At 41.6% G+C, this 72,089-nt stretch overlaps 1 protein-coding gene across 1 annotated transcript; it reads left to right on the plus strand.

Annotated features, from left to right (window-relative positions):
• Positions 1–41,692: 41,692 nt before the first annotated feature.
• On the plus strand, positions 41,693–51,996 carry FOXF2 (forkhead box F2). The gene is made up of 2 exons (XM_069958094.1): positions 41,693–43,084; positions 49,965–51,996. Exons 1-2 carry the CDS (start codon positions 42,121–42,123, stop codon positions 50,129–50,131), a joined length of 1,131 nt encoding a protein of 376 aa, XP_069814195.1. The 5' UTR covers positions 41,693–42,120; the 3' UTR covers positions 50,132–51,996.
• The last annotated feature ends 20,093 nt before the right edge of the window (positions 51,997–72,089 follow it).

The raw sequence follows: 72,089 nt of genomic DNA on the forward strand, positions 1-72,089 counted from the left end.
GGTGCACCCAAGACACTCCAGTCCAACAATGGTCCCATGTAAGGTGCTGTAACTGGAAAAAATAAATGGTGTCTAGAGCTCAGATACTTACATGAATACATCAGCTGCATTTCCTAAAACTCTACATTTGTCTTCTTCTCATTACGGACATTCAAATCCAAAGTCCCCAATATTTGCACAATTTCCGTTTGTGAATTTATAGACTCTTGTTTCCTCCAGAAACACTGAAAACCTGCTGTGGTTTTTTTTCATATATTACTAAGATGGAATTAACTCAAGCTCTTGGTCACATGCAGCCCAAATGCGGCAGACAAGCAGCACACTAATTTGATGGCCAATTTGAAAATCCACCTGATACTTATCCTGAATACAAGTGTGTGCATGAAGCTCAAGCAAACATACAATACTCTGGTAATTGTCTCTCTGAGTTGGTCCAGCACTTGCCAAAGTATTGTCTTTGAAATATCATCGGAGATTAAGGAAAATGCCAAAATATAACAATACATAGTACACTAAGATTTTTCCAAGGTCTGTTTGGAAACTCTGAGCAGCACGTCCATGTTTCTGTGGATTTGGCTTTCTACTTGCTGCAGAAAATGAGAATATAATACAAAAAGTTACTTTTCAATATACCTGTCAATCACAAACAGCAAACATTTTTCATAACAGAACAAGATGTTTCCATTAATGATGTCTTTTAATAGCACACTATATTCATACTTTTCCATCAGCTTTATGGGCTCACAGGAGCTTTTACCAAGCAAATCGAGTGAAATTGAAATATTTTGGCAAATGTGAGAACTGGGAAATGAAAAGAATTGAATAGAAAGATGAAAATGGAAAATGTTGAAAGGACAATTCCCTATGATGTTTTATGACAGAAATACCTCAGTATTCTTTTCCTATAGGTAAACGTGCTAGTGATATTCTGCCAGTCACTGTTGTATGTCCCTTGATCAATGATGTCAGGTGTTTACATTTAGTTCAGAGTTTCCTAGTATAGGATTGTTATTAAATAAAATATAACCAGGGCTAGTAAACTAAATTAAATATGTATATGTTTCAAATATGTGAGCTGGATTATGACCGTCAGTATTGCCTGTGATATATACAACATAAGGATCTATAAGCACATGCAACTAAGTATTATAAACCAACAAACAAATAAGATGGCTGTACCTGAATGATAGAACAGCTTCCGCATTCTAGATTTCTAATTACAGTAATTAAATTTTTGTTTATTATTTTATTTGTTTACCCAGTCCTATGTGTTACCTGAAGTTCCTGGGTCTGCTTGAGGCCCCAACAAATATTACATGTAAACACACACACCCCCCTCCCCCGTCCAAGATGCAGCACCAGAATCTTAGGATGAGCTGGATACTGTGTAGGGCGTGCACCACTGATTATTATTATTACTGCCCACATAAACCCCTTTAAAGACAGAGTCTAAGTCTCCCCACGCAGTATAATGCCCCCTTTAGTGCGCCAAAGCAATTTCCAATGATACTACTAAATATTACCACCACACCATAACCACTTACACTAGTACTACATACCCTTTAAGATAGAGTAGTTATATCCACTGACTCACAGGAGGCATCTTCTATGATCCGAGTTGTTCACTTTTCCTTCTTCTCTCTATCCAGCCCGGGCCATCTTAAATTCTTCTCCTGGCCATAATTCTTCTCACCAGACAGGGCCCCTATGTGCTCCTATATAGTTTAAAGGCCCCCACATAATAGTTTGGTATGCTCTGTGTCCCCATATAATAGTAAGGTCCCCATATAATATATACCCCTCTGTGCAGTTCCTATATAGTATCAGGCCCCTCTGTGCAGTCCCCATATAGTGTCAGGCATCTCTGTGCACTCCAATATTGTATATGAGCCCTATCTGCAGCCCCTAAATGGTATAGACCCCTCCCCCCCATGCAGCTCTTATATAGTATCAGGCTCCACCCTCTTCAGTCCACTTATAGTACCTCCTGGTATTAGCCTTACCACCCTGTGCAGCTTCCAAGTATGGTATTAGCCCACTGTGCAACCCCATAGAGTATCAGTCCCGTCCCTTGCAGCCCCATATAATCCATATAATATCAATCTATCAGTCCCCCTCTTCAGCCCCCACATTTAATCAATTCCTCCACATCAGCCCTCCTGCAACCTCCGTATAGTATCCACTCCCCCCTGCTGCCATTATTTAGTATAAGCCTCCTTCTGCAGTCTCTATGTGATATCAGCACCCATTTAGTATCAGTCCCATCCTGCAGCCCTCATCTAGTACCCCTCTCCCTCCTGCAGCCCCATCAGTCCCCATTTAATCAGTCCCCCTTATTTCTTCCCCCCCCCCCCAAGTTTTCCTGCAGCCCCATATAATATCAGCCACCAACTAAATCCCCAACCTCCCCCCATCTCCATCTCCCCATGCAAATAAAAAATAAAATACATACTCCCCTAACTTCCACTGGCTACTGACTCCACCAGCGTCCCATCCAGTCCCCACTTTGTGCCTCTCTCCTTCAACAATCAGTGATGTCAGCACGTCACACTGGAGCAGGGGCATAGAGTTGCCTCTTGCCACAAGAGTGATTCACAATGCAAGTAACCAATGGCATTTCGTGCTGTCAATCAAAATGCATTAGACATGCCTATAGTTAAAGGGGGCAGTGCAGTACCCTCCGACAGACTTAGCACTTGCCGAGGTTCACTGGGTGATGGCCCCCCCCCCCCCTTTTGATTGATGGGGTGATGCGCACTGTATGGTCGCACACTCCTAAGGCTGCCTCTGGTCCCTGGACTTCCCTGGTGGCTCATTGAAGTCAGCGGCGGTCTGCTGCTGTTTTTTTAAGCCAAAGCCAGGACTGGATTTGAAAAAAGGAGAAATCTCAGTCTTTCCTTTATGACCTGTTCGCTGTATATAGTCCATTCCTGGATTTGGCTCAAAAAAATCTGTCACATAATATGTTGGTGTAATAGGGCCCTTAAACGGGCGACGCACAACAGACGTGCTCTTATCGTGTTCTTTTAACATGTTGGAAGACCACAATCAGCCAACATCATGCTTGTTGGCTGATTGTTGCCTTTCAACATGTGGACTATTATCGGTCTGGAAGTTGGTAATTGGCCAAATAAGGCCGATAATCTTTCAGTGTAATTTGGCCTTTAAGGGTCCTATACACTTCAGTCTTATGTTGGCTGACCTCGCCACTTGCAGCAGATTAAGACACCAACACCGGTATATAAGTATATGGGACAGTCTAGAAAAACTAAAGACAGATGATAATGTCCGTGGTGATAGGGGGTCAGACATGAAAATCACCCCTCTATTTTATTACAGCTTACTCCTTTCCTCCTCAAAGAAAACTGAGGAACACTCAGCTCAGGGAAATCTGTGGAATTCAAGTTCTGAACAAAAGGGAGCTCTTAAACCAAAGCAATGCTCTTAATCCAAGTTCCAATTTTAAAAAACTCTAAGCTCTTCTTTCAAAGCACTCTCAATGCAAGTTACTCTTAAACTGAGGTACCACTGTGTATATATATATATATATATATATCACCTCCACCACTGCAGTATTGAGTATTTTGAGGTATGTAGTATTAGATTATTTGAGTTGCTCATTTATAGGTCTCTCAAAGTCATAGCAGAACTAAACCAGTGCCTAAAAAAATTGTGAAAAATTGCTGCTAATCCTATATGTTATACTAGTTATTGTATATAATATTACTACCTGTTTTACTAGCAAATTTTCCTGTTTTACTCCACATTTTCCTTAAAATGATGTTTTTCACTAATAAATACAGAATGTATAAAGTGCACCGGTAGAAAACCTATCCCAGAATAAAGTGGATGAGTAAAAGCCTTAAATCGTTATTTCTAAATGTCAGATGTGAATATGGAGCTGTAAGTGAAACTGGCTGATGCCCTAAAGAGTTAATGTAATTAAACATTACATATAAAAGCAGCCTATGACTGTAACATCCATAGCTACAACATAATTTCTACCTTGCAGGATGGGGGTGTAGTAATAATCTGCAGCACAGCGCCACCTAGTGGACTTTCTTGGTAATGCCAGTCATTCCTCAATCTTCCGAGTATCAGTATGAAGGAGACGTTTCCCCGGCAGATTTCCATACACAGGCGACATCTAGGATTTTGTATGTGAAACCCTAATATGCTTCTACTCCTCTCCGTGTCACTACAGGTAGCTGGCAATCGCGTGTGACGGAAAATCACTATGTGCCATGTTGCGACTGTCCTCATATAAAGGTGTAGACTTGTAGTCCGTATCACTAGTGTGCACTGTGTTATGTTGCTTTATTATTATTATTATTATTATTATTATTATTATTATTTTTATTATTATTATTATTATTATTATTATTATTATTATTATTATTATTATCATCTTGGATAGATGTGTTTTCTATCTAAATGTAGTTAGTGGCATTAGCATTGCGACTTCTCAGCAGCAGTTCTAATAAGAGTATGAGCATTGCTTCACCCGAGCTCTATGTAATCCGTTCCTATGTTTCTATTTCTTTCCGTATTCCTATGTGTGTATTTGCAGTATATCAGCTTTCCTTAGTTTAACACCTTTCCATTTTATTCCAGGTTTTTATTTTGTAAATATCCTGATTGTATATTTGTAAACAAAAAATGGAAACAATGCAAAAAAAAAGCAGTAATTGTATTGTTTTCCCGAGCAATGATAGACTTGATATTTTGCTGCTGGAGCTGTTGGGGGCCCAGGCTCTGCGAGCGTCACGTCCATGTTATTCTGTCCTCTATTTAGGGAAAGCATGTGTTTCCTGCAGGAGAAATTGTTGTATCCTCTTCACAGCGGGTTATCTTCTCATGGTAAAAAAGGAAAGATTTCACTTCAAACTGGAGCACAAAACATAAGCCACAAGTAGACAAGTTACATAACACATACACTGGAAGAAATAACACTGGATCCCAGATCAGCACGGAGTCTATAGCTTGTTTATAGCTAGTGTATTCCTGCTTGGTATGTAAACTATACTTGCTAAAGAACTACAGGTCCCAGCACACTCGCATTCCGCGATTCAGCAGTTCTTTTACAGCCTGGCTGTTTATTTCTATGAAGCAGCAAGCTAGTGAATGAATATACTATACCTTCTATAGTGCCAGCTTGTACTGCCAGTATCAATTGGCATCAGAATGATTTAGTCTTTGTAGTGGTAATTCATATGTCTTTGGGCACACTAACCAGTGCACTAAATGAGGAATATTGCCTGCTACAAACTGTGATCAAGATTCTATTGAAAATGACTTGTAGAATACTTTTTATTTACAGATAGATGTAATGTACATTATATTGACAGACCTGAGGCACCATACTATATAACATGCAAGCTTTAGTAGTTATAAACTAGTAGTTATACATTAGACTACACATATCAAAAAGTATTTCACACAATGCAGAAAGTCTATATAGGATGGGCTTACCAACTATGTGTAAAATCATGGATAGGCTATGCTCACACATTGTATTTCCCTCATTCTTTTGTCAACCAAAACCAGGAGTAGGTCTAAGACACAGAAGTTATGCAAATCTTTCCATTATAATTTTATTTTAGTTTGGTTGAAAAAATACTGACCAAAAGACTAAGGGAAATACTATGTGTAAACATAGCCATAGTCTGCAAAATCCTTTGCCCAATGCACATAATAATAATAATAATAATAATAATAATAATAATAATAATAATAATAATAATATTAATAATAATAATATTAATAATAATGATAGAATAGTGCCATTCACTAATTTTTTGAAGCTGCTCAAGGAACTTGTGCATGTTACTGTGGCTGTAGTTATCATTTTACAGTAAATGATGCTAATACCTTCATAATAGTTTTCTCTCACCTATAGTCATATTGTTTATAGTCTTTATGATTCATATTTGGTTTCTACTTGGTCCATAAAAAATGTTAGATGTATGTGATTTTTGGCCAGACTGTCCTGAAAAAAAAGAGTTAGAAGGTTGGCAAGTCTGTGGCTGCATGTTTTTAGTGTGGAAAATTACCTTAATGAAATTACTTCCCATTCAAGGAATAGAATTTTTTTAAATTTCCTTCAAACTTTTGCTGCAAACGTCTAAATTTTCAAATATATTTCAAACGCATCATATCTCGCAAGGTTATTTAGCATATCACTTTCATTTGGATAGGAGTCTGTCCATCTGAAACCATCTATAAATCTAGATGCGAAAATACATACAGATTTACAATACAGCTATATTCAGATGTCTGGAGCAGGTTTTTGTGTAAACATCCACAAAACCTAAAGGGGCTTGGAATTTTAGAAAGCATCCTGTTTATCTTAATCAGTTCATACTCATTTTAACAAGATCTTACAAATATAGAGAATTCTTAAATGTGCTTGCATTCTGTTACATTTCTGTGTGACTTTTGTATTATTCATTTTTTATTTATAAGATTATTCTATTTGAACAGAACATTTTGTGCGATTGATCCTAAAGTAAATGGGAACTGTTCACACTAGTGTTTGAACATTTCTTATTTCGTATTTTTTGTGCAACCGATCCAAATTGATGTAATGTGCTCAGCTCTGCATTGTGGTAAGATTGATGTTGAAGCTGTGTATGCACCAGTCCTTGTATGTTTTTTTGCATGTCTTGTAGCAAAGAAGAGGATCCTTTGTCAGATCCTTATTTATTTGTACGAATGGAAAACTGATGCAAAAATATATCACTTTGTACCGGTTTATGTTATGTTAGTAAAAATTTATTGTTGTTATTTTTTACTGGATCCAAATAACTGATGCAGAATTTAGGCCCCGGAAAATATAACTATATCATAAAAAGCTGATTGACTTCATTTTGTCACTTTCCTGCTGATGTATACAAACACTGCGAAAAGAAAAATACAAAGCGCTAATCTATGCGTTGTCATTTGTACTGCATAGTATACCATGAAACCTCTTTGGGAAGGCCTCCTCAAAGAAGATGAGCACTATGCATGATATAAGGTGGAAATAAAAGCTGTCATAGAAGTCTGACTGGATAAGGGGATGGTCTTCTCAAAAAGGTGATGGTTTTACAGAGAAATTTTACTGTTTAATAAATTTGCTTCCACACCACTTCCATAGTTTTCCCTACAGAAAGGTTATGATTAGAGATGAGCGAACCTTGAGCATGCTCGAGTCGATCCGAACCCGAACTTTCGGCATTTGACTAGTGGTGGCTGCTGAACTTGGATAAAGCCCTAAGGCTATGTGGAAATCATGGATATAGTCAGTGGCTGTATCTATGTTTTCCAGACAACCTTAGAGCTTTATCAAAGTTCAGCAGCCACCACTAATCAAATACCGAATGTTCGGGTTCGGATCGACTCGAACCCGGTTCGCTCATCCCTAGTTATGATAAATCTTGTCCAATAAAAATGGCATACTCAAATTCCAGACTTTGGCTTTGTTCACCCTTACTTTCTGTTCTTACAATGTCTTTCAAGGCATAATAACAGCCATAGTCTTCAAAAGTTTTAATTAAACTTTCTGGTGCTCCTGACAGCAAAAATAGTTTAGTCTATGCCTATGTTCACACATGATATTTTTAACACAAAAGGCTAAAAAAACAAAAATATCATATGTGACCATAGTCAATGTGGTACGTCAGTGGCAGTTTGGATCCATCATAATGGTATGGCCTCCATTAGGCTATGTTTACACAATGTCAAAAATAGAGAAAAGGCGGCCGATTTTCTTATTTAAAATAACGTCTGTTTTTGCTGAGATTTAACTGACTGCAATGCAATGCATTGAAGTCAATGGGAAGGCAGATGTCCAATGCACACAGCGTATTGAATAACGGACGTTTGTGCAGCGGGCGTCAAAATAATGAACATGATCATTATTTTCGGACGTCTTTTGCAAACAGCGGACGTTTTTTATTTGTAGTTCACACACAGTTTTCCTTTTGTCACCTTTCTGTCTCCGTTTTTGCTATTAAATTCAATGGACTTTTCAATTAAGCAACATCCAAAGTCCAATTAGTAACCCCAAACTAGCATAATGTACAAACACCTGTCAGTGCACTACGGGGAGGTCAGGCTGCTAAATAACGTCCTTTATTTTAGACTCAAAATGACGGATGTCATTTTAAACAGAGATGAAAAGACGTTGTGTGAGCATAGCCTTATAGACAATCATTAAGTTATTTGTACCAGGAGCAGTCTTCATCCAATCTTCCACAACCATTTTATAGGACCCAACAGAATTATTTTTATAGGGTTAATCATAATTATATTCTGCTGCGATTAGAGATGTAATAACTGTACACCAATGGACCCTATTGATAGCCTGTACTGTGCCATTATTAAATTGGAACACATAAGGGAGCACAAATGTTTCAGCTCTGGCTTTCCATTAGACTGCAGACAAAACTCTATCTATATAGTAAAGCTGCGTGTCAGCAGTTAGCTTGGATCACAATCTTTTATCTATAGCTTTGTGAAGAACTACAGAAATGTGCCTAGTTGTGGGAAACTAGTCATTAAGGCGCATAACATAAAGAAGGATAGATAGATAGATAGATAGATAGATAGATAGATAGATAGATAGATAGAGAATGTGGCAAGTTTATTTTTTACTTGTTTTTATTAGTTATAACTTATTTCCTTTATTGTTTCTATTTATCTTTTTTATCTTATTCTTTTGCTTTGTTTACCTGTAAAGCATCATGATGCATTATGTGTTTTGTTTTGTTTTTTATTTTACAGACATAGTAGATGCTGTTTTAAGAAGTACCCAAGGAGTATGTGCTGACTGGTCTTTCTACTGTAGTATATGTGAAGCTTTAGCTGTAGATCCTGCAGTAACACCTGTGTCATGTAAGGGGACTGGCAGTGCTGTGTAATGTCCAGCTCCTGCAGACCTCCAGGCTGATGTGTATGTGTGTGCTGGCAGATGATAGATGGCTTATCACAGTTTCTCTGACAGCTGTATAAGATTTGGGCTCCCCAGAAAGTTACCTGGCTGTGTGTTCTGCAGCTGGATGTTCTGCAGATCTGTTTGTGTAAGGGCACAGATGTGCTTCCACTAAGACACCTCATTTTTCCCCTTGATTACAGACTGACATGCTCAGCCCCTCCATGGGTTTATTGTGCATGTGCTCCAGGACAATACAATGAGCAGTAAGTTGGACTGTTAAAACAGGTAAAGTGAGATCCGCATTTGTAGAAATATTTTTTTTTTCTATGTCTCCCTACCCTGTCCTCCTCCTGTGTCATGTTTATAATATAAATGTAGCGTATATCGTTCAGCAGAATGAATATTTTCCCCCTGCTGCAATGTAACAACATAGGCAGATTCATGAAAGCTCTATTCCCCCAGTAGGTCTCCCTCTTAGACCTCCCTCGCCTTGTTGATGATTTAATCTGTCAAGTCTACAAATCCTTGGGTTTCCTGTGTCAATAACTGCACAGGATTTTTCCTTAAGCCCAGCAAAGTCCAGTTTTAATGGCAGCATTCAGCACAGATCAGCCTCATAAAGATTGCAAATGCTGCTGCAAAGGAGTGTTTATAGAAATGGAAATCTATAGAAATAAACAGTGGGGTTTCAAGGTGGGAGTTATGGGGCTTCTAAGAAACCAGGACGGCTAATTCTATGGGGAATTGAAGACATCTCCCAAATGGTCCCCAGCAGAAGACAGCTTTATTGATGTACTGGAAATGTTTGTATGGAGCAGCTCCACATGAAAAGTTACATATTTTCTTACAGTCCCAACCTCAGATCTGCCAAATGGGGAATGTCTGTATTATACATCCTACATAGAGGAGACTAGAAAAGACACTTGTCGATGTGCTGACTTTAGGTACTGCAATCACCAAAATGCAGTTGTGCAATAATATATATATATATATATATATATATATATATATATATATATATATATATATATATTTATCACATAGTGCCCCTAGGAGTAGCCTACTCCCCAGGTTGGGTCTATCCTAGACACAGGTTACTGGAGGATAAGCGGACAATGTGTGTGTGATGAGCATTGAATTGAAACCGCAATAAGAAAGAGATTTTCTTTAAGAGAATAATGATTACAAAAGAGCATTTCAAGAAACCAAAAGCTGGCAGTGCTTCTAGATCACTATTTCACGGGAAGTCAAACAATTCTCTGTGCCAAACATGGGATCAGCTGCATTACACAAAGGAATTTCTTATATTCCTTTCTCAGAGTCCCTAAGCGCAGGGCTAGTTAACCTCTTTCTCGCCTATGTCTCGTAAGACAATGTCAACAAGGTATGTTAAGATATGTTGACTTCATGGCACTTTTGGACATCCCATTAAAATTATAGAAGTGTATCCTAAAAGTGCACCAATAGGGTTAATTACTATTACCATTATAGTTGGTATTTTAGAGCATTTTGCACCTAAAAATAATGCTCTCAGTTGATCTAAAAACTGAACTCAAGAGACAAAGTGAGAGGCTAGTAGGGGGATCAGAAGCAACAGGAAAAAATATGACTTTACTGAAAGAGTAGTAGATGCTTGGAACTGAATGTAGACATGCCTGGGATAAACATATATCTATCCTAAGATAAAAAGAAAGGACTAAGATGGCAGACTAGATGGACCAGGGGGCTTTTTCTGCCGACAATCTTCTATGTTTCTATGCCTGTTGTACATTTCATGTCTTTTCCACTTATGGTATTTATTCTCATTTTCCATAGACTAAACAGACTACAAACTTCTTCTTTAAAGGGGTAATCCAGTGCTATAAAAACATGGCCACTTTCTTCCAGAGATAGCCCCGCTCTTGTCTCCAACTTGGGCAGGGTTTTTCTGCTCAGTTCCATTGAAGTGAATGGAGCTTAATTGCAAACCGCACCTGAACTGGAGACTGGAATCGTGTGGTCTCTGAAAGAAAGTGGCCATGTTTTTGTAGCACTGAATAACCACTTTAAGTGAAAGACCCTGAGACAGGAGCTAGGGTGTCTCTATTGAACGATTCAAGGTAGTGGAGGACACTTATCCAGGCCCCAAGGCACAAATGGTCATCAATGAGCACTTTACCACCTAACATAGTTAATAATGTAATACACTCAAGAAAAGTTAATGCAGTAGCATTAGATATATTATGTATTTCATGGTTTTATCTTGCAGGATCTGCACTTTCACACACCTGATTCAGAGATTTCGGGCTTGTACTGGCCATGGGGTATGGCAACTGCTCCAATGTCTGAATGGTCATTGTAACTTTATTGTTCAGTCCATCAATTGTGCCATTTTAAAGGACATAATTTTTAATACAATTAATGTATTAATCAATTTATCAAAAGATGACCCTTAATGTGACTTCCGTAAACCACATTAGGCCGTAGCTACGTCTATAACATTTTTTTTTTGGTTGAGGGAATAATTACTATACACTGCTACTTCTATATATAGAAATGAACCGTGCTGAGCCATCGTCGATCTCAGTCTGTTGGGGACATAATATACTGGATGCCCTTTGGTAATAAGTACAATCATAAGACGCCACTTGGAGTAGGGTGAGTGTAAATAGTTGCAGGGATGCTCTGGGGGAAACTGTCGACGCCTGTTCGGTTAATTTAGGTTTTCTTTGTGTAATTACTGTGAGCTTTGGGAGAAGGAGCCGAGCTGAGGGCAGTAAACTGACACTTCAGCTCTGTGTGTGGTATCCCGGCAGAGCTTGATGGAAAAAGTCTGCATCCACTCAACTGCAGGTCAATGCCTGAGACCCTGCACTCACCAGCAGAAGCAGCTCTGCAGGCTATATGTCCAGCCATATAGAGCCAGTTATTCCAGCCATCTATCAATCAGCTTGTAATGCTGGACAGCCCTTGGTCATCTACTCTCTAAATATATTATATATTATATATATATATATATATATATATATATATATATATATATATATAGAGTGAGTGAAAGCCTCTGGTCTTGTGTTTCATATGCTGGAGGAATTCCATTCAGCAAATGTTATTCTTTACATTAAACTCCAATCAACAACACTCTGCAAAAATAAACAAGATGAATGAAGCAAAGTCTTATTGTCTGATTTCTCTTCCTCCACCTCCCATACAGCTACACCAAATGTACTTTCATTAACTCTTGATTGCCTCTGTCAGATTTGCCCCATAGAGCCTTAAAGTCTTTCTTCCAGTATAATCCAATTTCAATTCTTCTATTTATAGCACTATTAAAAATGTAATTCCAATATCGTTTATGTCAAAGCAGCCATTTATATCAATAAACACATCTGCGGTGATACATACATGTATACGTGTGAGAAACTACATGTTTAACATATTTATATGTGCATTGTGTATGTGACATATGATATTGTGTTTCTATAATGGACATATTGCGTTATATATACATTCATTTAGATCAGCCCAGTCTTTTGACCATTACTCATTAAATGGGCTCACAAAATTTACATATAGCATAATATAACATTATATAGTAAAATGTAACGTTTTAGTACACAATACAAAGTTCATATTTTAGCAAGATATAAACGTGGTTACAATTATACAACTGCTTGGTGGATAGAGGTCATTGCACGTGATATATGAATTGTGCGCACTGAATAGTAAGTTCAATTTCAAAATAAGGCTAGTTGTTTGGATCAGAGTTTGTGTCATGTCAGAGTTCCAGGATACGTAATACTGTCATATCACAGATGTGGGGAGGATAGCTTATCCCTCCCAAGTCTACATTGTTTTAATTGCACCTGTTCATAAATGAGAAACACAGAGGGAGGAAAACCATAACCAGCTTCCACATATTACAGTCATATATTGTTCCACGCCATTTATCCATCTGTGCTACTTTTCTCATTTCCCATTGCTAAGCTTTCAGTTCTACACAGTCTCTATATGAATTTAGAGTTCAAATCCAAAATAATATATTATGCCACAATATAGCTTTCAACCAAAATGATTTTTAGTAAAATAGTTTTCCTATAGCGTTATGTTATACTTTGCTTTAGGCGTAGAGTTGACAGAAATGCATGCCTCTATACTAGTTATTATATTTATTAGACAAGAATCAAGATCTAAGAGTGTAAGAGGGGTGTTTGCCCTTAAGATTATTATTCAAATAAATAGTAATCACTGGCTCACAATAGTAAAGGCTAGAAAAATAATAACCAAAAATTGATAATAAAATTATATAAGTATAACATACTAGAAAATGAAAATGTAGTAAATTTGCGCTGAGCCAAAGGCGTATGTTATACAGTTTGGAATTTATGGATAGCCTTCTGGCTTAGATTTCAACTTTGGGCTTTCTTTTAACTTTAAAGGATGTATACACTTTTGAAACCATTTTTTTTATTGCTTGAATACATTTAAACTGAGGCAACTTTGCAATTTGTCTTGATTAGAAACACCATGGCATTTATTGTTTATAGCTATAATGCAGATCTTCATCTCTCCATGGCTATAGGCTTCATCAGAGCCAGCTACAGGTTTACATTGGAACACTGATGGTTTTGTCATTTGACAGGGGTGTGGCTTAGAAAAAAAGTGGGTGTGGCTTTGGTAAAAGAGGAGAGGGCCTACATGATTAAAAAGTGCACTTCTTTTTGACACACATTTGTGGCTGAAAAGGAGGCAAATCTAACATTGGTCTAAAACTTAGACTAGACAGTTTTAGGTTATTTTCCCTCTATGGGAAAACTACATTCTACTGCCTGCAGACAGCCGCAAATAATGTTTACGATCATTATCTGAGGCTGTCTTTTGGCACAAAAATGACGGCCTTCCAGAAAGATTGGCATCATTTACCCGTTGTGGGAAAATAGCCTTAAAGATGTGACAGATTTTCAAACACCTTGAGCCACCAATAAAAATCTTGTACACTCTTAGGCTGATTTTGCGTCCGTCATTGCCAACAGCCATCAAAAAGATGTCTTATATTTGCTAATGATGGCCGTCTATATTGATTATGATCATTATAGATGACCGTCATCTGCAAATATTGGGCGTCTTCTTGACAGCCATCAGCAATTAGAAACATCTGTATAGAAAAGCATATTATTAGACCATCCTTTAACACATCACTCAGGCTTAAGAAATTCCATGCCAGTGTAAGCTTGAATGGGATTTATCAAAGAGGTGCATCTATACCAGCTCAGCAGGTATAAGTTTAGTAAAATATGATGCACAGAGATGGTCATGCCCCTTTCGTGTGACACTACAAAGCCTACATCCTAATACAAAAGTCTCAAAATTGTCTGCAATCTTACAGTATGCCAAATCTACACCAGATGCAGACCTTAAAGGGATACTTTAGCCCTTGAAAATGTTTATTTATTGCTGCACTTATATACAGCATAATGCAATTCTTCCCTCACCACACCCCCCAGTGTCCTCCTGCGGCATCCTCTGATCCCCCTCTGAATGCTGCCACACCATTTCCTAGACAAACTCTAGGCTTGTTTAGCCAATCACTGACTGACACAGGACAGCATCAGGGTTAATGACTAGCTGAGCCAAGAAAAGTTTTCTTTGGGAGGGAAACAAAGCTGACAAAAAGGGGGTGAGGTAGAAACAGCATGTTAATATGTTGTATATAAGGGTAGCAATATATAAAAAATATTAAAGGGAGGAAAACCCCTTTAATAAAATCCTTCCATTATGTATGTGATGCAGGATACTATTGTGTTTTTTTGCAGTGGGAATGATCTCATAGCAGTGCAGCACGTGGCTCACTCTTTGTGTTTCTGCCTCGAATACTGTACACCAGGCCTTAAAGGGGTAGTCCACCCAAAAAATTTTTCTTTCAAATCAACTGCTGCCATGAAGTGACAGAGATTTGTAATTTACTTCTATTAAAAAATCTCAAGCCTTCCAGTACTTATCAGCTGCTGTATGCCCAACAGGAAGTTGTATTATTTCCAGTCTGGAGAGCAGGAGGGGTTTTCTATGGAGATTTGCTCCTGCTTTGGACAGTTCCTGACATGGACAGAGGAGGCAACAGAGAGCACTGGGTCAGACAGGAAAGAAAACACCACTTCCTGCTGGACATACAGCAGCTAATAAGTACTGGAAGACTTAAGATTTTTTAATAAAAGTGAATTACAAATCTCTGGCACTTTATGGCACCAGTTGATTTGAAAGAATTTTTTTTTGGGTGGACTACCCCTTTAAAGCCCTGAGGCCCTAATGTCCTGTATAGGAAAGACTACACAGAAGGTCAGAATGCAGCAGTGTTCGGTATAATTTCTCCGACTATCCTGTGTAAGGGAGTTTACATAGGACATGGACCCTCCCTGTCCTAGCATCTGCTCAATCGTGTTGGTTGCTGATGGCAGCACTGGACCTCAGGTAAACCATCTAGCATATAGATACTAGGAATATAGAACATTTTTAGGGTATGTTCATACAATGTACATTTATTTTAAAGAACAGCTGCTGTTTTACATTTTTTTAGCCTGGATGGCATTACGTTGAAATCAATGCAATGATCTCAATTTCTTGCACATGCTGCACTGACAACAGCCGTTGTTCAATGCGGCCTTGCAAAAAAATGATCATGTAAATTAATAATGGCTGCTGTTTGACTAATTGTGTCCGTTATTATTCTTCCATGCACACACAGATGCAGTCTGTGCATCAGTGGTGTATATGGAAATCAATGCTTAATTGATTTCCATGTACACCCCAAATGGGCTGTATGGAAATAAATGTTCCTCTAGCTGTCAGACCTCTAACAGCCACAGGAGCATTCAAACACCTGCCAGTGTTCAGCCTGTATAACAACGTCCGTCACTAATAATGGACGTTGTTAGGCCATGTTCACATTGTACAAGACACCGGCCATTCTGTGACTCGCCCAGGTCACAGAACGGCCGGTGTCAGAGAAGATCATGCTGGTGGCCGTACCGTAGTACCCAATTCGCAGCTGCACACAATGGAGCATGCGGCCAGAGCCACACACTCCATTGTGTGTAATGACAGAATCTCTGCGGCCGCTATTCAATGCTGTTATGTTAGTTTTTTGCAACGTCGCTAGAGATCCCGGACAGAGTGTATACTATGTGTAAACACTCCGTCTGCAATTCCCTCTAGCTGCAGCACCATGTAAGTTCAGTATTAATCATGGCCATGTTGCAAATCGGCAACAACAGCAGTAATTAATACTGAACTTACGTTGTGTGAACATAGCCTTGAACTGTGTGTAAACATAGGCTTATAAGGCTGGGTTCACACTACGTATATTTCAGTCAGTATTGTGGTCCTCATATTGCAACCAAAACCAGGAGTGGATTAAAAACACAGAAAGGCTCTGTTCACACAATGTTGAAATTGAGTGGATGGCCGCCATTTAATGGCAAATATTTGCTGTTATTTTAAAACAACAGCTGTTATATTGAAATAATGGGAGTTATTTACTGTTATATGGCGGCCATCCACTCAATTTCAACATTGTGTGAACAGATCCTTTCTGTGTTTTTACTCCACTCCTGGTTTTGGTTGCAATATGAGGACCACAATACTGACTGAAATATACGTAGTGTGAACCCAGCTCAAACTGCATAGCTGCTATAGACATGTAGATAACCTCAAGATATTTAGTGCATTTATTAGTGTACATGTGATCAAATAATGATCCCTTCCACCATTAATTTAGTTGTTGTTTTTTTAACCTTTTCTAGTGTCAACCTGCCAAATGTTAGGATGTTAGGAAGAAGCAGGAGACAGATGTGGTAAATGTAGAATATGCTTACAAGGCTTTTGTAGCCTATTACCATAGAAACAGATAGGCCTGGACAGTATTTGTAGATAGTCTTAAATAAAACATTTTGATTCATTTCGTATAATATTAGTTTGGGTTATTGCTTTCTCTTTTATGTTCCATCAAGCTTGTAGCCTGTCTCTATATACAGTATGCAAGGTAAAGCAGAAGCCGGTATGGTAGAGAGGAAAATCAGCATAGAAACTCTTTTAAGAAGACTTGGCTCTACTTAGGTTTGACATATGTCATTGAATCCTTGTCATTTATTGCTGCCATGTATTGTGAATAACATCTGTTTTGAAATGCTTTAGGGGTCATGCACTTTTTCATAAGCATGGTGTATCCACACATTGGAGAAGTTCTCATATTTACCATTGGAAGAGACTTAATTTGTTATTTACTGGTGACTTGTAAAATCTAAAAAGCTAATACTTATTATTAGAGATTTATAAATAAAATTGTTAAATGTTCTAATAAAACTAACCTTACTGACTTTATGCAAACTGGAAATATATTCATAACCCAGATTAGAGACATATACTGTACATAAAAGTTATTTGAGGATCTGTAAGAAAGGTTGTTTCAAAATATTCAGTGAGGCTGTTATGGAATTCCTTTTGATCTAAAGGGCCCTATGCACGTGCCTGTCCATGCATTGCTGAAAAGCCCTTTTAGTGATCTTTTACCATGTAATTCCTTATTGCACCTGCAGTGGAGCTGTAAAAATATTCATCACTTGTCAGATTCCCTTCCAGATCAAAGCTGATTTTTGGAACTAAAGGCCCGTAGTGAGCCTCTTCATAAATCTGTGTACTGACGGCGCTGCGGGGACATTTTTAAGCCCGGCGCAAAAAAACTGACTTATTAAATGTCCCCCAATGTTTATAAAAGCATATTTGCATAATTGCATATCGTTTTTGATATTTTGTTTTTTGCATTTGTGGCATGTTTTGTTATTGATTGATTGATTTATTAATTTACTTATTTATTAACAGTATGTTTTTCAAAATGCAGCATGTATAGCATTTCTTTCTAATACATCTATTTATATATGACTAAAACATAAAAAAAATGTTTTAAATGTTAAAAAATAAAAGTGCTTATAGAAACACAATGAAATGCTGCGAAAACTACTTGGTGCCACTTGGAATCACTATGAAAATTCTATGTATTGTTCATATGGCCATACACTTTAGTTAGTTAGTTAGTTAGTTAGTTATTTAGTTAGTTAAAAGCCAATGTTAAAAATACAAATTACTGCAATTATTTTTTTTCTCTTGTGATGATATTCTAAAAGTCAAAGAACTACTGAAACGCACGCTGAAGATTGTGTGCAATTCTTCAGATATTGTAAGTGTTTTTTAACTTATAATGTAAGAATACCTCTGCTTGTTTCTAAATGAACCTCATTTTATGCAGAATGTCTGTTTGATAAGAATATTTTAGATATATAATGTATTGGGCCTTTAAATGTAAGTTTACTTTGTACTCTATCTACTTTAACATTTGTATACATTCCTATTTAAAGCTTCTATAAACAAGCAGGGGTCAATTGGTCAGACACAGCTGCAATCTTTAGCAATAACCCTGAGATATGGCTGGTGTTAGGCAAAATGCCTAAATGACTTTTTATATTGAGAACAGAAAGTATATGAAAATGGGATCTCTATATCCTTACATGTTCTTTAATGTTGCAAGATTAAAATGAACTTAGAATTTTATGCAGTAAGTTATAAAACCAAAAAACAATGAAAATCATGACCCTTAAAAATATCATTTTTTTCCTGAAATTTTTACTGCACTTTCCAATTATTACATTATATTAAAGGCTAGGAACACCTTTGGAAAGCATAAGTTCTTGTCTTGTACTCAGGGGCAGAACTACAAATGGCTGGGCCGCTTAGCAAACTCTTGATGCCCCCCCCCCCCCACACACACACACACAGAATGACCACTAAGCCATCAAGACTTGTCATAATTGCATAACTGCAAGGAGTGCCTGCAGCTCAGCCACCAGGTGCTTTAAATGATGACAGCTCAGGGGGCCCAGTGTATTGAAGGAGTGGGTAACTGGGCCTCCTGATGAGACGGGCCTTATAGAAGCCGCAATGGCACTGTGGTACTGTAGTTACGCCCATGCTTGTACTTATTATGGTGCAAACAAACCATTTTCACAATATTAAAACACTGATATTATCCAGGACCAACAGCGTGTATGCATAAAACAGTATTGTACCGAATGATCCTCAACTCGGAACTTCTACACATATGATAGATATCCAAATAGCCAAATAAGGAATAGGTGGAGTGCCACCTATTCCTTATTATTTGGTCTATGACAGTGGAGCCACAAGTCAGGTCATCCCAGTTGCTGTGCACCCTCCAGCTGTAAGCTGATTAGGGATGGTCCGAACCGAGTTCGGTTTGGGTTCGTACGAACCCGAACTCTCGGCAATGATTCCCGCTGTCTGCCCTCTCCGTTAAGAGGGTGGATACAGCGGGAGGACCTCCTGGAAAACTGGGATACAGCCATAGCCATAGGCTGTATCCCAGTTTTCCAGGCGGTCCTCCCGCTGTATCCACCCGCTGCACGGAGCGGGCAGACAGCGGGAATCTGATGCGAGCGTTCGGCAGTTTCGGACCATCCCTACTTAGTATGATGTATATCCTGTACTCCATCAATGAAAAACTGTCACCCAAAGGTAGAAAATATATCAAAGCTTTATTTTATCACAAAATAACACAATTAAAAACAAGACCTAGGAGGGAGGAGAGTGCAAGTGCATCAAATATGTAATGAAAAAAAATTCTACTTGTGGGATCCAGTCCATGGGGGCCAGTGGACTGGGACCTTGATGCATGCATTGGTATTATATGTGTTTTTTTTGTACATCTGATTCCCTTGCTCAGCGTGTATGTCTAGGCACTGGCACTTTATCCCATGCATTTATGCTGCATCCCAACTAGAGTGTCCTTTATAAAGAAATAGAAATCTTTTTTTTTTTCCTATTTTAAATTGACATTTTGAGATTACTAAACAAGAAGTCTGTAGCATGATTAAAAAAATCAGTAATGCATAGTTGAGTGAGCACTAAAATGCTTAAGTGCTTGTTATTTGAGTATTTTTTCAGTGCTCGAGTACTTAACTTAAAGGGGTTGTCCAGCGAAAAAATGTTTTCTTTCAAATCAGCTGGTATCAGAAAGTTAAATAGATTTGTAATTTACTTCTATTTAAAAATCTCAAGTCTTCCCATACTTATAAGCTACTATATATCCTGCAGGAAGTGTTGTTTGTTTACATTCAGAAACAGTGCTCTCTACTGACATCTCTGGTGGAGTCAGGAACTGTCCTGAGCAGGAGAGGTTTTCTATGGGGACTTGCTGCTGCGCTGGACAGTTCCTGACTCCGCCAGAGATGTCAGTAGAGAGCACTGTTTCTGAATGTAAACAAACAACACTTCCTGCAGGATATATAGTAGCTTATAAGTATGGAAAGACTTGAGATTTTTAAATAGAAGTAAATTACAAATCTATTTAACTTTCTGAAACCAGTTGATTTGAAAGAAAAAAAAATTTCACTGGACAACCCCTTTAAGTAACCAACCCCATTGAAATCAATTGGAGACTCGGTCATTTAAAGTGGCTTTGTACCCACAATCTGACCCCCCCAAACCACTTGTACCTTCAGATAGCTGCTTTTAGTCCAAAATCTATCCTGGGGTCGTTCGGCAGGTGATGCAGGTATTGTCCTAAAAAACTAATTTTAAACTTGCAGCCCATGCCAAACAGGGGTATCTGTGCCCTAACTTTGCACCACCCCTCCGTCCCTCCTCCCCACCCTCTTCATCATTAGGAATGCCACTGGAACATTTTCTCCATGCTGAACATTGCACAGGCCCTTAACCATCCAGCCCATGTGCCGGGCTGACACAGGTGGGGAATAGGAGACAGTCTGCCTGGAGCATTCCTAATGATGAAGAGGGCGGGGAGGAGGGACGAAGGGGTGGTGCAAAGTTAGGGCACAGATACTCCCATTTGGCACGGCTGCAAATTTAAAAGTTGTTTTTTAGGACAATAACTTCATTACTTGCCGAACGGACGCCAGGATAGATCCTGGATTGTGGGTACAGAATCATTTTAACCAAGTGTTCAGCAGAGCAGAGGATGTCTGGTTAACCTATTACTAGAGACGGAAATTTGTTTAGTGAAGTCTGTGAATATTCGTGCATCCTATACAAACAAATTTTTATTAAAACAGTCAAACTATAGTAGCTACAATAGTGGGACTATTATAGAGTAGTAGTGATGAGCGAACGAGCTGGTCCGAGCTTGGTACTCGTTCGAGTATTAGGGTACTCGATGGTACTCGTTACTCGGACGAGCATCTCACGACACTCGAGACAATAGCATCTTCCTCTTCCTGCATATTTGGCGGCTTTTTCTCAGCCAATCATCATGCAGGAGAGTCTTTGGGAGCTCGTAGCATCAGGTGAGAACCCTACATGTCGATAGCAGCGATTGGTTGGCCAGATCAGATGACCCTGGCATAAAAGGAAGAGATTAGAGAAAGAGCTGCTGTCTATGAGGGAGAGTGTTAGGGTGGGAATTAGCGTTCCTGTAGGCAGGGATACTAGAGAAAGAACCCAACAGCCCTTGTAAGGGCTTAAAATCTTTATTTTTTTGGATTACTCCAGACTGCTGGATGTGACTTGCAGTGCAGCTACCACGATTATAGCTGCACACTGTGGTGATCAACTGCTGGCAGAAAGGGGACAGCAGGTGTTGCATACAGACCCCAAAGAAGTCCTCAGTACTATTATATTTTTGGGGGGCTGGTGCTGCTGCTCTTGTACATTGTCTTGCTGTGATTTGAAGTACAGCTGCATAAAACCTCAATGCTCATTGACCTGTGTAACAGGTAGCATACACTATATACCACTACTTACACACAGACTATACGACAACCTCCAAAAACTAGTGTGACCAGTATCTTTTGTCATGTGCAGCCAGTCTACATGGTTGCTTTATTTTTTAGTGCATCCATCTCCAAGCTCACTGCTGATTGTCCTGTGTAAGAGGGTGTCATACACCATATAGCAGCACTTAAACACAGACTCTATACAACTACCTCCAAAAGTAGTCTGAGTAATATATTTTCTTGGCTTGCTGTGATCTGTAGTGCAGCTATCTCAGTCTTGACTGTGCAGTGTCCATAAAATGGTGAACCCCAGGCGTAAGGGTCAAGGACGAGGGCGTGGGGTTCCAAGCGATGCAGTGTGCAGAGGCCGTGGTTCTGGCCAGGGTGACACAGCACCTGTTGAGAAGGGAGCAGTGGCACACTGCAGACATTCACTCCCTAGCTTCTTCTCACAACTTATGGGGTCTCAGGGTACACCACTTTTGAAATTTCAGCAGTGTAAGCAGGCGATCACGTGGATAGTGGATAATGTGTCCAGTAACTTATCCACCAACCACGCAGTCCACCCATGCTAGCCAAGGGAGTGGAACCCTTGCTCCAGCAGCTCAGCCTCCTTTTCCAAAGCCGGGGCCTCCAGGGAAAGGAGGGATTCAGATCCAATATGCTCCCAGGAACTCTTTTCGGGACCCTTCCCTGAGTCTCAGCAACCGGAGCAGTTAATCTGTCCATATGCCCAAACTATGCAGCTCATGCAGTCAGTGAGTAATGAGAGTGGGGACTTGCAAGCGAGGTTTGAAGATGATGACGATGAGACCCGGTTGTCAGACAGTGACGTTGTTGTCATGGGTGTAACTGAAAGTGGGAAGCAGAGTGAGGAATTAGAGAAAGAGCTGGTGGGTGAGGACGAGGTGACTGACCCGAGCTGGCTGGATAAGCCTAGTGAAGACAGTGCTTCTGAGGGGGACGCAAGTGCAGCCACAGAACCGGTTGGAAGAGGAAGAGGGGTGGGCAGAGGGAGAAGCAGGGCCAGAGTAAGTAAATCAGCAACTGTTTCACGGAGTCAAACTCCCGTGGCCAGGCCTAGATGTTCGCAAGTCTGGAGGTTCTTTAAAGAAACTGGGGATGACCGATGGACTGTAGTGTGCAACCTGTGCCACGCCAGGATTAGCAGGGGAGCCACCACTACCAGCCTAACCACTGCCAGCATGCGCAGGCATATGAGTGCTAAACACCCCACTCAGTGGAACCAAGGCCGTTCAGTGACTGCAAGTGACACCCCTGCTCCTTCCCCTGTGTCACGTTCTGGCTCTGTCAGTCTCCCTGCCCAGGCCCCAGGCACGAGCACCTCCCGCCCTACACCCACCCCTTCACTATGCTTCACACCTTCTATCAAGGTGGCCAAGCACAGCGTTCAACTGTCCCTACAAAAGACCTTTAAACGGAAGCGCAAATACACTGCCACTCACCCACATGTGCACATAGGCAAACTGCTGAGCCTGGAGATGCTGCCCTATCAGCTGGTAGAGACAGAGGCTTTTAGGAACCTCATGGCTGTCCCTCGGTACTCTACTGTGTCAGGCCTAATGTTTGGGACGTTGAACACCTGCCTTATCTACCTTGTTCACTGAGTTCTCACCGCACTGCTGCCTCAGGCCTAATTTTTGGGAGGTTGAACACCTTCCGTACCTACTTTGTTCACTGAGTTCTCACTGCAATGGTGTGTCAGGCCTAGTTTTTGGGAGGTTCCACGTCTGCCTTATCTACCTTTGTTCACTGAGTTCTCACTGACATGCTGTGTCAGGCCTAATTTTTGGAAGGTTGAACACCTGCCTTATCTACCTTGTTCACTGAGTTTTCACCACCATGCTGTGTCAAGCATAATTTTTGGGAGGTTCCACACCTGCCTCATCTAAAGGCCGGTAAAGGCCACTTTATTGTCTTTTTTAATCTTCAATTTCAATTTTCAAATCAAATTGACTTCAATTCAAGTGCTATTTTGTAGGTCATCTATTGTATGTATCTCCAAGATACATGCCACAGTTAAAAAGAACAGACAGTGAAAATGGTGGATCCTAATTTAGAATCCTTGTCCTTTGTTGTCGATTTCGAACCATATAAATGGTTGGTGTAAACTTGCAGGTGACCTCTCCTCTGCAGTCCTTTCATTTTGTAGCTGTTTCAAAGGCAGAAGTCAGCAGCTTAGTAAAGGCCACTTTATGGCCTTTTTTTTAATCTTCGATTTCAAATTTCGAATCAAATCAAATCGACTTCAGGTCAAGTGCTATTTTGCAGGGCTGTTAGGTCATCTTTTGTACGTATCTCCAAGATACATGCCAGTTAAAAGGAACAGACAGTGAAAATGGTGTATCCTAATTTAGGATCCTTGTCTTGTGTTGTCCATTTCGAACCATATAAATGGTGGGTGTAAACTTGCAGGTGTGCAGTCCTCTGCCATCCTTTCACTTTGTAGCTGTTTCAAAGGCAGAAGTCAAATCGACTTCAGGTCAAGTGCTATTTTGCAGAGCTGTCTGGTCATTTATTGTATGTATCTCCAAGGTACATGCCACAGCTAAAAGAAACAGACAGTGAAAATAGTGGATCCTAATTTACGATCCTTGTGTTGTCCATTTCGAACCATACAATTGGTGGATGTTAACTTGCGGGTGTCCTCTGTGGTCCTTTTATTTTGTAGCTTTTTCAAAGGCAGTAGTCAGCTGTTAGTTAAAGGCCACTTTATGGCCTTTTTTTAAACCTTCAATTTCAATTTTCAAATCAAATCTACTTCAATTCAAATAATAGTCAAATTCAAATTCAACTATTTTGCAGGGCTGTCTGGTCATCTATTGTATCTCCAAGATACACGCCACAGCTAAAAGGAACAGACAGTGAAAATGGTCCACCCACCACTACTACCGCACTTTCTATTTCTTCGTCCCTATCTCCAATGATTTTGCCTCTCATGCACAACTGCATGAGGGTGTGAGGCTAAATGTAGCCATAATCTGGCTATTTTTATTGGATGATTGTATTGTCCATCTCATACCATGTTATAGTCAAACTCAAAATTTAAACTTATTCGAATTCAAAATCAAATTTTAATTTAAACACAAAATTAAATTATAATTAAAATTTTAAAAATAAAAAATAAAAAAAAAATTTTATTCGGTTGCCTTTACGCCTTTGACCTTGGTCACATGTGCCTTGCCCATCTTGGTCTGGGTCAGCACTATTGTCTGTTTCAAAGTTTCTAATACTGTATACACCCCCCCTGCAGGTAGCCCCTGTACTGTATACATTCCCCCCTGCAGGTAGCCCCCGTACTGTATACACTCCCCCCCCCCCCTGCAGGTAGCCCCTGTACTGTATACACCCCTCCCCCTTGCAGGTACTCCTATTCTGTATACACTCCCTCCTGGCAGGTAGCCTCCATATTGTATACAATCCCCCTGCAGATAGCCCCCATACTGTATACACCCCCCACCCCTGTGGGTAGCCCCCATACTCTATATCCCCTTGCAGGTAATCCCTATACTGTATACACTCCACCCCCCGCAGGTAGCCCCCATACTGTATACACTTCCCTCCTTCTTGCAGGTTGCCCTCATACTGTATACACTCCCCCCCTGCAGGTAGCCCCCATACTGTATACCTTCCCCCCTGCAGGTATCCCCCATACTGTATACACTGCCCCCCTTGCAGATAGCCCCCATACTGTATACATGCGATACCCCAGGCCCCTAGGAGCCACTCCGCAGTATAGATGGTGCTAACAGGCAGGAACCGGTGCAGCTGTAGGGTATAGCGTTGTCACGGTGTAGGCACGAGGGTGATACAGCTGGAAACCGGGCTCCTGACCATGCGGGAATACTGGGCATGCGATTCCTCGTTGTCCTTAGTCAGGGCACCAATTATCACACCAATGCCAAGGTTCAGAAACAACGGTAGTTGTATATTTATTGTAACGGTGGTAACTAGTAGCAACAGTCTCTCCAGATGCAACCGGGAATAAGGCAAACTTGAATAAAGCAGAGAAATGGGTGATGCTGCAATAGGCTGTGAGAGTAGCGTGCTGAATGATGGGAGTAGTAGTGATACTGAAGTTGAGATGCTGGGTGGAATGAGACTTGAATGAAATACTTGCTGGTTATGATTAGAGAAGATGATGATGAGAGGAATGACTGAAGAACGGCACCCAGATGAGAATCTTGAGACTTGAGACAGGAACACAGCCAGTGGACTGGAGCAGCAGAGCACACGCAGGCCTCTCTCTTTTAGCAGGGAGAGAGAACAGACACACAACTTGTCTCCTGAAGGTGGAGGACAAGACCAGACTGAACAGGAACAGCAGAGCAACACACCCTATCCCCTATGGAGTAGGAGATAGACTGAGGTAGCACAGGAAGTCACATGGTAACCCCAGCCAAAGCTCGATGACCATTGGAGTTACCATGGAAGCAGGGCACAGTCACGTGACATCCAGCCATTGCATCATCACACCATTAGGCATACACAGAGAAATATACATGAGAAGTACCATACTTGAACACTGGGGGGGCGACATAATACCATTAGGCACTGATACCTGAATAGATATACAAGAAATGAATGGAATAGCAGACCTGAATACTGAGAAGGGTAACACAATACACGCAGTTTGCAGTGGACCATAGCTTTCCAGAACAGAACTGGTTATAATACAAGTGTGACCATAAGAAGGGCTGTTCTGGGACACTGCATACACTCCTCACTTCAGGTAGCTTCCATGCTGTACAAACTCCCCTCTGTAGGTAGCCCCCGTACTGTATACACCCCCCCTTCAGGTAGCCCCAAATGCTGTATACACCCCCCCCCCCCCCCCGGTAGCCCCCATGCTGTATACATTCCCTAACACCCCCTTACTGTATACATTCCCCAACACCACCACCCGGCAGGTAAGCCCCTTACTGTATACACTGTTTATACACTGTACACTGTTAGGGTGCCTTCACACCTATCGGATCCGCAGCAGATTTCACACTGTGAATTCGCTGCAAAATCCTCTGCGGATTCAGTGTCATTCAACGCTATCACACTTCATACTTGCAGCGGGATTAACATCCCGCTGCGAGTATATAAATTAACCCCCTTGGCGGCCAGAGTGTAACTTACACTGACAGAGGCACCCATCATCCCGCCTGCACAGACCGCTGTTAGATTGTGCAGGCTCCCCTCCAGTGTGTTCAGCGCTGTGCTGCTGCTGCCAAGCACGGCTTTCTCCTCACGGCTCTGGACGTCCCCCCCGAAGCAAGCTGGAGCAGTGTGTGCAGCGTCCAGGGCCGTGAGGGTAGAGCCGTGCCCGGCAGCAGCAGCACAGTGCTGAACACACTGGAGGGGAGCCTGCACGATCTAACAGCGGTCTGTGCGGGCGGGATGATGGGGGCCTCTGTCAGTGTAAGTTACGCTCTGGCCGCCGAGGGCATTATTTTATATACTCGCAGTGGGATGTCAATTCCGCTGCGAGTATGTGTCATAGGGTTGAATGACACTGGATCCGCAGGATTTTGCAGCGAATTCGCAGCGTGAAATCCGCTGCGGATCCGGTAGGTGTGAAGGCACCCTTACTGTATTTATTTCTGTGGATCTGTTGTGAGGCAGCTGGCCCTAGCAACCAATCAGATTCCAGCAAGATTCTTACAAGATAGAAAAATAATAGCTCTAGCTACAGGCCAGGGGCGTAACTAGGATTCATGGGGCCCCATAGCAAAAAAGTGTATGGGGCCCCCCAAACATATTACCTGTACTGGCAATATAGAGCTGTCCCCCTGCCTTTGGCAGCTCTGAGACGCTGTGCCCTGGGGTGGGTGAGTGGTAGCAGGCCACTCGGAGTCCCTGCTGGTTGGAGCAGCTCTGAGTCCAGGAGGGTGACCTCCATTATACTGACCACTATACAGGATGCCAGGGAGGCTGAATGATCCCATTATACAGGATGCCAGGAAGGCTGAGTGACCCCCATTATACAGGATGCCAGGGAAGCTGAGTGACCCCATTATACAGGATGCCAGGAAAGCTGGTGACCCCATTATACAGGATGCCAGGAAAGCTGAGTGATCCCATTATACAGGATGCCAGGGAAGCTGAGTGACCCCCATTATACAGAATGCCAGGGAGGCTGAGTGACCCCACTATACAGGATGCCAGGGAAGCTGAGTGACCCCATTATACAGGATGCCAGGAAAGCTGAGTGACCCCATTAAACAGGATGCCAGGGAAGCTGAGTGACCCCATTATACAGGATGCCAGGAAAGCTGGTGACCCCATTATACAGGATGCCAGGAAAGCTGAGTGATCCCATTATACAGGATGCCAGGGAAGCTGAGTGACCCCCATTATACAGAATGCCAGGGAGGCTGAGTGACCCCACTATACAGGATGCCAGGGAAGCTGGTGACCCCCATTATACAGGATGCCAGGGAAGCTGAGTGACCCCCATTATACAGGATGCCAGAGAAGCTGAGTGACCCCCATTATACAGGATGCCAGGGAAGCTGGTGACCCCCATTATACAGGATGCCAGGGAAGCTGGTGACCCCCATTATACAGGATGCCAGGGAAGCTGAGCCTGAGTGACCCCATTATACAGGATGCCAGGGAAGCTGGTGACCCCCATTATACAGGATGCCAGGGAAGCTGAGCCTGAGTGACACCATTATACAGGATGCCAGGGAAGCTGGGTGACCCCATTATACAGGATGCCAGGGAAGCTGGGTGACCCCATTATACAGGATGCCAGGGAAGCTGAGTGTCTTCCAGCTGGCAGTGATAGTTACCATCCTCCTGCTGTGTGTCTCCTCCTCAGGCCCTGTGCACTCTGCCATGAGCGAATATCCCACCCGCGGTGGGCGCTGGGGGCGGGGCTTGCCGCGATGGGGGCGGGGCTTAGCGGAACGTCCCGGGACTGTTCCACTTGTGGAGAGGGGGACACTGGTGCAGGACGCTCTGAGTCTGTGTCCGGGGGAGGTGCAGAGGTGTTTCAGAGGGGATTGCAGACGCTCCCTTCTGCATCTCTGGCAGGGTGCTTTGCTATCAGTAGCGTAGCTACCTTAAAGACAGGGGAGACGGGCAAGGCGGCCCCCGGGCCCCCTGTAGTCCGGGGCCCCATAGCAACTGCCTTCCCTGCCTTCATGGTAGCTACGCCATTGCTACAGGCACATTAAGCATATACCACTTGGGGCGATGGTCCTAGCTCAGGGGCTTAGCTAGGGGTTCATTCTAGGGGGGGCGCGCAAGTCTGAGTGGGCCCCCAACCGATTAAGTTACCCATAGGGAACCTTAGCAGACAACACTGCTTTCCAAATAATAAAGGAAATATTCTACTACATTACTTATAGAGAACAGGGATTGAGAGTAGTGTAAAAGGCTTTCTACTTTTCACATATATGGCCATGTAAAATTTAAAGGGGTTATGCAAGATAAGAGAACCATAGCTGCTTTGTTCCAGAAACAGCACCATAGCAACAGAAACATTTTAGACTCCTTGATCCAGGATCATCATCATGTCTATACAAACTCCCCGTAGTGTAGCCCCTTTTATGCAACCTCTATACAGTATAGGCACCTCTGTAGTGTCCCCCCCCCCCCAATGTGCAGTATACACCCCTCTGTAGTGTTGCCCCCCTATGTGCAGTATAGGCCCCTCTGTAGTGTTGCCCCCTATGTGCAGTATAGGTCCCTGTTGTAGTATACCACCCCTTTCCCCAGTAGGCCTTCTCTGAGCAGTAAAGGGAAAGCATGTACAGGATGTAGAGGATGCTGGGAAAGCTGGGTGACCTCCATCATACTAAGTATTAGATGCTGGGAAAGCTGGGTGACCTCCATCATACTGAGTATTAGATGCTGGGAAAGTTGGGTGACCTCCATCATACTGAGTATTAGATGCTTGGAAAGCTGGGTGACCTCCATAATACTGAGTATTAGATGCTGGGAAAGCTGGGTGACCTCCATCATACTGAGTATTAGATGCTGGGAAAGCTGGGTGACCTCCATCATACTGAGTATTAGATGCTGGGAAAGCTGGGTGACCTCCATCATACTGAGTATTAGATGCTGGGAAAGCTGGGTGACCCCATTATACTGAGTACAAGATGCTGGAAATGACCAACATCATAAGGGGTGTAGAAGTGGAGGTATAGTGGATAAGGGGTGTAGTAATGGAGGTATAGTGGATAAGTGGTATAGTAGTGGAGGTGTAGTGGATAAGGGGTGTAGTAGTGGAGGTATAGTGGATAAGGGGTGTAGTAGTGGAGGTGTAGTGGATAAGGGGTGTAGTAATAGTATAGGTAGATATGAGGGGTTTAGTAGTGGAGGTATAGTGGATAAGGGGTGTAGTAGTACAGGTATAGAAGAGGGATGATTGGGGGACACTGAGGGGGACTGGGGTGACACTGAGGTGACTGGGGTGACAATGAGGGGGACTGGGTGACACTGAGGTGACTGGGGTGACACTGAGGGGGACTGGGGTGAGACTAAGGGGGACTCGGGTGACACTGAGGGGGACTGGGGGGGGACTGAGGGGACTGGGGGAACACTGAGGGGACTGGGGGGGCACTGAGGGGGACTGGGACAGCTGGGGGTGATTGGAGGAGGAGGGCACATACACCTCCTCCTCCTCTCACCTCCACACACACGTTCTCCTCCCGGTCAGACACGGAGCTCCCCGGTCTCTGGAGGAGGCCGCAGGGACTACAGGAGAAGGTGATCGCGTCGCTGCAGGTCCTAGAGCTGTACAGCGGGATCGGGGGGCTGCACTGAACCCCCCGATCCCGCTGTACAGCTTCATGACCCACAGCGACGTGATCACCTTCTCCTGTAGTCCCTGCGGCCTCCTCTAGAGACCGGGGAGCTCCATGTCTGGCCGGGAAGAGAGCGGGACGCTCAGCGGAAGGGGCGGGGGCAGGTCAGCAGCTGCCTGCCCACCCAACATCTTTCCTTCACTCACCCCTCTCCAGCGTGCCTGTGTCGCGCCCCACACCGCCCCTCTACAGCTTGCCCGAAACCGCAACACCACACTCCTTTCCGGCTTGCCTGCACCGCCCCTCTCAGGACTGCCCGCGCGCCTGACAACGCGCAGCCCGAAATTAATAATAAAATCAATATTGATTTCAATTGCCCAGCCCAAGTGGGCCCCCAGCCTTGGTGGGCCCGGGTGCTGCGCCCCCCCCCCCCCCCCCCCAATTTCACTACAGTCCTAACTCATAGGGAGCTGCACATCTCATTAAAGCTGTTCCCAAAACTAACTAGTATTTTTAACCGGCCAACTACAACACAATGTGTGAAGCAGCATTTTCCTTTCAACTCTACCATAAACACAATAAACAGTATACTTAGTAGAGAATTACTTGGCAGTACAGGAATTACTGCAATGCAATCATATCTTCTGAACTACAGTATTGGAGCGAGCCAAAGGCAGCACCAGAAGGAACACACAGCTGTGCTAAGAAGCAGGCCTAAAGCATCACAAGTCTCAATGCTACTGTAAAACACATGTATTCAATGTACATTTCATTTCTTACTTTTGTGCTGCAATATGGTCTCTTGCTATTACATACCCATATTGCAAAGCTGCTTTACTGACAGGTTCTGTTGACAGCATGCTCCATACTGATACCTTTTTTTAAAAAGACTTTTTCTTGCTTCAGATCTTCACATACATTGATATACCATCATGCATTACAACTACCTTTCAGCATCTGAGCCAGATAGGATGTAAATGTTTAATTTGTGACTTGCATACTCACAAGACCTACATAACAGTGAAGTATGAATATAAAGGCATTGTCCGGCGTAAACTCATAGGGGGATTTATCATTGTGCACCCTAGGCACAAAATCTGCGCCTTTTCTTTGACATACACCTTGCTGATGGATTGGCAGGGGGGGCTCTGCATCCGCTCACCTGTCCTGCCGCAGCACTCCCGCCGCCAAAGCTCACCGCTGTCCCCTGCCGCGCTCCCGCGCCGTCAGTCAGCGGCTGTCATCGCCGCCATCCCGCCGCCAACGATAACCGCTGTCCCAGCTCATCGCGGCCCCCGCTGACCCCGGGCACTCACGACTTGCTGGAGGACCATGAAAGCTGCTGACTTGACAGCGCGGGAGCGCGGCGGGGGACATCGGTGAGCGTTGGTGGCGGGACCGGACGGCTGCCGCAGGACAAGTGAGCGGCTGCAGGGCGGCTATCTGCCACCCCCTGCATGGCCGCAGAATCTGCCGCCTGAGGCGGAATACTCATTCCGCCTCATGGCAGAAGCGGCCCTGCTGGCACACAGCGGGAGGCCCAGGAACCAGCAGCTGCAGCAGAGAGAGCAGAGGAAAGTATACAGCACTGTTATGTGCCCCTCAGCAATTATGGGTAATACATAGTATAAGAATCAGGTAAGATCTTTTCTGCTCTCTGGATGACCTTAGACTAGACAGCGCTTTACAATTCTGGGGGTACATACATAGACAAAAACAGACATTACAAAGATATACATATAATTATTCATACATGTATTATTCATACATATGCATAGCTAGGGTTCAAGGAGCCCCATAGCAAAAAAATTGTAAGGGGCCCCCTCCCCTACCCACAACACAAAGCACTGTGCACATGCATATATATATATATATATATACTGTATATATATATACATATATATATATATATATATATATATATATACTGTATATATACAGTGTATGCTCTGTGATGTGGCCAAAAAATAAAGATATCTGCTTTACTGCTCGTGCACTGATAACCCCTGACATATGCAAGGATCTCTGTACATTTTCTTTTCCTACTTGATTATGCAGCTGGAAAAAAGAGGTCAGGGGTTATCAGTGTAGTGAAGCAGAGGTCTCTGTCCTCTGCTTTTTAACCCTTTTTTATGTGTTGCAGCATGTAAGTTAACATTGGGTCACTTACACACTACAGTACATAAAGGGTTAAGCATACGGGCCCCATAGCAACTGCCTACTCTGCCTCTATGGTAGCTACGCCACTGCATGAGGGCCCTCATTTCTCATGTATGAAAAATTATATGCATATTTCTGTAATGTCTGATTATTGTCTATGTATGTACCCTTCGGATTGTAAAGTGCGACAGAATCTGTTGGCGATATACTGTATATATAAATAAAAATTATTATTATTGTTGTTATTATTATTATTATTATTATTATTAATGCAGCAGATTTATTACAGTGGTTTAAGCTGTTGCATTTGAAGACTGTCTAGCCTAAAGTTATCCGGAGAGCAGAAAAGAGCCTACCTGATCTGCTTTCTGGTGCTGTTCATGTTCCCTCTGACTGTTTGGAATAATAATTTATAAGATTAGATGATGATGTCTGTGCAGCCCTTGCCGCATGATTATTGAGCTGTCTAATAGGCCCTGTAAAGAAGCGCCAATCTAAAAGATGTAATACGGCCCTTAGAAGATTCTTCTGATATTTTGAGGTCAGCCAGAGTGACCATTGGGTTTTTGCTCACCTCTGTTACCAGGGCCCTTCTCCCTTGATTACTTAGTTTGATGGGATGACTAGCTCTAAAAGGAGTCCAGTTTGTTCCTAAGGCTGGGTTCCCACTGCGTTTTTGCAGTTTGTTTAACTGATACGTTTTATGTGTGCAGTCCATTTGGATCCTTTTTTACCATTAACTCCCATTATAAAAAAAATGGATAAAAACGGATGCATTTATTTTTCTTCTTTTAGTGTACACCACGTTTTTGTGTACGTTAAAGTAACCATCTAAAAATGGATATGTTAAACAGACTGCAAAGTGAACCAAGCCTTACACATTAACATCAAAAACCGATTGTTCAATTGCTGTCTAATATACGGCGCCTCTTGACAAGAGTCACTGTCACCAAATAATCTATGAATTGTTCAAACTCAAAGCACCAACTAAGTAGCCCAGTTGTCAATCTGCTTCTGCATTGGGAAGCCAATGTGATTTCAGTAAGTAATATGGTGTGGAGAAAATATGCACAGAAAACAGGAGTTTGTATTTACTGCTAAGAAGCTAATGTAGGTTAAATTAAGAATTTCTGGCTATTAATCTAAGACTCACAAGTCGCCTTTTGTTACACTAATGTTTTTGCATCTCAATCTTAGCCGGTAGGCAGGCCTTTCTTTTTAACTTACTACATTTGTCTTAGGGTGCAGTCACACTGAGTAAAACAGGAGAAATTCTGCAGTGGAGCCCCCGCCACAGACTCCGCTTGGAATCCCATCTGCCTCAGTTTGTCCACGGAATGCCTTGTGCGCCTCTGCTGTCCGCCACTCTACACTCAAAGAATTAACGTGTCAATTCTTTGAGCAGAGAGCGGTGGAGAGCGAAGGCACGCGAGGCATCCCATTAATACACTGAGGCAGGCGGGATTCCATGATGGGGGTTCTGCCGCGGAATTGCACCTGTTTTACTCAGTGTGAATATACCCTTGGGCTAGGTTCACACTACGTAAGTTTCCGGCCGTAGCGCGCCCCATGAATAAGCGGCCGGAGATTTACGTAGTTTGCGTACAATGGAAAGTATACGATCTACGGCTGCACAGTTCACACTACGTAAGAACTTACGCCCGGATCGTATACGGAGCCGTAAAAAATGAACCAGACCATTGTTTCGGGACGGAAATACTGTAACTTACGCCCATAGCGTAACATGCGGTCCTGTACGGAGTGGTGATTTCTTCTTTTTTACACTTTGATTTGCCGATCCAAAAGGTTCTGTGGGGTGTCCGGGGCTAGCCGAAGATATCCAAGTAAAATACCGACAGAGCCTTAATTCCAGTTCTCCACTAAGTGAGACACCTACTGGCTGAATTTTAGCATTGTATTTTAATACAGTAAATTGTGGAAAATTTTGTATATGCCCCATCCTGATGATTTAAAATTATCTATTGTTTATGACAGTGCCCATTTCCCAATCATTTACAACATAAAAAATCTGCAGGATGCAACAACCTGGTGCAGATTGTTCCTATTGATTCCACTTACTGCTGTGCAATGGGTGAAATCCATACCTAAATTGGCAACAAAATCTATATACAGTGCATATTCATGTTTTCATGCATACATTTTGAGGGTGGTTCAAAGTATATATTTTATGTTATATATGAACCAAGCCTAAGAGCCAGTCCACACTAGTTGTCTTTTGATTACTTCAAGCTGATGCACTTTGGCAGCAGTTTATCCTATTGAAATAAATAAGATCCTATAACTTCTGCCATTACCAGTTGTTCTCACAAAAACATACTGCGAAAATGACTAGTCTGGAAGTGCGTTAACTTCTGGTTTGGGCTAGATTCACACTATGTTCCATGTTTACATTTGGGACGGTTTTAAAGGGCCCTGACTAACTGTATGCATAATATAAAGCTGCATATGTCTGCCATTGAATATATGTATAGATTTTATTTTTTATACAATGATATTGGGAAATGTTGTTTCGTTTGTAGGACTGTGACATATCTCATAGAAAGTCTTGCTGTCATATAATAACCAATAAAAAAATAGACACATCAAAGATTCACAACCCTGGTGAAATATGCCTTAGTAGTAGATTTTTAGGCTTTAGGTAATGTACACAAAGGCCACATTTACACACAAATGTTTGCTGTTTTTTTGTTTTGTTTTTTTTCCCCCCCATGTTTTGTGAAAATAATACAAGAGATGAGTGACCAATCATCCTTTACATGTTAATGATATACAGTTTGCAATAGTTTGTATAATATTCATAGAAGATTCCAAAATTTCAGCAAGACTCCAGCTATGGAGTTCACAGTGCCATCAATATGTGATTCTTAGGGTCCTGAAAAGAGAACTAGGTGCAAACACAGATACAAAGTTGTATACTTTTATAAACCGCTTTAGACAGGGAAGAATCCAAAATACAGAACCATGCAGCAAAAGTCGAAGTATGAGCAGAAGTAATAATAGTAAGAACATAAGGCCAATTGTTCCGAGTGAACAGAGGATAAGTAGTGTGAACAAGCACTAGAATAAAAAGAACTAGTATGAACGTTAGAATGAACAATAACGTGTAAAATAAATACGGGTGTAAATACAGGGGACATCTGCAGCAATCTGACCCTACCGGACATAGGAGAACACAAAGAACTGTCAAATCCTTTCAACTTGAAAGTAAACCTTACATACGGAACACCTAGGGTAATATAATAGAGGAACACGATGGCAGATCATTGGTATTTCCCAAACATAATGGAAATGATCAATAGATATAGCAAGGTTATTGTTAGAGAAGATCTCAGATGTGTAGATAGATTAAAAGGAAGAAAGTAGATAGATAGATAGATAGATAGATAGATAGATAGATAGATAATAGATAGATAGATAAATAGATATGAGATAGATAGATAGATAGATAGATAGATAGATAATAGATAGATAGATAGATAGATAGATAGATAGATAGATAATAGATAGATAGATAGATAGATAGAAGATAGATGGATAGATAGATAGATAGATAGATAGATAGATAGATAGATAGATAGATAGGAGATAGATAGATAGATAGATAGATAGATAGATAGATAGATAGGAGATAGATGGATAGATAGATAGATAGATAGATAGATAGATAGATAGATAGGAGATAGATAGATAGATAGATAGATAGATAGATAGATAGATAGATAGGAGATAGATAGATAGATAGATAGATAGATAGATAGATAGATAGATAAATAGATATGAGATAGATAGATAGATAGATAGATAGATAGATAGGAGATAGATAGATAGATAGATAGATAGATAGATAGATAGAAGATGGATAGATAGATAGATAGGAGATAGATAGGAGATAGATAGATAGATAGATAGATAGATAGATAGATAGATAGATAGATAGGAGATAGATAGATAGATAGATAGATAGATAGGAGATAGATAGATAGATAGATAGATAGATAGATAGATAGGAGATAGATAGATAGATAGATAGATAGATAGATAGATAGATAGATAGATAAGTAGATAGATAGATCAGCAGACAGGTTAGATACAAGTCATGTATAAATATGGCGTTTCTCATTGGCCATTATTCCCGGTTATACTGGAAATCTTCTCTTTGTTCTCTTCTCCTATAATGTATGACATTTATTACAAGCTCAGGTGCTGACAACACGTCACCTGTGTGCGATTGTGTTATAGTCTGTGTGTTTTGTTATACGAGGTATACATCTATGATACTATAAGGTGGTTAGATGTGCTGCTCGGGGTCCATGTACACATGTAGGAGCTGTGTGTTACCTTATACGTGTTATACATGGTGGCTGGTTAGATGTGCTGCTCGGGGTCCATGTACACATGTAGGAGCTGTGTGTTATCTTATACGTGTTATACATGGTGGCTGGTTAGATGTGCTGCTCGGGGTCCATGTACACATGTAGGAGCTGTGTGTTATCTTATACGTGTTATACATAGTGGCTGGTTAGATGTGCTCGGGGTCCATGTACACATGTAGGAGCTGTGTGTTACCTTATACGTGTTATACATCTATGGTGGCTGGTTAGATGTGCTCGGGGTCCATGTACACATGTAGGAGCTGTGTGTTACCTTATACATGTTATACATGGTGGCTGGTTAGATGTGCTGCTCAGGGTCCATATACACATGTAGGAGCTGTGTGTTATCTTATACGTGTTATACATCTATGGTGACTGGTTAGATGTACTGCTCAAAGGCCATGTACACATGTAGGAGCTGTGTGTTACCTTATACGTGTTATACATGGTGGCTGGTTAGATGTAGTGCTCGGGATCCATATACACATGTAGGAGCTGTGTGTTACCTTATACGTGTTATACATGGTGGCTGGTTAGATGTGCTCGGGGTCCATGTACACATGTAGGAGCTGTGTGTTACCTTATACGTGTTATACATGGTGGCTGGTTAGATGTACTGCTCGGGGTCCATGTACACATGTAGGAGCTGTGTGTTATCTTATACGTGTTATATATGGTGGCTGGTTAAATGTGCTCGGGGTCCATGTACACATGTAGGAGCTGTGTGTTATCTTATACGTGTTATACATCTATGGTGGCTGGTTAGATATAGTGCTCAGGGTCCATATACACATGTAGGAGCTGTGTGTTACCTTATACGTGTTATACATGGTGGCTGGTTAGATGTACTGCTCGGGGTCCATGTACACATGTAGGAGCTGTGTGTTATCTTATACGTGTTATACATGGTGGCTGGTTAAATGTACTGCTCGGGGTCCATGTACACATGTAGGAGCTGTGTGTTACCTTATACGTGTTATACATGGTGACTGGTTAGATGTGCTCAGGGTCCATATACACATGTAGGAGCTGTGTGTTACCTTATACGTGTTATACATGGTGGCTGGTTAGATGTAGTGCTCAGGGTCCATATACACATGTAGGAGCTGTGTGTTATCTTATACGTGTTATACATGGTCAGTGGCGGATTAAATGTACTCTGGGCCCCGGGCTGTCCACCCAACCTGGACCCCCCCCCCCCCCCCCAGTCAATTCGCCCACATTATAATCTGCTACTGCGTCCCCCCCCCCCACCACCACCACCACCACTGTCCCCAATAAACACTGCCTGCCTCCCCTCCCTGCTGGCCCCAATAAACATAATGTTTGGTCCCTTGCTGCTACCCCCAGTAAGCATTGCCCACCCCACCTCCACTGCCCCCAATAAACATATCGCCACCTCACCTGGTCCCCTGATGTTGCCCCCCCAAGGTCACAGCAGCACAGAGGATGTCAGGAGAGGAGGGTGCTGATCTTATAGGAGAGGACCGAGCAGCACAGAGGATGTCAGGAGAGGAGGGTGTTGATCTATAGGGGAGGTCCCAGCAGCACAGAGGATGTCAGGAGAGGAGGGTGCTAATCCTATAGGAGATAGTCCCCCTTTATAGATGGTCTCCCTCTTTCCCCCTCTATAGATGGTCCCCCCTCTTTCCCCCCTCTTATAGATGGTCCCCCTCTTTCCCCCCTTATAGATGGTCCCCCTCTTCCCCCCTTATAGATGGTCCCCCTCTTTCCCCCCTTATAGATGGTCCCCCTCTTCCCCCCCTTATAGATGGTCCCCCTCTTCCCCCCTCTATAGATGGTCCCCCTCTTTCCCCCCTTATAGATGGTCCCCCTCTTTCCCTCTTTATAGCTGGTCCCCCTCTTTCCCCCTCTATAGATGGTCCCCCTCTTTCCCCCTCTATAGATGGTCCCCCTCTTCCCTCTCCCACCTTATAGCTGGTCCTCTTTCCCCCCCTTATAGCTGGTCCCCCTCTTTCCCCCCTTATAGCTGGTCCTCCTTTCCCCCCTTATAGCTGGTCCCCCTCTTCCCTCTCCCCCCTTATAGCTGGTCCTCCTTTCCCCCCTTATAGATGGTCCCCCTCTTCCCCCCTTATAGATGGTCCCCCTCTTCCCCCCTCTATAGATGGTCCCCCTCTTTCCCCCCTTATAGATGGTCCCCCTCTTTCCCTCTTTCTCAGGGTCCATATACACATGTAGGAGCTGTGTGTTACCGTATACGTGTTATACATGGTGACTGGTTAGATGTGCTCAGGGTCCATATACACATGTAGGAGCTGTGTGTTACCTTATAGGTGTTATACATCTATGATACTATAAGGCGGTTAGATGTGCTCAGGGTCCATATACACATGTAGGAGCTGTGTGTTACCTTATACGTGTTATACATCTATGGTGGCTGGTTAGATGTGCTCGGGGTCCATATACGCATGTAGGAGCTGTGTGTTACCGTATACGTGTTATACATCTATGATACTATAAGGTGGTTAGATGTGCTCAGGGTCCATGTACACATGTAGGAGCTGTGTGTTACCTTATACGTGTTATACATGGCGGCTGGTTAGATGTACTGCTCGGGGTCCATATACACATGTAGGAGCTGTGTGTTACCTTATACGTGTTATACATCTATGATACTATAAGGCGGTTAGATGTGCTCAGGGTCCATGTACACATGTAGGAGCTGTGTGTTATCTTATACGTGTTATACATCTATGATACTATAAGGCGGTTAGATGTGCTCAGGGTCCATATACACATGTAGGAGCTGTGTGTTACCTTATACGTGTTATACATGGTGGCTGGTTAGATGTGCTGCTCGGGGTCCATATACACATGTAGGAGCTGTGTGTTACCTTATACGTGTTATACATAGTGGCTGGTTAGATGTGCTGCTCAGGGTCCATATACACATGTTAGATGTGTGTTATCTTATACGTGTTATACATGGTGGCTGGTTAAATGTACTGCTCGGGGTCCATATACACATGTAGGAGCTGTGTGTTACCTTATACGTGTTATACATAGTGGCTGGTTAGATGTGCTGCTCAGGGTCCATATACACATGTTAGATGTGTGTTATCTTATACGTGTTATACATGGTGGCTGGTTAAATGTGCTGCTCAGGGTCCATATACACATGTTAGATGTGTGTTATCTTATACGTGTTATACATGGTGGCTGGTTAAATGTACTGCTCGGGGTCCATATACACATGTAGGAGCTGTGTGTTACCTTATACGTGTTATACATCTATGGTGGCTGGTTAGATATAGTGCTCAGGGTCCATATACACATGTAGGAGCTGTGTGTTATCTTTTACGTGTTATACATCTATGATACTATAAGGTGGTTAGATGTAGTGCTCAGGGTCCATATACACATGTAGGAGCTGTGTGTTACCTTATACGTGTTATACATCTATGGTGGCTGGTTAGATGTAGTGCTCAGGGTCCATATACACATGTAGTAGCTGTGTGTTACCTTATACGTGTTATACATGGTGGCTGGTTAGATGTGCTCGGGGTCCATATACACATGTAGGAGCTGTGTGTTACCTTATACGTGTTATACATCTATGGTGGCTGGTTAGATGTGCTCGGGGTCCATATACGCATGTAGGAGCTGTGTGTTACCGTATACGTGTTATACATCTATGATACTATAAGGTGGTTAGATGTGCTGCTCAGGGTCCATATACGCATGTAGGAGCTGTGTGTTACCTTATACGTGTTATACATCTATGGTGGCTGGTTAGATGTACTGCTCGGGATCCATATACACATGTAGGAGCTGTGTGTTATCTTATACGTGTTATACATGGTGGCTGGTTAGATGTGCTCGGGGTCCATGTACACATGTAGGAGCTGTGTGTTACCTTATACGTGTTATACATGGTGGCTGGTTAGATGTGCTCGGGGTCCATGTACACATGTAGGAGCTGTGTGTTACCTTATACGTGTTATACATGGTGGCTGGTTAGATGTGCTCAGGGTCCATATACACATGTAGGAGCTGTGTGTTATCTTATACGTGTTATACATCTATGATACTATAAGGTGGTTAGATGTGCTCAGGGTCCATATACACATGTAGGAGCTGTGTGTTATCTTATACGTGTTATACATCTATGATACTATAAGGTGGTTAGATGTGCTCAGGGTCCATATACACATGTAGGAGCTGTGTGTTACCTTATACGTGTTATACATCTATGATACTATAAGGTGGTTAGATGTGCTCAGGGTCCATATACACATGTAGGAGCTGTGTGTTATCTTATACGTGTTATACATGGTGGCTGGTTAGATGTGCTCGGGGTCCATATACACATGTAGGAGCTGTGTGTTACTTTATACGTGTTATACATGGTGGCTGGTTAGATGTGCTCGGGGTCCATATACACATGTAGGAGCTGTGTGTGGCGCAGACTTTCTGCGATCTCTCCCCCACTGTGACATGAAGCAGTCGCGATCCCCCCGGCCCTGCAGATCCCCCTAATCCTATACAGTGTGCAGTCCCCAGGGAGGCCGGCGTGCCAGGGGGGGCAGCACCTCCGAGGCTGCCACTATGGCGTGTGGCTGTGTTGACTAAAACGTCTCGGTGAGGTTGATAAATGGTGTAATTGCGTGTATTAGAGGAGGCAGTTAGAGGGATTGGCTGCCCACATGACGAGTGGACAGGGGCCAGATGGAGGGGGTGGTCCCTTCCCCGCTCTGCTCTCTGCATGAAGTCAGGGGGGTCCGAGGGAGAAAGAATCCCGAGACAGATTTGGGAGAGTGCTAGGTGGTCGCCTTGATGTCAGGCTGCTGTAGGGCTAGCAGAGGCGGAGAGGGACAGACATGGCCCCCGGCCTGACCACGCTGCTCTGACTGGAGGGATCGTGTATGCTGGGAGCACTGGTGGGAGCACTGCTGGGAGCTGAAGGAAGTTGTGCAGACAGCTGAGCCCGGCATCTGAGCCCGGGATCTGAGCGGCTGCTTCCTGAGCTCACACTGCCACCTTGGAGCTGATCCCTCCCGGGGATTTCATGTCCTCCTCCGTCTGCAGGAGGTAAGCAGGTCACCAGCAGCCCATCTGCCCAGTGTGCATACTGTCAGAGCGTCCAGATGACCACGGAGAGCCACAGCCAGCACTTAGATCCTCCAGCCCCCCTCACCTCCAGCACAGGGGCTCTGATCAGCCAGCAGTCCGCAGCCATGGACACCTCCTCCTCCTCCTCTTCATCATCATCATCCAAGAACAAGAAGCCAAACTCCGGCCTCAGGCGTCCCGAGAAGCCCCCGTACTCGTATATTGCGCTGATAGTCATGGCCATTCAGAGTTCTCCCACCAAGAGACTGACCCTGAGTGAGATCTATCAGTTCCTACAAGCCAGGTTCCCCTTCTTCCGAGGATCCTACCAGGGATGGAAGAACTCTGTCAGACACAACCTGTCTCTCAATGAGTGCTTCATCAAGCTGCCCAAGGGGCTGGGGAGGCCGGGCAAGGGCCACTACTGGACCATCGACCCTGCCAGCGAGTTCATGTTTGAGGAGGGCTCCTTCAGACGAAGACCTAGAGGATTCCGAAGAAAATGCCAAGCTCTGAAGCCCATGTACAGGATGATGAATGGCATAGGCTTTAGTACTTCTATCCTACCCCAAGGATTTGATTTCCAACCCCCACCAGCTTCCTTGGCTTGTCACAGTAATGGCTACAACTTAGATATGATGACAAACTCTATGGCAGGAGGATACGATGGCCTGAGTGGGGGTCACCATGTCCCACATATGTCCCCCAATCCTGGTTCTACCTATATGGCCAGCTGCCCTGTCTCCTCTAGTGGGGACTATGGAGCTGACAGCAGCAGCAGCCCTGTCCCTTCCTCTCCGGCTATGGCCAGTGCTATGGAATGCCACTCTCCTTATACCACTCCTACAGGGCACTGGACTGCAGCAGGGGCCTCGCCCTACCTGAAGCAGCAGGCTATGCCACCCAGTAATGCAGCATCTGCAGGGATACACTCAGGCATGGCGTCCTACAGCTTGGAACAGACATACCTCCACCAAAACTCCAGGGAGGATCTCTCAGGTAAATGACATTGCTGCTATCAAGATAATGATGATGATGATAATAATAATAATAATAATAATAATAATAATAATAATAATAATAATAACAATCATCATCATAATAATAATAATAATAATAATGATGATGATGATGATAAGTAGTAGTAGTGTTACTGGTATTATTTTTTTGTTGTTGCTGCTGTTATTATTATTATTATTACTATCATCATCATTAAAACATTAATTATTGTACTATCATTATTACTATCATTATCATTAATTATATTATTATTATCATTATTATAACTACAACTACTACTACCACCACCTTATCATTGTTATCGTTGCTTAAAAAGAATAGTTTTTATTGTTTAAAAAAATCTAACATTAGAAACCCTTTGCAGAAGCCACATTTTAATTTCTCTGTGCTAAAAATACAGTGGGTAGAAGTCCCTCATCTTATTACAATATTCGTCTGTAAGGAACATGCCAGATTGGCTGCACTGTCCTCACTTTTTCATCGAATTTTCTCTTAATTCAATTAACAGTCAAATCACCTCTAAATGGTATCTATACGGACAGTGTATCCATTACATTAGCAAACGGAGACACAAGTGAAAAAGCTGCTGATGGGTGAATGAGTGTGCTCACAGGTCACGTCCAAATCCTGCAAATGGGGCTCCTGGGACAACACGTACACACATCCATCAGCTCTAATATGCTGGACGGCTGTCTGGCTGTCTGTCTGTCTATTATCTATCTTTTATCTATTAATCTTTATCTATTTATTTATTTATCTATGGGGCCATTTACACAGAAAGATTATCTGACAGATTATCTGCCAAAGATTTGAAGCCAAAGCCAGGAATAGATTTGAAAAGAGAAAAATCTCAGGCTTTCCTTTATAACCCGATCTCTGTTTATAGTCTGTTTCTGGCTTTGGCTTCAAATCTTTGGCAGATAATTTGTCAGATAATCTTTCTGTGTAAATGGACCCTTTCTAACATCTCTATCTATTATCTATCTATTATCTGTCTATCTATTTATCTATTATTTATCTATCTATCTATCTATCTATCTATCTATATATCTATCTATCTATTATCTATCTATCTATTATCTTTCTATCTATCTTTCATCTCTATCTATTATTTATCTATTATCTGTCTGTCTGTCTATCTATCTATCTATCTATTATCTATCTATCTATTATCGATCTATCTATCTATCTATCTATTATCGATCTATCTATCTATCTATCTATCTATCTATCTATCTATCTATCTATCTATCCATAGCTACCCATTATCTTGGTTATATTGACATCTAGTTACTGAAGCTCTATAATATGTACTCAGCTTTATAGATATAACCATACATAGAACAGTTATAAATATTTACCTTCAATCTATCTATCTAACTATTCGTCTATCTACACAGCTGGCTATAAAAACACAACGAGGGGATGTCAGGCAGTAGAGGTTGGTGGATTTGTACAGGGAAATGTGCACATAGACCTTATAAATGCGGGTGGCAGAGGTTAACTAAACAAAGACAGTCTAGGCTGGACCACACCGAAGAGGATTTGAGCCTGACTTAACCCACATGAGAGTGGCCTCTTGTCCAATTTTATGGGAATTTCAACAAGTAACAACTGCAGAAAGAAAAAAATCTCTCCGAACATTTGTAATACCCCCTTTGGCTGAGCTGCCAATCACCATAGGAAATCTAGAGAATCTGCTTATCTGTGGAGACGTCCCCTATGGGAGCTTATAGAATCCCGAACTGTGTAGTCACTAGTGCAGAGGAAATCTCACTATTCATCTTCAATATTACACAGGATGGAGATCAACTTTCATCGCTTCAGAATCAATGTAGCCAGAATACTATAGTGACTGGTCCGCAAAATACAAGCACATAGCGGTATCCTGTGCTGCCATATATATATATATATATATAGAGAGAGAGAGAGAGAGAGAGAGAGAGAGAGCCATACACAGCTACAGAGACAGAACTTATACAGAACATAGCGGTATCCTTTGCTGCTATATAGATAGATAGATAGATAGATAGATAGATAGATAGATAGATAGATAGATAGATAGATATAGATATATATAGAAATTGGAGCCATACACAGCTACAGAGACAGAACTTATACAGAACATAATGGTATCCTGTACTGTCATATATACAGCAGAGATGAGAACATACACAGATACAGAACATACAGAACATAGCGGTATCCTGTGCTGCCATATATATATATATATATATATATATATATATATATATATATATGAGCCATACACAGCTACAGAGACAGAACATACAGAACATAATGGTATCCTGTGCTGCCATATATACAGCAATGAGAGCCATACACAGATACAGATACAGAACATACAGAACATAACGGTATCCTGTACTGCCATATATACAGCAATGAGAGCCATACACAGATACAGATACAGAACATACAGAACATAACGGTATCCTGTACTGCCATATATACAGCAATAGGAACCATACACAGACACAGATACAGAGAGATGAGAACATACAGAACATAACTGTATCCTGTACTGCCATATATACAGCAGAGACAGAACATACAGAACATAATGGTATCATGTGCTGCCATATATACAGCAATGAGAGCCATACACAGATACAGATACAGAACATACAGAACATAATGGTATCCTGTGCTGCCATATATACAGCAGAGATGAGAACATACACAGATACAGAACATACAGAACATAGCGGTATCCTGTGCTGCCATATATATATATATATATATATATATATATATATATATATATATGGGAGCCATACACAGCTACAGAGACAGAACATACAGAACATAATGGTATCCTGTGCTGCCATATATACAGCAATGGGAGCCATACACAGATACAGATACAGAGAGATGAGAACATACAGAACATAACGGTATCCTGTACTGCCATATATACAGCAGAGACAGAACATACAGAACATAGCGGTATCCTGTGCTGCCATATATACAGCAGAGATGAGAACATACACAGATACAGATACAGAACATACAGAACATAGCGGTATCCTGTGCTGCCATATATACAGCAGAGATGAGAACATACAGAACATAACACATAGAAGATAGACTCTCTGATGACACTTCATATGTCACACAGCATCCAGGAAAACTATTGGCTGGGATCACATGTTTTATTAAAACATATTTTGATCTATTTTTTTTTTTTTTACTTTCTTTTTTCAAGCAATATGCAGGAATTAATCCAAAAGCAGGAAAATGTATCATGAAAGAGCTTCTTTTGGATCCACTCCTGACAACATTAGAAAGGAAATATCAAAAATATATCAAAAACTGTATATGTGAATTAATTCTCAATCTATACCAGTTTTAATTCTGTGCCCATGTTTGAAGAAAGTATCCATTTTTCTATTAGCTTCAGAATGTAATAGGCATAAATCAGATTTAAAAAAAAAAAATAAACAATAAACAATCAAAAGCAGTCGAATCTAGAATAATGGTGCTCACAAACCTCTATAGAAAGCGGATGAGGTTTCCTTTTAGGACCCTTCCTTCCTTAATACTACAGTGTTTACCATTTGGAATACGGCATAAAATATCAGTAATGATCAAACTTGAGCATTTTATTATTTTTTTTTATTTTTTTAAATCGAAGTTTACAAACTCCATAAATGTGTCGGGTCCAATTCTAAGACCCTCGTATTAGTTATTAGTGAGTTATTGAATCTTGTAATCGTTATCAGTGTGGTGGTGTAATAACTGCTATATATAAGACGGAACAAATAAGGGCTCCTGATGGTCGCTCCGATAAGGTGGCTAACAGATCCCTTTAACCCTCTATCTGCCAGTCTGATCTCCTCACTTCATTAGCACAAGGCCAATTCCGAGCTCCAATTAGGAAGCCCAGCAGCTTGTTAAAGCTAGTCCCCGTTTTACGTGCCCGTATTCAGCTGGAGGAGCCGGCGAGTGGCCGCATATTAAATATTAATCACATAACGAGGTGTCTGCAGCCGGTAATGAGCCCGGTGCATGGGAAGCCGCTTTACGGCCGCATTCCTCACCTCTTCTACATAAAATCTAATAGTTTGAGCTTCGCCCTTTCATGTTGTATTACATCCAATATCTGGGCAGATTGTAACCACAGCGCCTGCTTTACTGAGGTTGGGAAATACATATTTTCTCACGTTGTTAATCCATGGAAACTGATTAAATCCGGCTCATAACTGGGAGATGTGGAAACACTGGTGTAAGGTGAGGAGCTCCAGGCTATGCCGAGGAATAGAGGAAGAGGAAGGCTGCCCCAATCTCATAGACAGTAAGAGAATAGATATGCAGATAACTGAGTGAGTGATAGATAGATAGATAGATAGATAGATAGATAGATAGATAGATAGATAGGAGATAGATAGATAGATAGATAGATAGATAGATAGATAGATAGATAGATGATAGATAGGCAGATAGAAGATAGATAGATAGGAGATGGCTAGATAGGAGATAGATAGATAATACATAGAGGATAGATAGATAGATAGATAGATAGATAGATAGATAGATAGATAGATAGATAGATAGATAGATAGATAGATGATAGATAGGCAGATAGAAGATAGATAGATAGGAGATGGCTAGATAGGAGATAGATAGATAATACATAGAGGATAGATAGATAGATAGATAGATAGATAGATAGATAGATAGATAGATAGATAGGAGATAGATAGATAGATAGATAGATAGATAGATAGATAGATAGATAATACATAGAGGATAGATAGATAGATAGATAGATAGATAGATAGATAGATAGATAGGAGATAGATAGGAGATAGATAGATAGATAGATAGATAGATAGATAGATAGGAGATAGATAGATAGATAGATAGATAGATAGATAATACATAGAGGATAGATAGATAGATAGATAGATAGATAGATAGATAGATAGATAGATAGATAGATAGATTAGATTTCTGATAGAGCGAGATAGTGATGGATGGATGATAGATGTGTGCAATGCTTACAGTTTACACACTTATGTGTATGCGTGTGTACACATACACCTACTCAAACCTACGTATATTTCATACACACACATATATACATAGACACAAGGAAAAAACTCAAACACATTCTGAAATTTATGTATATTTCATGGTCGGGTGGTCGGGTGTAGGTGGTATATTAGGTGTATATAGCATACATATGGTCGGGTGTAGGTGGTATATTAGGTGTATATAGCATACATATGGTCTGGTGTAGGTGGTATATTAGGTGTATATAGCATACATATGGTCGGGTGTAGGTGGTATATTAGGTGTATATAGCATACATATGGTCTGGTGTAGGTGGTATACTAGCTGTATATAGCATACATATGGTCGGGTGTAGGTGGTATATTAGGTATATATAGCATACATATGGTCGGGTGTAGGTGGTATATTAGGTGTATATAGCATACATATGGTCTGGTGTAGGTGGTATATTAGGTGTATATAGCATACATATGGTCGGGTGTAGGTGGTATACTAGCTGTATATAGCATACATATGGTCGGGTGTAGGTGGTATATTAGGTGTATATAGCATACATATGGTCTGGTGTAGGTGGTATATTAGGTGTATATAGCATACATATGGTCGGGTGTAGGTGGTATATTAGGTGTATATAGCATACATATGGTCGGGTGTAGGTGGTATATTAGGTGTGTATAGCATACATATGGTCGGGTGTAGGTGGTATATTAGGTGTATATAGCATACATATGGTCTGGTGTAGGTGGTATATTAGGTGTATATAGCATACATATGGTCGGGTGTAGGTGGTATACTAGCTGTATATAGCATACATATGGTCGGGTGTAGGTGGTATATTAGGTGTATATAGCATACATATGGTCTGGTGTAGGTGGTATATTAGGTGTATATAGCATACATATGGTCGGGTGTAGGTGGTATATTAGGTGTATATAGCATACATATGGTCTGGTGTAGGTGGTATATTAGGTGTATATAGCATACATATGGTCGGGTGTAGGTGGTATATTAGGTGTATATAGCATACATATGGTCGGGTGTAGGTGGTATATTAGGTGTGTATAGCATACATATAGTCGGGTGTAGGTGGTATATTAGGTGTATATAGCATACATATGGTCGGGTGTAGGTGGTATATTAGGTGTGTATAACATACATATGGTCGGGTGTAGGTGGTATATTAGGTGTATATAGCATACATATGGTCTGGTGTAGGTGGTATACTAGCTGTATATAGCATACATATGGTCGGGTGTAGGTGGTATATTAGGTGTATATAGCATACATATGGTCGGGTGTAGGTGGTATATTAGGTGTATATAGCATACATATGGTCGGGTGTGGGTGGTATACTAGCTGTATATAGCATACATATGGTCGGGTGTAGGTGGTATATTAGGTGTATATAGCATACATATGGTCTGGTGTAGGTGGTATACTAGCTGTATATAGCATACATATGGTCTGGTGTAGGTGGTATATTAGGTGTATATAGCATACATATGGTCGGGTGTAGGTGGTATATTAGGTGTGTATAGCATACATATGGTCGGGTGTAGGTGGTATATTAGGTGTATATAGCATACATATGGTCGGGTGTAGGTGGTATATTAGGTGTATATAGCATACATATGGCCGGGTGTAGGTGGTGTACTAGCTGTATATAGCATACATATGGTCGGGTGTAGGTGGTATACTAGCTGTATATAGCATACATATGGTCGGGTGTAGGTGGTATACTAGCTGTATATACAGTATCATACAGTCCATCTATCTACCTGCTGTGTATAGTGTAATAATACGGCTGTTTGTATTGCAGTGGGATTGCCCCGTTACCAGCACCACTCCTCCCCAGTGTGCGACAGAAAGGATTTTGTCCTCAATTTTAACGGGATTTCTTCTTTCCACCCGTCTGCCAGTAGTTCCTATTACCATCACCATCACCACCAGAGTGTCTGCCAGGATATAAAGCCCTGCGTCATGTAGGGGACCAGACTGGACACAAGGACCGGCCAAGGATCCTTTCTCATAGACTGCTTTACGTGCATTGCTGCAATGTGTCCTCCTCATAGACTGCACTACAGTCAGATGTCGCAGTGGTGCAGCCCACGCGGGATCCGGGCCATGATCTGTCCTTTCTTGCACTCTGCCTATATGATCGGCCATGGCAGGTGGAGCCCATGGTTTAGTCCCGTTTATCTTGTTCCTTATTGAGGCACTTATCTGCATCATTGCCCTCTAACCCAGGTAATAATAGAGTCTCATAATGTTTACAGTATTGTGTACAGGAAACTCTCCAGACCCCCAAGGACCCTCAGAGTATTGTTCCTGAAGTTCCCCTGCACTTCTTCTACATGAACACATGATAAGTTATATAAAATGTATTGGATACCCCGTTCCCCCACTAGAGAATGGCATGTACCAATGTGGGTGCCCAGGTTTATGTAATCCCTATCCTTCCACCTGCACAGCAGCCATGGCATGTACCAATGTGGGTGCCCAGGTTTATGTAATCCCTATCCTTCCACCTGCACAGCAGCCATGGCATGTACCAATGTGGGTGCCCAGGTTTATCTAATCCCTATCCTTCCACCTGCACAGCAGCCATGGCATGTACCAATGTGGGTGCCCAGGTCCGTGTAATCCCTATCCTTCCACCTGCACAGCAGCCATGGCATGTACCAATGTGGGTGCCCAGGTCCGTGTAATCCCTATCCTTCCACCTGCACAGCAGCCATGGCATGTACCAATGTGGGTGCCCAGGTTTATGTAATCCCTATCCTTCCACCTGCACAGCAGCCATGGCATGTACCAATGTGGGTGCCCAGGTTTATGTAATCCCTATCCTTCCACCTGCACAGCAGCCATGGCATGTACCAATGTGGGTGCCCAGGTTTATCTAATCCCTATCCTTCCACCTGCACAGCAGCCATGGCATGTACCAATGTGGGTGCCCAGGTCCGTGTAATCCCTATCCTTCCACCTGCACAGCAGCCATGGCATGTACCAATGTGGGTGCCCAGGTCCGTGTAATCCCTATCCTTCCACCTGCACAGCAGCCATGGCATGTACCAATGTGGGTGCCCAGGTTTATGTAATCCCTATCCTTCCACCTGCACAGCAGCCATGGCATGTACTAATGTGGGTGCCCAGGTCTGTGTAATCCCTATCCTTCCACCTGCACAGCAGCCATGGCATGTACCAATGTGGGTGCCCAGGTCTGTGTAATCCCTATCCTTCCACCTGCACAGCAGCCATGGCATGTACCAATGTGGGTGCCCAGGTCTGTGTAATCCCTATCCTTCCACCTGCACAGCAGCCATGGCATGTACCAATGTGGGTGCCCAGGTCTGTGTAATCCCTATCCTTCCACCTGCACAGCAGCCAATCTGTCCGTAATCCGAGAATTACAGAATACATTCCTTATATTAGAAAAGACTGACTTCTATGTGTAACAAAATCCGTGTAATGAAATGTTTTCTTGTTTGTCCTTGTAAATATTTTCCATGTGACTTCACCATGAATCATGGCTGACGTCATAAAATGATGATGATGATAATATGTACAAACAATCGCCACAAGGTGGTAATGCCAAGCAGAAAATCCCACCATCATCCCACCCCGATTACCAATGAATTGATACCAAATGTATATACTAGGAAATAAAGAATTTAGTATTGAGAGGAAACTAGAACTAGTGCTGTCATTGTGTCCTCTTGCCTTGAACTGTTTCGCAGAACCTGTATAACCATCACACTATGCTTTGTAAGGGAAGATTATATTTGCACTTCTGTAGTCCTGAATTATTGCTTTAGTATTCGGATGTACATTTTGCCAATAAATGTGTATAAACCTGAGTGCAGGTCTTGTGTGTTGATAGGGAGCACCCCTGGGCAGCATGCTATGGTATATAGAGGATATACAGGCTGGAGCCCCTGGTCCCTCCTGGCCTCCTCCTCCTCCTCTCCCTGGTGGGTTGCAGATTGATGGGCTTGCAGCATATTGCCGGCTATATTTATTTTTCGAAGCCCTATTTACATTGAACCAATATAAACTGTGAATTGCCAGAAGTCTGCTGTTTCCTGTCGTGTTCCCAGATCCTATTAATAAAGGTTGATAGTAAATACAGGAGACTCCTGCAAAGTGCTGATGTCTCTCAGACGGGCTGCAGCTGCTCGGCCAAGCTGACATGTCACTGTCACATTACAAACTCCTCTCAGCAGCTGGCAGTCTGCTACAGGGCATCTTCTATTATCTAACATTATCTCCTTAGTAAGTATGCTTCTCTTCACCGGGATGTTCTGCAGCAGCAGCATAGAGCAGACTCATGAGTACACGTCTATACATCTACTAATAGTTGTATGACACTTATACCACCTATTCAGGGTCAGGGAAAAGTAAGGACTCAAACAGCGTCTAACGGCACGGCAATTATTTGTAAAGCAGCAAACGTTAGGGGAGTTAGATGTCTACACTGACTGCAGGGTTATTCAGAGGGGGGCACCAGAGATCATGGCATGCACCCTAGATAGCAAAGCCTTTAGGGAGATATATGAAGCTAGCATAAAATCAGTCTATCTATCTATCTATCTATCTATCTATCTATCTATCTATCTATCTCCTATCTATCTATCTATCTATCTATCTATCATCTATCTATCTATCTATCTATCTATCTATCTATCTATCTCCTATCTATCTCCTATCTCTATCTATCTATCTATCTATCTATCTATCTATCTATCTATCTATCTATCTATCTATCATCTATCTATCTATCTATCTATCTATCTATCTCCTATCTATCTCCTATCTATCTCCTATCTATCTCCTATCTATCTATCTATCTATCTATCTATCTATCTATCTATCTATCTATCTATCTGCCTATCTATCATCTATCTATCTATCTATCTATCTATCTATCTATCTATCTGCCTATCTATCTATCTATCTATCTATCTATCTATCTATCTATCTTTTTGTATGTCATGCATGTTATGTTCACATATTCAGAATTCTATTTGTAATTATTATACACACAGCCAGAAACAGAAGATGTTCCATGGAAAGACTTTCCTGGCTTTGTATTTAATAATAGTAATAAAAGCCACTGTGATCTATATACTTCATAGATGCAGAAAATGTAGTCTAATGAATGTAATAAAGTTACTACATGCCATTGTTAGAAAAGAAGCAGTCAGGTGTCCAGAAGTATATCTGGCATATGATCCAAGAGCTCCAATATGTCATCCCAAACCGCACAGATAAAAGCTGCCATGTCCTTAAATGCACTGAGGGCTGGAATTAAAGCCACCTTACAATAGTTGCACTCAAAGTTAATACAGCTTTCTTAAGGAGCTGGCCAAATTTCGGCTAAACCCCCACTCAATTAGTCTGAGACTTAACACTTCAGTCAGCAGATGTTTCTATGTCCAGATAAAGAGACTATCATTTCATGGGAAGGCATGCACCGTATCCAAAAGATGCACTAAGACAGGCCTAATCCTGTGACTGGGGGTATCATAGTGCTTAGTGGTGGTATTCCACTTTCCATCCAAACTACAGGAGACATGTTTGTGCTCAAGGCATTCACTCATGCAAAGGTGCATGGCCAGAGGAATCTGTGTTTTCCTGACAAATAGGTCAGTGAAAAAGGTGTATTTCTGGCAAATTCTGGTTAATTATTCGGCCATTCAAAAATGCATGGGAAAATACACTAACTAACACTATACAAAACTAACGCCGACATAATTACATCATTTTAAACTTCAAATCACGGCTGTCATTTTAAACGGAGAGGAAAAAAATGTTGTGTTAACATAGCCTTACAGTGGAATGCACAGTGACAAATAGGAAACCAGCTGTGGCATTATGGCATTATTTGTCATAAATCGACAACCATCCACTAAATTTCAGCCGTGTGTGGACAGAGCTTTTCTGTGTTTTCAATCCATTCCTGGTTTTGGTGGCAAAATACTGACCAAATACTGAGCAAAAATACTGTGTAGGAACATAGCCGTTCCTTGACAAGACCACCTCTTATTTAGATAAGATTTTGTATGACAGATAATGTGGCCATCTTCCTTGAGAAGACTGTTCCCCTAGCTAACTACTTTTTAATTTAGTTTTGTGAGGTAATTTCAAGAAAGTTTCACTGTAAATTAATATATTTGGCTACACATAATGAACACAACATATAAAAACATCACACAATTAGACCATGTTTTTTGTCAATTTTTGAGCCATTAACCCCTTCAGGAGCAGGCTAATTTAAATTTGTTCCTCCTTGTGCTTAAAAGGCCATAGCAGTTGCATATTTACAGCTACAAACCCACATGAGCCCTTATATTTTGAGTCACTAATTGTACTTTGCAATGACATGCTGAATTTTTGCATAAAATATGCTGCAAAACCAGAAAAAAATTATATGCGCAGTGAAATTGAAAATTCTTTTTTTTTTTTTTTTTGGGGGGGGGGGGGGGGGGGGGGCGGGTCTTCATTTTTAGACCATGTGTCCTATGGAAAAACTGACATGTTATATATGTTCCTCAAGTCGTTACGATTACAACGATATGTAACATGTATAACTTTTCTTGTATCTGATGGCTTGTAAAAAATTCAAACCATTATTAACAAATCCTTAAAATCCTTAAAATCGCTCCATTCCCAGGCTTATAGCGCTTTTATCCTTTGGTCTATGGGGTTGTGTGAGGTGTCATTTTTTGCGCCATGATGTGTTCTTTCTATCAATGCCTTAATTGCGCATATGGACTTTTTTATCGCTTTTTATTACAATTTTTCTGGATTTGATGCAACCAAAAATGCGCAATTTTGCACTTTGGGATTTTTTTCCGCTTAAGCCGTTTACCGTACAACATCTGGAATGTGATAAATTAATATTTTGGGCGATTACAGGCGCGGCGATACCAAACATGTTTATTCATTTATTTATTTTTATTTACAACATGGGAAAAGGGGGGTGATTTAAACTTTTATTAGGGGAGGGGGCTTTTTTACAGTACAGTTACGTCCTTGTGTGGGAAGGGGTTAATAGATGGAAAAAAAACAACAACTGCCAAATGCAAAACAAAAACACCTAAAGCAAACTGTGCAAGAGTATAGCCTTAAAAGGGCTATCCAGGTTTTTAAAAACATAGCTGATTTTTTTCCCAGAAACAGCACCACATCTGTCCTCATGTTCATTGTGGTATTACATCTCACCTCTATTAACTGCAATAGAACTGGGCTGTGAGGCCGGGTTAAAGAAGCGCCGGAGGGAAATGCATCTTTGAACTGATCCCATTCATTTCAATGGGACAGTTGTGCTGACGGATCGCCAGACACCACATACATTAAAACGTCTTGTAGCATTCTGCCATACGGCCTGCCCATTGATGGAAAAAAGGATAGAAGTCCGGATGACAACTGATGCCTTTTTGGCATCAGTTGTGGCATCAGTTGTATTCAGTTTTTGAATGAAAACTGAAACGGATGCAACTGATAAATATAAACCCTGCCTAATGGGACAAGAGAACATATTCCCCCATATGTTTTTTGGGATGTGTAAAAAAAACTGAAAAAATTTCCTAATTAGAAAAAAGTATATCCTATTTTTGTAAGTGAAAAATACAGCTGTACACTTTTTGCAAGTTATAACTCTGTTTGGGTTTGGGGGGGGGACTTTATAGGTCAAAATACAATCTAAATAAAAGGTACACAGTAGTTTAAAGCAAATGGACCAGCGGTACGCCATTTTTTTTTTTAACATGGCGAGGGGGTTGGTCCGGCTGTGCACAGGAACCAGGTCGCATTGACTGCAGGGACTCCAAGACTATGTGGTACATTTTATGACTCAGGACGACCATGGACAAAACACATCTAACAATAGCGTCACAATGCAGTGATGTGGCTTCTCTATAGCATCTGAATAACATCTGCAAAACTTGGATTCCTTGTATACAGTATTACTCAACAGAACTTTGATCATGATGAATCCTATGGTGATCCAAACTTATTTTAGTAGAACTGCTAGAGATCTAAGGGCTGTGGTCATAATGTATAAGCTACAATACATTCAAACTATGGCAATGTGAAACCAGCCCAAATAGGCATTCCTGATTAGTTGAGTGATGGCATTTTGCTAGCAATCACTTTAAGATTGGTGTGAGTCTATCCTCCAGCATCCTCCACCCTCATCAATCCTGAGAACAATGGGGGCTGCAGTGTTGGCTAAAGGCCCTATTCCACGGAACGATTATCGTCCGTATTCGGCCGATATCGGCCACTACGAACGATAATCGTCCCGTGGAATAGAGTGCAACGATCAGCCGACATCGTTCATGTCGGCTGATCGTTGCAGTCGCTTGTTTTTTAACATGTTGAAAAACAAGCGACTGATATAGCAGCGATCTGCTGCCGTCGCTCCATTGAATAGCAGCGTCGGCAGCAGATGCTGCTATATCCTATGGGCTGCCCGGACGATCTAGCGATCCTCCGAGCAGCCCCCCCGCAGCTCCCCTCTGCCCCCTCCCACACTCACCCGTTCGCTGCTGCCGCGTTGAATAGCGGCGGCAGCGAGCGGGGAACGAGGAGCAAATGAGCGTTGAGAGCGCTCGTTTGCTCCTCTGACGACCCGTGGAATAGGGGCATAAGCCCTGCCCTGCAGAACAATAACAGCACTGCTCTATAAGAATATATGTACCTGCAGAGTTGAATCAGCACTGTAGCTCTTTGTTCTTATGATCACTGCAGATTCCAGAGGCTGGACCCTCACTGATCATAAAGTAATATTTTAGCAATCTGTCATCACACGATTACTTGGTAACACCCCCTTTAATGTTTTTCAGTTTGCCAATAAAAGGTATTAACTACTGAGAACTCTAGTTTTCACTAGTACACAAAGGCTTTTTCTCTTAACTAAAGGGACTAAATGTTGTCAAAAGGACATCATGTTGTATTTGGCATAATATACAAATAAACGTTCTCCAATAAAAAGCACTACAAAAAGGTAAGAGCGGACAAAACCTTATTTCAACAATGGTCATGCATGATGTAATGTTTAGAGTTTTTTCAGTCCCATGGAGAAACAAACACAAGGAAATAAGATGATGACTAGAAATAAAAAAAAACTTTACCTTTAACAACAGGTCTTATTTTAAGAAACCAAGGCTGCCCACATGGAAGTCATGATGCGACCTTTATTAAATTCAAGAATGTTTGAACTCTTTTTGCAGGTTTACATATATTTAATTTGAATGTACCAATTTGCAACCTAAATTTTTTTTAGGTTTTGTGATATGAAATAGGGCAGCTCTATGCACCGGAGGTGGGCCCTGGTTGGCACAGCCCGACTTAATTCCGAAAAAGGCGCGTCACCCAGTGGAAGGGATATCTTTACACTGGGGTGCCGGACCTGTATCCAGTGCATAAAACAGCCCTGTTTTCATGTCACAAAGCTAATGCAGATGGCGGGAACCGGGTGGCGGTTTGAAAAATGGACTGCACCACTGGGATCTCTGCAACCACGCCAACCAGGTGATTAAAAAATATATTTTTTAGGTAGCAAAGTGGTACATTCACTTTAAATGCAAAACAAAATATGGTTTGAATGTTTCCGATTCCATTAAACAAGCTGGTATTACTAAATACCTATGTATTGAATCCATGTTATAATGGGTTCTTTGATGGAGAACCTAAACAACTGGTAAGCTTCTCTGGTAAATTTGGAGATTTATCAAGTAGTCTTACAGTAACAATGCCCTTTGTTGTCCAACCAATCACAACTCAGCTTTTAAACATTTGTGAGCTCTGATTGGTTGTTATGTGCAACAAAGGACAGTCACATTTTTAGTTAATGTTCACATAGCGTGAGACACCGGCTGGGTCACGAACAGCCAGTGTTAGAGAAGATCATCCCAGGCGGTACTGCAGACAGCATCCGAATTCCCCGCTGCTCACAATGGAGAGTGCGTCCGGAGCTGCACTCTCCATTGTGTGCACTGACAGGTTTTCTGCGGCCACTATTCAATGAATAGCGGCCACAGAAAACTGACATGTCAGTTTTTTGCGGCGCTGCTAGGGATTCCGGACGGAGTTTATACTAGATGTATACACTTCAGCCGGGATCCCCTTTGCCTGCAGCACTACGTAAATTCAGTAGTAATCACGGCCGTTGTTTTAAATTGGACACAATGGCCTTGATTACTACAGAACTTACGTAGTGTCAACATAGCCTTAGGATGCATGATAGATCTCCCTCTTTCCTAAAGGGAACTGGTTATTAAAAAATTACCTCTTTTTAAGTAAGTTTTCATGTTAAACAAGAATTTGTGGTGATGTTTTTATTTCTACTTTTTCATTTTACTTCCATGTTTTCCCAAAAATAAGACAGTGTCTTATATTAATTTTTGCTCCCGAAGATGCGTTATGTTTTATTTTGAGGGAATATCTAATTTTTCCATGAAGAAGAATTCGCACTTTAGGCTGAAATGATCATTTATTATATACTGTATAGTAGTTGTCATCACAAACCAGTATGACCAGAAAACGCACCACCTCCCCCCTATCTGGCCGCCCAACCCCCTCCTCTGCGGGGGTCTTACTTTTGGAGGATGCCTTATTTTCAGGGGGATGCCTTATTTAAAGCTATCCTGTAAATACTTCACTATGCCTTATTTTCAGAGGATGTCTTATTTTTGGGGAAACAGGGTATCTATATTAAAAAAAACTAATTGTGCAGCTTTTATTTTTACCAGTAAACTAAAACTAAACTGAGACTTCTGTACAGAATTATATTAACCCCTTGCCTCCGCAGTCTGTTTTGGCCTTAATGCTCAGGACCTATTTTTCAAATCAGACCTCACTTCATGTAGTAATACCTCTTTGATGCTTTTAATTCTTTTTAATGCTTTTATTCTGAGATTGTTTTATCATGACATATTCCACTTTATGTTCGTGGTAAACTTTTGTTGATACATTCATTTTTTATTTTTTTTTAACAAAACAAAAAAACTTGATATTTGCACAAAAATTTGAAAATTGTACATTTCTTTTTATTCAAAATTCTTTTTTGTTAAGAAAGATAGTCATGTCATATCAACTAATTATTACTGCCACATCTACAACATATCTACTTAAGTTGACATCATGTAGTGAACGTCCTTTTACTTTTTAGGACGTTATAGGGCTTTAAAATTTTGCAGTAATTTTTACAATTTTTAGGAAAATTTCAAATTCAGATTTTTTTAAGGGACCAGTTCTGTTCTAAAGCGGATTTCTGGGGCCTGTAAGTTAGTTACCCCCATAAATCCCTCCACTGTAAAATGTGGACCCCTCAAAGGGGCTTGCAGGGCTTGTCGTCTGCAGGAAGAGTTGTATTTTAATTGTATATTTTTACTGTATACCATTTACTGTATTGAGAGATACAATGCCACCACTTTTTTGAAGGTTTCATTTTGGTTATAGTGAGAACATGAAGTATAGCCACTTTATTAGTGTGGCTCAATTATGACACCAACAGGAAGTCATGACACCACTAGCATGGAGGCGCTGCTAATCATCACTCTACTACAGATGCGCTGGGAACAAGGCACAGGAAGACTAAAACATTAACATTATACCATTGCATGTGTAAATTATTACTGTAATTATATAAGGGCCTTACTATAACATGTATAAATTTGTATGTGTGCATCTTAAAAAACTGCTAAATTTTCTTTTACAGCAAGTTGGTGAGTATACTACATTGGTCCCAAGACATGTTTCATTCTACATCAGATGCAGACTCAGGAACAGAAAAGAATAATATATTCTCCTAAAAGTTGAAACTGAACCCCTATTTATACATGCCTGCAAATACTGCCTAGCAGAAGAAGGGACAAAGTAAATTCCAAGCACATTGTGCTGGAATAAACAGAGCACTGGCCAGTATTCAGCAGTAACTAAAAACATTTTAAGAAAAAAAAAATTGGAATAGGGAAAAAGAAATTAGAATGTTCCTCGAAGTGCTGACAGGAAATATTGTTTATATCTGCAGAATTCTCCTTTAAATAGTCATATGAACTTGCTACACTAAAATAACTATCGTGAGAGCATTTATATTTAAGACATAACCACTTATTTCTTAAACCTCAAAACTAAAATAATCTGATTTGCAAACATTGTTAATTATTTTCCATGCCATGGAAAAGGAAGACAGCCACTAGCTGTCAGAGCATGATAGGAGTTGTAGTCATACAGCAGCTAGAGAACCTCAGGGTGGGAACAAAAGCATTACATAAAAGCCTGATTTATTACTTTAAAGAGATATCATTGCTACAGTTGCAGAAATAGGTATGTGATGGAATACTTGATACCTACCTTTACGCCCGCACAGTGCACACTACGTATGAGCTTACGGCCGGATCGTATACGGTGCCGTGAAAAATGAACAAGACCATTGTTTGAGGACTGAAATGTTGAAACTTACGGCCGTGGATTTCCATGCGGTCCTGTACGAAGTACTTATTTCAGCCAAATTGAACTTGATTTTTCGATCCAAAAGGTTCTGTGTGGTTTACGGGGCTGGGCGAAGATTTCCAAGTAAATGACCTGCCTCAGATCGCTTCGAAACAAGCTAGGGAAGCATAACTGTACTACGGGCGTATGTTCGCAGTGCGTACGCATCAGGCCGCATGTCTATTTTTCCCACGGCCGTAGTTTCAGCCGCACATGTACGGCGGCGTACGATCTACGGACGGATTCATACGCAGTGTGAACATAGCCTGAAAATGCAGCCTGTTCTGCAAGCAATATGTTATAGAGCAGGAGGAGCTAAGCAGACTGATACAGTACATAGTTCTGTACGAAGAGTTCCAGGATACATTGTCAGTTATTCATGTAAATCTCTGCTCGTTCTGTGCTAAGTAGTCAAGTGGACGGTCCTACTCTCTATATGATTACTTATTTGCAAATAGCTGTCAATCACTGATTAGGCCCACCTGTATGACTATTTAGCTCAAAATGAGCAGGTATATCAGTCTGCTCAGCTTCTCCTCCTTTATAACATGCAGCCTGCAGTACATTCATAGGTTATGTTCCCACTATGAGATCATAGGCAACCATCTCATAATATTGACCGCCTATATAGATGAGCGAGTCGGCCGAGGTTCAGGTTCATACTAACCTAAACTGTCAGCTTCTAAATCTCACTGTCTGTCCACTCTGTGGAGAGGGTGGATATACCATGAGGACCACCTGGAAAACTGGGATACAGTCTCAATGGAGCAGGCAGACAGTGGGAATCAGAACCTGACAGTTCAGGTGTGTACGAACCCGAACCTCGAACAGCTCGTTCATCTCTAACAGCCACCAATAATGATCATGCTAATTATTTGTGGCCACTTATATTATGAGAAGGCTGCAATTTCTCGCTATGATCCTTTATGAGGTACATAGCCTAGATGTGAAGGGTTTTCTTAAATGTCAGCTCTCATACCTCTCTCTCCAAATAAACATTGTTCACTCCTTGTTTATTTCAGGTACTTAAAGTATTGTATTGCCCCTCAAAAGTTATGCAAATCCCCAATATACACTTATTATGGGAAATGCTTATAAAGTGCTTTTTCCCTGTACTTACTGCATCAAGACTTCACTTCCTGGATAAAATGGTGATGACCCAACTCCCAGAGCTGTGCGGGCTGTGGCTGCTGGAGAGGATGATGGCAGAGAGTGTCCCTTCAGTGCCCTGTGTCCCTCAGTGTCCCCCTGCCATCATCCTCTCCAGCAGCCACAGCCCACACAGCTCTGGGAGTTGGGTCGTGACATCACCATTTTATCCAGGAAGTGAAGCCTTGATGCAGTAGTAACTGCAGAGAAAAAGTACTTTTTAAGCATTTCCCGTAATAAGTGTAAATTAATGATTTGTCTAACTTTTGGGGGGCAATACAAGACATTAAAATTTTCGTGTGACTTCTCCTTTAAGGACACATATAGGAGGCATTTTATAAAATTAATGTATTGTGGGGTGGAAACAATATTGTAAAAACCCATTTGCAGTGAAATTGAAGGAGAGTTTGATTTCATAATAACTCACTAAGATGATCACTCAGGACAAAACAGCAGTGGCAAAAGCCCATGCAATAGGCAATATTGAAATAATTCATAATGCAGCAAACAACACTACTAAGCAATGGTTAGATCGTCCATAATAGGACACAGACTTGAATAAAGAACAAAACTTCTGGGAAATGGTTAGATCATCCATAGTAGAAAAGAGACTTGAATAAAAGACAACAGTAACCACATCACGCTGTAGGTACTGCTAGAGTCTCTCTCCATTAAGATGGCGGGCAACAACACCATCTCAAAACATTTCTCAGCAGAGCTGGGCACAGACACTTAAACTGTTGCAGGGATGAACTGGAAAACACAGCACATAAGCAACATAAGAAGTGGCCAACAGGGCCTGAGGTGAGATCTCCTTCTCCGGGGTCAAGGCTCAGCAGAGCGTCAGTTTTTTGTAAGCATGGCAGCTACTCAAACAAGCCAAATGAGTCAACATTTTTGAAAGAGGGCTTAACTCTTCTGGAAGACGCTGGGTGCGATGGCCTTCCAGCCCCACACCCATGACAGGTCATGCAGATGATCATCAGAGCAGCAGAAGGGAACACAGGAACAGCAAGATGTAGGTGACCAGGTGTTGAATCTGGGAGATCATTGAAGCATCCAAGGCTGTCACAAAGGCACTGGAGTGCCGCGGTAGGGATAAAGCAACAGCAGGGGCCATGGGAGCATTGGCAGCAGTCGCCACCTGAGGTTGTCTCGCTACTTGCCAGGTACAGCAAACCTTCCATGAGAAATTCCGTGGCCGAGAGTTGGCCACAGCTCCTAGGCCTCTCTCGCTCCTCATAGGAGTGTGCTCAATGATCTCCTCCTCTGGATCAAAACAAAGAAGGGTGTTTGTCGATCTTATCGGGTGAGAAGTGTCTTCAGGGCAGGGGCAGGCTGGGCCGGGGGGCAGGGTGGCATCTGCCCCCTGGGCCGGCCTTCCCCAGTACATTACAGGGCCGCGCTGAGGCTGCTTACCGCCCCAGCGCTCTCATCTCTGCCTGTGCTGCAGGGCCGGTCTGTGATGCCAGTTGCAGCTGAAGCTGCTCCCCGCCCCCGTTAAGCCCCGCCCCCTGTGTACCGTCCCATGTTCCTCCTGGCCCGGGACTTCCTGTATTACACAGTGTGGAGAGGAGGAGGCTGGGCTGGCTGCTAACCTCCAGCTACACAGCGTCCTCCAGCTACAGACTCCTGCTCCCTGACCATCCCCCTCGTGTCCTGCTCTCTGCTCAGCAGCTATAAATGCAGGTACTTCGGGTTGTAGATAGGAGGGAGGTCGGGACAGAGAGGAGAGGGCTGTCTGCTGAGCTGGGCTGACAGAGGCAAACACACACACTGGCATCTGTTCCCCCAACCCCTTGTAGCTGCTGCCCTTTACCCCCTATAGTTGCACCCTCTTCCACAAGCTGCATTGCCCCTCTGCACCTGTAGTTGATATGCACCTCCTAAGGCTGCTGTGTGAGCCTTCCCCCCAGACTGCTGTGTTCTCCCCTTCAGGCTGCTTTGCCTCTCCCCCCCCCCCCTTTCAGGCTGCTGTGCCCCCCCCCCCCCACACACACACACACTTCAGACTGCTGTGCCCCCCCTTCAGGCTGCTGTGCCCCCCCGTCAGGCTGCTGTGCCCCTCCCCCCCCCCTTTCAGGCTGCTTGGCCCCCCCCCCCTTTTCAGGCTGCTTTGCCCCCCCCCCCACCCCACACACACACATTTCAGACTGCTGTGCCCCCACACACAGAATGATACACACTCATAGAGAACAATATACGGTCATACAGAACCATACAGAACACAACGCACCCATACAGAACAATACGCACCCATACAGAACAATACGCACCCATACAGAACAATACGCACCCATACAGAACAATACGCACCCATACAGAACAATATACACCCATACAGAACAATATACACCCATACAGAACAATACGCACTCATACAGAACCATACAGAACAATATACACCCATACAGAACAATATACACCTATACAGAACAATATACACCTATACAGAACAATATACACCCATACAGAACAATATACACCCATACAGAACAATATACACCTATACAGAACAATATACACCTGTACAGAACCATACAGAACAATATACACCTATACAGAACAATATACACCCATACAGAACAATTTACACTCATACAGAACCATACAAAACCATATACACCCATACAGAACATACAGTACAATATACACCCATACAGAACAATATACACCTGTACAGAACAAAACGCACCCATACAGAACAATACACACCCATACAGAACAATACGCACCCATACAGAACAATATACACCCATACAGAACAATATACACCCATACAGAACAATACGCACTCATACAGAACAATATACACCCATACAGAACAATACGCACTCATACAGAACCATACAGAACAATATACACCCATACAGAACAATATACACCTATACAGAACAATATACACCTATACAGAACAATATACACCCATACAGAACAATATACACCTATACAGAACAATATACACCTGTACAGAACCATACAGCACAATATACACCCATACAGAACAATATACACCTATACAGAACAATATACACCTATACAGAACAATATACACCCATACAGAACAATATACACCTATACAGAACAATATACACCTGTACAGAACCATACAGCACAATATACACCCATACAGAACAATATACACCTTTACAGAACATTATACACCCATACAGAACAATATACACCCATACAGAACAATTTACACTCATACAGAACCATACACACCCATACAGAACATACAGTACAATATACACCCATACAGAACAATATACACCTGTACAGAACCATACAGAACAATATACACCCATACAGAACAATATACACCTATACAGAACATTTTACACCTGTACAGAACCATACAGTACAATAAACACCTATACAGAACAATATACACCCATACAGAACAATATACACCCATACAGAACAATATACACCTATACAGAAAAATATACACCCATACAGAACAATTTACACTCATACAGAACAATATACACCCATACAGAACCATACAGTACAATACACACCCATACAGAACCATACAGTACAATACACACCCATACAGAACCATACAGTACAATATACACCCATACAGAACCATACAGTGCAATATACACCCATACAGAACAATACGCACTCATACAGAACCATACAGTACAATATACCCCCATGCAGAACCATACAGTACAATATACACCCATACAGAGCAATATACACCCATACAGAACAATATACACCCATACAGAACAATATACACCCATACAGAACAATACGCACTCATACAGAACAATACGCACTCATACAGAACAATATACACCCATACAGAACAATATACACCAATACAGAACCATACAGTACCATATACACCCATACAGAACCATACAGTACAATATACACTCATACAGAACAATATACACCCATACAGAACAATTTTTTACTCAAACAGAACCATACAGAACAATATACACCCATACAGAACAATATACACCAATACAGAACAATATACACCCATACAGAACCATACAGTGCAATATACACCCATACAGTACAATATACACACATACAGAACAATACTCACCCATACAGAACCATACAGAACAATACGCACCCATACAGAACCATACAGAACAATATACACTCATACAGAACAATATACACTCATACAGAACAATTTACACTCATACAGAACCATACAGAACAATATACACCCATACAGAACAATATACACCCATACAGAACAATATACACCTATACAGAACATTATACACCCATACAGAACAATATACACCCATACAGAACAATTTACACTCATACAGAACCATACAGAACTATATACACCCATACAGAACATACAGTACAATATACACCCATACAGAACAATATACACCTGTACAGAACCATACAGTACAATAAACACCTATACAGAACAATATACACCCATACAGAACAATATACACCTATACAGAACAATATACACCCATACAGAACAATTTACACTCATACAGAACAATATACACCCATACAGAACCATACAGTACAATATACACCCATACAGAACCATACAGTACAATACACACCCATACAGAACCATACAGTACAATACACACCCATACAGAACCATACAGTACAATATACACCCATACAGAACCATACAGTGCAATATACACCCATACAGAACAATACGCACTCATACAGAACCATACAGTACAATATACCCCCATGCAGAACCATACAGTACAATATACACCCATACAGAGCAATATACACCCATACAGAACAATATACACCCATACAGAACAATATACACCCATACAGAACAATACGCACTCATACAGAACAATAAGCACTCATACAGAACAATATACACCCATACAGAACAATATACACCAATACAGAACCATACAGTACCATATACACCCATACAGAACCATACAGTACAATATACACTCATACAGAACAATATACACCCATACAGAACAATTTTTTACTCAAACAGAACCATACAGAACAATATACACCCATACAGAACAATATACACCAATACAGAACAATATACACCCATACAGAACCATACAGTGCAATATACACCCATACAAAACAATATACACACATACAGAACAATACTCACCCATACAGAACCATACAGAACAATACGCACCCATACAGAACCATACAGAACAATATACACTCATACAGAACAATATACACTCATACAGAACAATTTACACTCATACAGAACCATACAGAACAATATACACCCATACAGCACAATATACACCCATACAGAACAATATACACCTATACAGAACATTATACACCCATACAGAACAATATACACCCATACAGAACAATTTACACTCATACAGAACCATACAGAACTATATACACCCATGCAGAACAATTTACACTCATACAGAACCATATACACCCATACAGAACATACAGTACAATATACACCCATACAGAACAATATACACCTGTACAGAACCATACAGAACAATATACACCCATACAGAACAATATACACCTATACGGAACAATATACACCTGTACAGAACCATACAGAACAATATACACCCATACAGAACAATATACACCCATACAGAACAATATACACCTATACAGAACAATATACACCTGTACAGAACCATACAGAACAATATACACCCATACAGAACAATATACACCTATACAGAACAATATACACCCATACAGAACCATACAGAACAATATACACCCATACAGAACAATATACACCTATACAGAACAATATACACCCATACAGAACAATTTACACTCATACAGAACAATATACACCCATACAGAACAATATACACCCATACAGAATATACACCCATAAAGAACCATGCAGAACAATTTACACCCATGCAGAACAATATACACCCATACAGAACCATACAGTACAGTATACACCCATACAGAACCATACAGTACAATATACACCCATACAGAACCATACAGTACAATACACACCCATACAGAACCATACAGTACAATATACACCCATACAGAACCATACAGTGCAATATACACCCATACAGAACAATACGCACTCATACACACCATACAGTACAATATACACCCATACAGAACCATACAGAGTAATATACACCCATACAGTACAATATACACACATACAGAACAATACTCACCCATACAGAACCATACAGAACAATATACACTCATACAGAACAATATACACCAATACAGAACAATATACACCCATACAGAACAATTTACACTCATACAGAACCATACAGTACAATATACACCCATACAGAACAATACGCACCCATACAGAACCATACAGAACAATATACACCCATACAGAACAATATACACCAATACAGAACAATATACACCTATACAAAACCATACAGAACAATATACAGTACACCTATACAAAACCATACAGAACAATATACAGTACACCTATACAGAACCATACAGTACAATATACACCCATACAGAACAATATACACCTATACAGAACAATATACACCCGTACAGAACCATACAGTACAATATACACCCATACAGAACCATACAGTACAATACACACCTATACAGAACCATACAGTACAATATACACCCATACAGAACAATACGCACTCATACAGAACAATATGCACCCATACAGAACAATATACACCCATACAGAACAATATGCACCCATACAGAACCATACAGTGCAATATACACCCATACAAAACTATACGCACTCATACAGAACAATATGCACCCATACAGAACGATATATACCCATACAGAACAATATACACCCATACAGAACCATACAGTACAATATACACCCATACAGAACCATACAGTGCAATATACACCCATACAGAACCATATACACCCATACAGAACAATATACACCCATACAGAACCATACAGAACAATATACACCCATACAGAACCATACAGTGCAATATACACCCATACAGAACAATACGCACTCATACAGAACAATATACACATTTTGTAGGGTATTTTGGAGCATATTATATAGTAGTCAGTATGTTGGAGGTCACCCAGCTTTCCCAGCATCTTGTAGTCAGTAAAATGGAGGTCACCCAGCTTCCCCAATATCTTTCACTCAGTATAATATGGTCATCCAGCTTTCCCACCATTTTATACTCAGTATATTATGGTCACCCAGCTTTCCCACAATCTTATACTCAGTAAGATGGAGGTCACCCAGCTTTCCCACCATCTTATACTCAGTGGCTGGTAGCCTCGGGGAGCTGCATAGTATATCTATACTGTGCAGCTGAAAACCATATCACCACAATTGTGCTAATTGGTTCCCTTTAAGGAGCACTCCAGCCCTTACCTATTATTACCCTCCCCACATCAGTGCAGGGACGGTAGATGGCCCCCCCCGGGCCTGTACTTCTGCCAGCGGCGATGTTCCAACAATTCGGGTAACGTCTCCTTCCCTTCTGGTCATTTGTGACAGGGAATTCCTACTGCTCTGTGTGAAGGGGCCAGAAGTCACCTTGTCAATGTAAGTCTATGGGATGGTTCCTTGTCAGCGCTGAGCCGTCCCATATACTTATACAGTAAAGAGATCCCCGACCCCGTCACAGCGAGCAGTAGGAATTCCCTGTTTACAAATGACTGGAAGGGCTGAATGTGTTATCCGAAGTGTGAGAACAGTGCTACTGGAGAAAGTATTGGAGTGGGTGGCATCTACCTTCCCTGCACTGATGTGGGGAGTGTAATAAGTGAGGGCCTAGAGTGGTCCTTGAAGGATGGGCCGCTAGCCGGCTACTCATGGGCCAGTGCTGTGTGCTTGCCCCCCAGGCTAAAATTTGCCAGCCAGCCCCTGCTTCAGGGGTTCCCTTCTCCACCACAAAGTGACAGGAAGGCCCCTTGGTAAACTTGTACCCCAGTTGGCAACTTCTGTAGTGCCTTAGACCCATCAGCAAACAACAGCTGAGCAGCGGAGTAGTAGCAAGAGGTCTGGCAGGAGGGTACCTGTGTCCTGTGCAACAGGGGAAAGGACGCCTAGCCTCCAGCTACCTCTAGTGTTTGTTACACGCAGCCTAATCTTCAAACAACTGAATGAAATAAAGACAAGTCATTGGAAGAGTACTAAACGTGAGTGAACTTTTGTCATTTGTTATTCTCACATAATATTGTGGTAAAGAGGAGCTCAGATACCTCATATATGAAAGTTGGTACCTGTGTCCGGCAGCTGCTGGAGGGAAATTGGGAGCATCAGGCACAGAATCATCATCCCCTCATCCTCGTCAGAAGTGTTGAACACAAAGTCCATCTCCTCCTCATCATTTTTTTTCATGCGTCTTTGCAGTAGTTCAAACATAAAGGTATACCATACCCAGCAGTATTTGAGACTGCATCAGAATTGTATGTCAATGGATAATTTAAAAAAAGAAGCAGTTGACCTGAGGAACTGCTTATTGAGACGAGGCTCCCCAAAAAGAACGCTAAAAAAGGCTTATGTGATGTGACTAAACATATAAATATGTAAAAATTATGTAAAATCTAAAATTATACAAAATAATTAATGTGATAATTATAGAATAAAATAATGACCACATGACTAAAAACCTATAGGTAGTAATTCACACGACTGCAGTAGAGATGCGTTTTTTGCAGTTGGTGTATGAGAGATAATTCTTAATTAGCTACATTGATATAAAAGCAGGTAAATACAACAATTCTATGGCAGTATATAAAATCTAAAGCGATCTTGTGAGCAGAAACAAAATAACGTAGATGCAAATCCAAATTGTATGAGATGTAATCGTGAATGGGATGGATTGAACAGCAAACCTGCAATTCAAAAAGTTTACTTGGCTGCGTTCACACTACCTATATTTCAGTCAGTATATTTCAGTCAGGATTGCAACAAAAAACAGGAGTGGATTAAAAACAGAAAGGCTCTGTTTACACAATGTTGAAATTGAGTGGATGGCTGCCATACAACAGTAAATAACGGCCATTATTTCAATATAACAGCCGTTGTTTTAAAATAACAGCAAATATTTGCCATTAAATGGCGGCCATCCGCTCAATTTCAACAGTGTGTGAACAGATCCTTTCTGTGTTTTTAAACCACTCCTGGTTTTGGTTGCAATACTGACTGAAATATACATATACTGACTGAAATATACGTAGGGTGAACTCAGCCACAAGTTAAAGTGTAAATGTTGTTTCAAAAAAGTTTTGACATGTCATAGAGACATACAAAAAAATGCTGGCTATTAGTTTGCTTTTAATGTCATAGAGACATGTCAAAAGTTTTAATTGGTCCGGGCCTTTTCATAGAAAAAGCTGAGAGAAGATGCTCTACAGCGTGTCCTCTCCCTGCTCTGTGTTAGAAAAAAGACTCAGGCTTATAATGGAGCCCTACTGTTTTCTCACACAGAGTATGTGCTGCAGGGTGTCCTCTCCCCGCTGGTTCTCCCGATTGGTATAGGTCTGACCACTTTATGACATGTCAAAAGTTTTTTTAAACAACAGCAACACTTTAAACTTGATATCTTAATATGAGAATGAGGCTAGACATGCAGCTGCGCCAAATACCACTGGTGCTAAGAAATGAAACCCAGACTGCCCAGTTAGGGGTGTCATTGAACATGTATGTGGACAGGTTCCGTGATGACAGGTCTGGAGGGGGCGGAATAATAAATGGGGAGGGGCAAATTGTTTATAAAAGCCAGAACTAGCTAGGGGTTAGGAATGCCATTATCAGTGCCACATATGACCGTGACAGAAGCCTCTCAATAAAGGTTGTATGATGAGCTCCTGATAACCGCTGAACAGTGGGAAACGTGCTTTTGTGAATGGATTTTTAAAATCAAAGTAAAAGTTATATTTTATGAGATCCCTCAGTTGTTCTTCAGTAAAAATAAATTGTGGAGAGCAAAATCAATCTAATTGGATTAATCGGTGATATAGTGGTGCCTTGGATTACGTGCATAATTTGTTCCGGGGCCGTGCTTGTAATCCAAATGCACTCTAAGACCAAAGCAAAATATTCCCATAAGAAATCATAGAAATGCAGACAATTGGTTCCACCATCCAAAAATAATGTTTTTTTATTCGGAACAACATGTAAAACAAATGAAAAAAAAAAAAAAAGAAAACATTTAGAAACAGCTGATTATGTCATATAATAAGTTACTGTACAGTAATGCAGAGTAGGGAAACACAAGGGCTGACAGAGACTGCAGGGAGCATGAAGGAATGAACGGGGCATCTGTGGGCACATACATACAGCACTCTCTGTCCGGGGAGAGAG

The sequence above is a fragment of the Dendropsophus ebraccatus genome, chromosome 2 (assembly GCF_027789765.1).
Source record: "Dendropsophus ebraccatus isolate aDenEbr1 chromosome 2, aDenEbr1.pat, whole genome shotgun sequence".
In the NCBI taxonomy this organism is placed as follows: domain Eukaryota; kingdom Metazoa; phylum Chordata; class Amphibia; order Anura; family Hylidae; genus Dendropsophus; species Dendropsophus ebraccatus.

Excerpts from the sequence above, each read along its gene's own strand:
- FOXF2 (XM_069958094.1), top strand. The coding sequence starts at position 42,121 with ATGACCACGGAGAGCCACAGCCAGCACTTAGATCCTCCAGCCCCCCTC. Across the intron at positions 43,085-49,964 it reads CTCCAGGGAGGATCTCTCAG|TGGGATTGCCCCGTTACCAG; the intron begins GTAAATGACATT and ends TTTGTATTGCAG.